We start from the raw sequence: 60,948 nt of genomic DNA, 5'->3' as shown, positions 1-60,948 counted from the left end.
GAGGTGACAGTGTGTGTGTGTGGGTGTCAGTGTGTGCGTGTGGTGTCAGTGTGTGTGTGTGTCAGTGTGTGTGTGTGTCCGTCCTTATCGCTCTCTTCTGTGCACAAACAGAGTGGACTGCTGTCACTCTACAGTCCAACAGAGGGCAAAGTGCAGCCTGTAACAGTTTGTCATGCTCTCTCTCTCTCTCTCTCTCTCTCTCTTTCTCTTCCTCCTCCTCCCCCTCTGTGAAGTCCCACCTCGTGTTTTTATACCACTCACACACACTTTCCCTCATCAGCCTTCTCAGTGCTGTGACTCTGACTTTATCAGCCAGTCAAGGTAAGAGCTTTTCTGTTCTAAGTTCAGATGTGAGTGTTTTCTCTCTTTTCTCTCTTTCAGCACAGAGGAATCAAACTGGACGTGAAGCTGCTTCGTCCCTGAATGTTTCTGGTGAAAAGCTTTTCACTTTGTTAAAATAAATCCTGTGAGTCATTGTAATCAGAAACGAACTCTAATAATGAATTAATAATAAATAAGGACCTAGTATTTAAAACTAATGACTTAGTAACTCAACTGGCTCCCTGTGTCAGTTAGTGACTCAAAATAATGACTTGATATCTAAAGAATAACTTGGCATCTCAAACTAATGTTACAATATCTCAAAAATAACTTAGAATCTCATAATAATAACTTACTAATTCAAAATAATGATTAACTATCTCATAATTGTGCTTTTTAAAAATCTCATGACATTGATTTATCATCCATCTTACATTCTTTCACTGGCCTCCATCTAAATCTAATGTCTAACTACACTTTTAGTAAATAAAGGAGCATGTGATGGATGAGGTTTCTCTGCAGGTACGTTCAGGGAGGAGACAGGTTTTAACCTCCTGACACATGAATCACTGAACCTCAGGAGACGTGGTTCCACTGGGATTCAGTCCATTTAATAAAACGTCATTAAAGTCTTAAGAGCCTGTTTTTCTAAAGATAAGTGAACAACTGAGCCAGTGGTGGTGAGATAATTACACTTATTACCAATGCAAATGAACTTCCTGCAGCGATTCCCTGGAATGAAGTGATGGAGAGATCCCTGAAATAAAGAGAAGAATAAAATGAGATGACCTCACTCGGCTGGTGGATTCAACGGAAGGTCTCTGATAGAAGTGTAACTCGATGAGGAGCCTGAGTGAGGATCAGATGGTCCCCAGGGGCGTTATGATGCTTCTCTGATAAAAAGCAGAGGATCTAAATGGAGACAACAGGACGAGCGTCGATTTCACTTCTGGTATTTTGCGAAAAAACACTTTCAATTTCAAACAATTTGTCAGTTGAAGCAAAGAGAATTCATCCATTTTGGAATTCCTTCCTTTACAATAAGAAATAGAGACTAAAATAAGATGTGGCTGAAGTTTAAACTCAAGGACTCTCCCTACAGCAACATGAGTGTATATATGAATGTGTGTGTGTGTGTGTGTGTGCGTGTGTGTGTGTGTGTGTGTGTGTGTGTGTGTGTGTGTGCACATGGGCGGTTCGGTCACACACTTTGGTTTGTTTTGGTTCCTCAGGCGGAGCACTGACCAATTTAGATCACAGCAGTTTTAAAAACCAGACCAGCGATACATAATTGGAGAGCAGTCACTCATTAAGACTGTTTGTTCAAGCCAGTTTCAGCGAGAACCCACACACACACACACACACACACACACACACGCACACTCCTACCAGTGTCCCAGCAGGAGCACGTGTGTGTGTGTTGTTGAACCATGTTGACGGAGGTGTCTGGGTGGCGGAGGCCGAGCTGCAGACTCCTGGTTCCCTCCCTCAGCGGCAGAACCTCTGGTTTTGTCAGAACTGAACTTTGGTGGGAAGCTGGTGAGGGATCGAACCTTTATCAAACAGAATCAGCGAGTTTTATTGATTGGCCTTTTTTTTCTTAGGGGGTTTCTGACCATGTTGTTGTTGCAGTCGTTCAGGGTTCTCATAAAATTCTCATTACTGTGGACTCACATAATCAGCAGGGGCCCCTCTTGGCTCAGGGCCCCCGGCTACTGGCTGCCCTGTTGTATCACCCATGTTTATAGGTAACGAACAGGGAACAGGACAGACTGTATTTTTTTACTTTAAAGGTACAAACATTTACTGTAATGTAGAACTGACAAGCTTTTGTAATCAGTTATGAACGATTCTGCCTTTTGTGTTTTTCGTTATACGTTGATTTCATGAACGGACAAATGAAAAAAATAATAATCAATTGTAATTGAAGTCTTAATTAATTTGTGGATACAGTAGAAACAATAGACTGTAAATAAAGATGGCCGACGGGTCTCCACGAACGCTGCCATCTTGCGCTGGTCATTTGGAGCCAGAGTCTGTGCAGGAGCTATTGACCAATCACGAGTCAGTCTCAGCTGTCAATCATGACGTTTCATGCCGTATTTATATCATCAAATAACTAAAAACATAAATCAGTGAGATAAGAACTTCCTAAAATGACGGAAACCATCTTTGAGACCAATTTATTTAATATTCTTATCACTGGTTTGTTAGTTTGGTCCATGTCCCATCTGCTAACATGAAGGAGGAGGGGTTTGTGGCCTATACTGTAGCCAGCCACCAGGGGGCGATCAAGATGTTTTGGCTTCACTCTTGTGGACCAATAAAGATGAAGAAAAGAAACAGGAAGTCGTGGTTGGCTACGACCTGAGGTGCCGTGGGTTCTCATTGGTTCTGGTTGATCCGAGGCGTCGCTCTGGTCTTGTCACTGTTTCCTGTCCCGTGGTCACATGGTCACGGTGCAGGCGAGGTTAACCCCGGCTCTCTCTCCTCTGCCCCACCGCTGGTTGATCGCCCGCTCACTGACATGCGCCAACATGTGTGTAGTAGCTCCGGTCCACACGCTGACACCGAGCCCAGGAGCCACAGAATCCGCCGCCCCACGATTCACACAGGAATGTGGGAGGAAACTCGTCAGGATCTCAGATTAGATTCTGAGAAAAATATAAAAGAAAGAGCGAGAGGCGGCTCGAGTTTAGAATAAAACATTTTACATTTCAAGGCCTCGCCATGTTGAGGTCAGAATAATAGACACGACTCTTCTCGTGCTCTGGTAGTAAGAGCTTCTTTTATTCTTCCAGGTTTAAAGAGTTTTGATAATGAACATCTGAGCTGAGAGAACAGGAGAACAGGTGTCATGCTGGAGGAGGATTTTAATTTTAAAAGTTGATCTTTTTAATGGCTCCTTTTCGACCAAGATGAACCTTGAAAAATGTTACATAAAGGAATTAAATATCAATAAATGATAGAAACAAATAAACCACAAAATAACAGGGAGTACAGGGCCGTTCATTCTTTGAACTAAACGTCCCTGAGTCGTGTTTCGACAGTTTGTTTAATTCTAAGGCCAAAGTTGATCTGTCCTTGTGATTTTCTGTGTTTTACTTCAGTGGTTTTGTGGTGATGAGGTCGTGATCTTGTGTTTTTAGTGTAAATCTTTCTTCTCTGACTCATCATCATCTCCTCTGGTCACGAGCTGATGGCGGGAGTGTCTGTGGGGGGGTTTCCTGTGACTAAGCATTGGATTCAGTTCCTTATCTTCTTCTTTTTTTGGACTTTTTGTTTCAGCATCACATCCAGTAAAAGGATTTTTGGATTTAAAGCGGTTGACTGCATTTAAACCCGATGGCTGAGAGAAAGCTCTCACTTCTCTAAACGCTCCAGGACGTTGACCCAGCGTTTCACTTCCTGTGTCTTTACAGTGGGACTGAAATCAGTCATGGAGGAACCGCGGCGAATCGACCTGACGTACGTCACAGAACGCATCATCACCTTGTTCTGCCCTCCTGACTGCGCAGAGGAGACGTACCTGAGGGGCCTGCAGGAGATCAGTGTCATGCTGCAGTCCAAGCACGGACACAACTACATGGTAGAAGCACCACTGGATGATAAACAGGGGGCCAGGGGCCACATAGTGGGACCAGGGGCCACATAGTGGGACCAGGGGCCACATAGTGGGACCAGGGGCCACATAGTGGGGCCAGGGACCACATAGTGGGGCCAGGGGCCACATAGTGGGACCAGGGGCCACATAGTGGGGCCAGGGGATAGTGGGACCAGGGGCCACATAGTGATGTGATGTTGCTAAACATATTCAGAAAAAAGTAAAAGAAAACCAAGATGCTGTCATAAGAAACTGAAAATAACACATTTCTGTCTTTATATATATTTTGATATCCTTTAATTTTATAGTTACATGCTATATAAATAAACTTTGACTTGACTTGAATGCATTAATATGAGTCATTACCAAAAATCAACAGAGAGATTATATTACTTCTCTATATTATATTATATTATAGATTCTATGATATGTTTTACTTTCGATCAAAGTTATTATCCAGTTCTATTTACATTTGCGACGTTTAGATAATGACGAGGCTGCAGGTGAATTAAGAACTGATGATAAAAATGTAATCCTCTGATTGTTAACTTTTATAATTAAACTCAAATGTTTTCCCACGTTTTGTCTTTTCAGCTCATCAACGTCTCTCAGAGGAACAACAGCCTCACACAGATGAACCATAAGGTAATTACAGCGTTTACTGAAGGTAGTAAATACTTCAGAGTATCATAAAACACAGAGTGTGTGTTGTGTTGTGTTGTGTCAGGTTCTGGACACGTGTTGGGTGGATCTCGTGGCTCCCAGCTTGGATCAGATTTTCAGTGTGTGTTCGACGATGGAGAACTGGCTGCAGGCCAACGTGAAGCATGTGCTGGTTTTACACTGCAGGGTGAACTCATCTCATTCTTCAGCAAACGTTCAAACTGCATGTATCGTGTATTTGTCCTGATCTGACGTGTGTCTGTTCTGCACAGGGAGGAAAAGGACGGCTCGGAGTCCTGATCGCCTCGTACATCCACTTCAGCAACATGTCAGCCAGGTAACTGGTGTCAGGGGGAATTAGTTCAGATGTTATCGAGTCAGTGATGCTAAAGATGCTCATAAAGGGCCATTTGAACTTGATCTAACTTATCACAAACATGAACACGTGAACAAACATCAGCGAGATAAGATCTTTTCTATCTTTGGAAATATGGCCCATGGCCCATCTCCTAACATGGGGGAGGTGGGTTTATGACCAACACTGCAGCCGAGATGCTTTATAACAAATCCACAATAAATATAAATATATTTAAAGGGTTGGGTTGTCTCCACACCATAATAAACATTTCATAAACAATCAAATAAAAAATAAGTCAATGAGAAACTAATTTAACAACAAAAATTGACATTTCATCTAGGACGGATAGTATGATCCTCAAAGGATGAATGCAGAAGATCCTGGAGAGCGCCATCATCAGGCCCAAATCGGTTTATTAAGCTCTGTCCCGTGATGAAAAACTAAATTATTCATCTAAATAAATATAAATTCAATATATTGTATTACAAATAATATAATCTATGATATAGAAAATCATTTCTTTTAAAAATGCAACAGTGACTAAAACACAGTCGGACGTGTTTTCCGATCAGAGACAGAACATTTCTGGGTTTCCAGCAGACAAAGGTTAGGATGAAGAGACTTTGAGCTGCAATTTGATTTTCAGGCCGAGTTATAAACACGCCAGTTTATTGAACATCATTACATAACTCTCTGTTTTTTAACACTTCCTCATTTAGTCATGTCCAGTATCAGGTCAGTCAGCTGCAGCTCGGTGGAAAGTCAAAATGCAGAAAACACCGAGATCAGGTCGATTTCCAAACTGTCAGTGAGCCATGTGTGTGTGTGTGTGTGTGTGTGTGTGTGTGTGTTTGTGTGCGTGCACGCTCCCTGGTCATGACCGGACTCACTGTTGAGAAATATCTGATGATGTGTGTGTGTGCGTGCAGCTATGCAGGCGTTTGTGAACCATCATAAATCAGTCGCTTCTCTGACACTACTAAAGAACGGGGGCCACCAGGGGGCAATCCAAATTATTATTATTATTATTATTATTATTATTATTTTGCGTCGTCCATCTTTATTTAAAATCGATGATGTTATCTGTTTGTGTAAAAGTAGAACCTCATGTTCTTCACTTCCACAAACTAAAGTGTTTTTGCAGAATTCTATTCACAGTGAAGTTTTGACCTTTTGGATATGAAACCTCGTCACTTCAGCTTTTTATTCTAAGAGACATTTGTCTCAAAATGAGTCATATTTACTGTATGAATTCTTATTTTTGGCCTTGACCTTTGACCTCCAAGTTCTGAATCTGTTCATCTGTTCGTTCAAGGTGACGTTTGTGTCAGACGGGATAAAACTCAGTTATTTTCATTCTACTGTGGCAGAGGCAAATATTTCCTATAAACCTCTTTCTGCTCGACCTGATATAAAGCTGGTGAAGTGAGGGGTTGGTGCTACATGCATCTTCATCGTCTGAATAACCTGCCCCTCCCTCAGTGCAGACCTTTCTCTGGACCACTTCGCCATGAGGAGGTTCTACAACGACAAGCTGTCCGGCCTGATGAGCCCGTCACAGAAACGGTAAGGACGGAGCGCCGCAGGTCAGAGGTCAACACCCTGACCCTTCCAGCCTCTGATCTGTGATGTACGTCGACCTCAGGCTGTGACGTCACCGATCACCTGACTCATCCTCTTCTGGAATAGTTCAATAACTGTGTTGTGGTGGTTTGTCTGTGCAGGTACGTGTGGATGCTGGCGAGCGTTTTGAAAGGAGGACTGAGGATGTGTCCGTCTCCGTCTTTCCTTCTCTGCGTTGCTCTGCACTCTGTTCCCAAGATAAGAGCAGATGGAGGTAGGCAGCAGACGTCTGATCGGAATTAGAGGGAGACACAGCATGTGTCCTAATTATAATTATATATGTTGTATGTGTCCTTTTCCTCTGTATTTCACTGACCCAAGACACATTTCCACATGTGACAATAAAGTATATTCGATTTGATTTGACGTCTGTCACGTAGGTCAGAGGTCGGCTGAGTTTACACCTGCTGGTTAAGTTTGTCGAAACTCATCAAAGTCAAGATCATTTTATTTATACGGCAAAAGAAACAAGAAACAAGATCAAGCTGTTATTACCCATAATCCTCTGCTTCCTGAACCAGAGGAGCTGCCTCTGTAACTAATCAACAAAACTCTGTGTAGAATTCTTCATACTTTAAAGGTTTCCTGCTGAATATTGGACCTAAACTCTGGTTTTTAATAACTTCTAAGTCTTGTTAAACTCATCTACAGGACGACTTTGGCTTCACGACCAAAACAACTTTGTCTGTTTGTCTTTAATCATTTTATAAATCCTGTTTTTAATATTGAATAACTCTTCTCAGGGTGTTGTCTCTTTCTGAGAGTTTACCAGAGCCTCCAGCCTGTGTGCACATCAGCAGTTTAGTAAGAAACACATCACGCACACACACACACACACAGACACACACACACACAGTTACACACGATGTAGGTGGTAACGTGTGCTCATCTCCTCTGCAGCCATGTTGCAGGACAGACGGACAGACTCTACTTCATACTGCAGCCGGCTCAGCTGCTCACAGGAGACATCATGGTGAGTGTGTCTGTACTTGTCTGTGTCTGTACTTCACTGAGAGATCATTTAAACCTCGACCTGATGTGATTAACTAAAATACTCATCACATGACTGATAATTAATCACTAATTAATCAATTAATCACTGTAATTAGTCCCAAACTATAGCAAATTCTCAAGAAATTTGGCCCCTGTTAAATAAAGCAATACGATTTTATTTTGTTGCTGAAAAATAAGGATATTATATAATACATAAAAGCAATCATAATAAATACTTGTGAACTTAAAATAATAGATTTTATTGTTGTTTTTTTATTTATATATGTGAAGCGCTGTAACTTTGTTGAGAAAAGTGCTGTATAAATAAAGCTATAAATAATCATAGATAAATAATTATGAGAAAAATAAATGAGAATATAATACCAATGATATAATGATCATAATGATCGTTTATTATTATTAGAACTATACTATTATTGTTAGTTTTGCTTTGTTGGACATATTATTATGCATTAAGCAGCGTGACTGTGTGTGTGTGTGTGTGTGTGTGTGTGTGTGTGTGTGTGTGTGTGTGTGTGTGTGTGTGTGTGTGTCCTGGCTGTAGGTGGTGTGTTATGATAAAAACAGCCGGTCCGACCGTCGTCAGGTCGTCTTCCGGCTCCAGTTCCACACCGGCCTGGTGCACCAGCACAGCCTGACGTTCCTGAAGGCCGACCTGGACTGTGCCAGTGAAGGTATCCACTGTTTATCACAACCTGCTGCTGCTGACGTGGTCTGCACGGCGCCACCTGTTGTTTCAGCTGCTCCGCCACTGCTCTTAATCTGTAACTGATAAACCTCTCCTGCCTCCTCTTGTGCAAACTGACCTGGACTCACCTGTGTGTCTGCTGAGCAGGTGTGAGGAGAACGCACCTGTCTGATCTCTCTCTCTCTCTTTCCTACTGTTCCAGATCCTCGGTTCCCAGACGACGGCAAAGTGGAGCTGTTTCTGTCTGAGAGTCCTGAAAAGATCAGAGGTGAACTCACTCGCACGGAACATGATTTATTTCTCTATTTTTCTGTCTTTTCCGGTTTGATTGAAGCTACAGAAACGGTGGGAGCCAGCAGACGTCAACACGGTGAACAACACAACTGAGAATAAATCTGAAATGTGCTTCAGATGTTTTTCAAGCTTTGATCCAGAATCTGCAGAAAGACTGGTTCAAGTTTTCATATTTCTTTTATTCTTCTAAAAGAAAGGAGATAAGAGGAACTATGATCATTTAGTGTCCAAATCTGAATCTAATGGTAGAGACACAACATTTACTGAAAATCCATCCCACGGTCGAGGAGACATTTCTTTCTGCAGCGGTCAATCAAGAAGTAAAAATAAAGTAAAAATAATTCACAGTTATTCACATAAAAAGCAAAGGTTTGAGGAAATTAGAAAAATATGTAGGACTAGAGGATAAAACAATAATCATCACAATACAACAGCATTAATATACAAATAATCTCCAGTATATGTAGATATAATACTTCAGTCTTTAAACTTTAAATAAATAATAATGTGACAATTATCATGATTATTATCAACTGATATGAAAGTTGTGATTTTTGACAGATGGCAGAAACATGGTTTTACTGCTTTCCTGTTCTGTAAGTAATGTCGTGACCCCTGTGTGACCCCTTGTTGACCCCTGTGTGACCCCTGTTGTGTTTGCTGACGTCGCTTCCCCGTCTTTGAACCACAGACCAACACACAGACACAATATTTGTGACGCACAAAAGCTGCACCAAACTTCATTGTGGGTCTCCACTGAAGCAGAAGAGACAGAAGTGACTCAGAGTGAAACATCACGCACACACACACACACACACACACACACACACACACACACACACACACACTCCTCACCCAGCTGGGGGCAGTGTTGGACACCAGGACCTCCGGACATACTGTACACTCACACTCCTCGCCTCTCAACAGGAAGTAATATGAGCAGTTATCACACACACACATCTGACAGGAATTCAGATTGGAGATACTGAACACAGGGGCAACACACACACACTCACACACACACACACACACACACACACACACAGGCGGGGAAAACCAAGACACACACTCACACACTGATAGACAAAATTAAACTATTTTACGATTTGAATAAATCTGGAATAAAACCAGCTGGTGTTCCTGTGCGTTCACACACTGTAGATGTGTGTGCAGGTGTGTGTAGGCGTGTGTGTGTGTGCAGGTGTGTGTAGGCGTGTGTGTGTGTGCAGGTGTGTGTAGGCGTGTGTGTGTGCAGATGTGTGTGTGTGCAGGTGTGTGTAGATGTGTGTAGGTGTGTGTAGGTGTGTGTGTAGATGTGTGTAGGTGTGTGTAGATGTGTGTAGGTGTGTGTGTAGATGTGTGTAGGTGTGTGTAGGTGTGTGTAGGTGTGTTGTTGCTGTTCCACTGACTCCTGACCAGCGCTGCCTCTGTGTCTGCTGCTCTGTTTGTTACCTCCATGTTCAGGCAGAGAGCTGTGGCACAACGGCGACTCTGTGACCGTGGACTACGACACCTTGGACCCTCTGGTCAGACGAGACTCGTACAGAGAAACGTCTCCTTCTCAAACAGGTGAGCTGGTTTCTGAATTACTTCTTTCTTTCACTTTCTCCTCCTGCGGGTTTTTATTACTGTGGTTTCCCCTGATTTACTGGACGTGATTAAACTTGGGCAGAATTAAAAAGAAAACCACGTCAGCTCTGCTCCAACACACTGTGACCTTTAGTCATCACGTCCCTCATGTCTCTGACTCCTCCGTATGCTGGTGACCTGCTTGTAACTTTCCAAAGTTCGCCGCTCAGTTTCAGATATGCTCATGTACTTTTCCTTCCTGACTCCAGAGGATCGCTGCAGATCTGTAATCAACTGTGAGATTCCAGCAATGATTCATTTGACTATTAGTGGAAAATGTTTATTCTCTTGTTTCGATGTTATTTGATTTCATGTGATTTTAAACTCACTCGGCTGTATTTTAAGTTTCATCCGTCTCGTCCGTGCACATGTGCAACTGAAAGGGCTTTTTAAAACTTTTAGATTATATCACTGATGATTAGTCTGAAGCAAAGTCGAGAATAGAACATATGACCACATGTTGCATATCTCCAAATGTTCTTTGGAGGATTTTCAGTTTAACAATTAACGCTGTTAAACTGGACGTACATGTCGCTCTCGTGTGGGTGTAAAGCAGCTGCTAGCAAACATTTAGCCAAAATAACTTTATAAGGTGATAATGTTGAAGGTTTAAATCTTTAACTGTATCTCTGGCTGCTGGTTGGATGCTGAGTCCCTCCGCGGGTGCAGATGAGATTTGGACTGTGGCCGTCGCTGTGGTTCAGCCTTGTGGGTAATTGTGCGATCATCAGGGCGACAGTTTACAGCTGTTGTGGCCACAAAGGCCTCTTTGACGTTCCTGGGATCGGGTGCAGAAACAATCATCTCGACAGCAGCAGCGAGCCGAGAGCCGTGGATGTGGGGGCGGCTGTTTTTCCAAGGAGTTTCAATTTAGTTAGAAAAACTACTCTCACACACACGCACACACACACACACACAGGAAAACAACAACACGAGAACACACGTCCAGACGGCTGAAACAATCACTTCCAACCAGTGGTTGAGGTTTCTGTTCCAGCTGTTTTATGCCATTGCTAAATCTGCTCCGTCCAGCCGTGTAATTTAGATCGAGTGAGTGTCGGGGATGAAATGCAGAAAAGTAGCATGTAATGTACACACACACACACACACACACACACACACACATGGCCATTACATTTAACCGCCAGCACACACGCATGCACATGAGCATAATGAGGGTGCCAGGCAGTTAGCGACGCAGCCAGTCAGAAGAATGTTGTTTTCAACCACAGGTGGTTCTACTTTAACCCGCTCACACCCCTCCTACCCTCCCTCCTGTGTATCACTCCATCTCCACATCTTCTCTTCCTCCTCCTTTATCTCCTCCGCTGTCTCTCCCTCCCTCCCTCTCTCTCTCTCTCTCTATCTGTGCGTGTTGCTTTCAGGTTCAAGTTGCAGGTTGCAATTTGTCCAACATGTCCCCCCCATCCCCCTTCTGCACACAAGTCTCTCCGCAGCCCGCCCCCATGTTTACATTCCCCTCTCCATATTTGGCCGGCTCAAGGTCCTTGTGCTTTGTGTGTTTTTTAAAGTGCATTATGTGTGCTGCACAAACTCCTCCACCTGTGTGTGTGTGTGTGTGTGTGTGTGTGTGTGTGTGTGTGCGCGCCTGCAGGTCTGATGAATGATCCACAATTCAGTTTCCTTCTGCTGCTTTCTCCTCTGACTTGGAAATGCATGAGCGCACACTCTCTCCACAGTGTCCACCTCTACCTGTGTCAGCCCTGGACAGGATGCAGGGGGGGGGGGGAGTGTGTGTGTGTGTGTGTGTCTGTTGGGGGGGGGGATGCCAAGCCAAGCAGAGCAATGGCTTATTTCTTGGTGGCGGTGAAGGCGGGGATTCATGGTGCAGGGACGGAGCAGGCGAGGAAAGAGTGCAGGAGTGACATGAGAAAGGGGGAAAGAGAGTGGGAGGCTAGAAGAGGGGAGGGAGGGGGACTCAGGGGGAGGAAGAGGAGGAGGAGGTGGGGGGGCGTTAGCACCTTAAGAGAAAGAATGTTCTTTGCTTGTCTTCCTGTGGCAGCCTGAGACACAGAGAGGTCCACAGCTCGGGAGGGAAACACAGACCTGAATCCTTCCAGCCGTCTCTCTTCCTCCCTCTCTCCCCTCATCCTCTCCATTCAGTCCTCGTGCTCACCCCTCTTTCCTCCCTCTGCTTGTCATCTGCTTCTCTTTTCCTCTCTCTCTCGACTGCGGAGCGTTTGCATCCTGTTTCTAGTCTGCGGAGGGATCAGTGAAAGTTAACTGCTGACGGCCGCTGAGGTAAAGTGAGCTGCTTCTATTTGATGCTGAGTCTTTGAATCTGTTCCTCCTGCTTGTTTATCACTCTGTGGATGTTTTTTCTCATCCGTGCATCTCTCTGTGTGTGAGAACTGTCTGAGCAGCTGTGAGGTTTTTACCACGCGTGTCTGGAATTTGACTTTTATTGCCTCTCTGGACTGAAGAGGTTGTGCTCGTACGGCTCTGGAATGCTCTGGATGTATTGTCACTGTACACGGCAGGTTTATCTGATCCAAGTCCTTTATCAGAACACAACTTGCTCTTCTAGTTAACGTCACTGTCCTAAATGTTTTAGAGCTGCAACGTAAGATTACTCTTAAAAATGTACGTCACAATTTTCTTTTTGTGTTTTGTCCAACTAGACCAAAAGGATTTTCACATAATTCAACAAAAAAAAGCAACAAATCCTCACAGTTGTGAAACCAGAACAAGATAATGTTTGACTTAATCCTAGAGAAGAAACATAAAATGATCAAAAAGGTTATTTGGATTATTTTCAGTTGTTTAACTAATGATTAATTAATTGTTTCAGATTCTATTGTGTGTTTGATGTGGTGCAAGACAAAGAAATCTGTTTGTGTATCGTTACAGTTAAAGTATAACAGACTTTGTGTGTGTGCGTGTGTGTGAGCTTCTACTTCGCTCTATCTGACCTCAGGTAGACGTCCATGACAGACACGTCCTTTGCGTGACACACACACACACACACACAGACACACACACATATATACTGTATGCATCCGCCAGCCCACACAAAGGGGTCTCTGTGTTATCTACATGAGTCTGAAGTGATGGCTGTGATCCAACAGGTAGAGTGTGTGTACGTGTGTGTGTGTGTGTGTGTGTGTGTGTGTGTGTGTGTGTACGTGTGTGTGTGTGTGTACGTGTGTGTGTGTGTGTACGTGTGTGTGTGTGTGTACGTGTGTCTCATGATGAATCACACATACAGTAGTGGTGCAGGGAGTCACACACACTGTGAATATGTTCAATAAGAGGTTTTACATTTCACTTCTAGTCGGATGCTTTTCAAGATAAATTGTTTAATTCACGTTTTTATCGATTAATCATTTATAGAATGAAACAGCTCCACTGAGATCTTTGTTAAAGTAACTCTCTCTATCGTTTTCTATAACTTTATTTCATTGGATTCTGGTTATTCAACAAAACCGGCCACAGAATTATGCAACGTGTGCTCTTCTTTACTAAATTTAACTTTATTTTGTAGAATAAGTATCAATAAATTGTAAATCCCACTTGTTGGGCTCTAGTTCATTCTTTGATTTACAGGGAGTTTGAAATCATAAGACTCTCCTAGAATTTAATATCAATTGGATATGAGGCAGAAAATGATTTTACTGAAACATAACACTATCATCACATACGTGTTGTGTTGTTTCTTTAACTGTAACTTCAACATGCATCTGTCGTCACTGTTAACATGTAAACCTGACGGTGTTTGTCTCCTACAGCTCCACCTCATGTTCTCGATGGCAGTTTGTACGCCGGCGTGAGGAAGACGAGCGGTGAGGAAGGAGTTTCGTTCCCTCTGACCAGCATCAGTCCCAGCTGCAGCGACCGAGCCCCGTCCGCCAGCAGTGACTCAGGCCTGTCGGTCGCCTCGCAGGGGAGGACCACGGCCAGGCAGAGGAGAGGACCCGTGAAGGACAACAGTGCCCAGGCAGCGCGGCTGCTCTCTGGGCTGGACTTTGAGATCGTTCAGCCTCTTCTGGAGGTCATGACTGAGCTGGCTGCGTGCGGTGGAGGGGGAGTGGAGGTGGCTCGAGATGAGTCCGGACTGGGACACACTCTCAACGGAGAGGCTTCATCCAGCGAGAGGGAGACAGACATACTGGACGATGAGGACGAAGCCGCTGCTCCTGCTCTAGAGGAGCCAGGCTCAACTAGTATCTGCTCCTTGTACTCAACACGCTCCTGGGTTCAGCAGCAGCAGATGGCGGATGTTGTTGGTGATAATGACCTTGACATGGATGCACAGAGGAGGTTGAGCAGAGGGAGAGCAGCGAGGCCACCGCCTCTGGTCGTTCCTGACACACCACCTCGAGGAATCAGCAGCAGCCAGGCTGTGCACAGGGGACCGCTGGACGAGGGGGGGGCGCACAACCTCACACAAAACACAGATGACACACGTAACGCACAGTCTGCTCACACTACACAAAGCTCATCTCACCACGAGGACGATTTGGCTTCGCTGACCACGGACGTCGACGAGTCCATCGAGCAGCTGAACCTGCTGATTCTGGATTTGGACCCGACCTTTGTTCCTGTTCCAAACAGCTGTGCCCCCCTGTCCCGCTCGGCCTCCCTGCACACCAACGGCCTCAGCCACAAGGGGACCACACATCTGTCAGGTAAGAACAATCTCAGCAAATCCGTTTATAGTGTAAAAGGGTTTATTTAAAGGCAGCTGAACATAGACTGTAAATAAAGATGGACGACGCATCTCCACTTCCTCCCACTATCCAGATATGCAGCCAGAATATATCAAGGATATGAACGATGCCATCTTGTGTCATTCGGAGTCCGTCTCAGCTGTCAATCATGACGTCTCAGCCTGTTTTTATATCATCAAATACATAATCGAAACCACTTGAACAAACATCAGTGTGATAAGAACGACCTACAATGACAGAAACCTTCTTTGAGAACTGTACATTGGTTGTTTTCTGTGGTCCATGTCCCATCTGCTAACATGGTGGAGGAGGCAGGGTTTATAAGCTGCACTGCATCCAACCACCAGTGGGCAGTGAAGATGTAATCTGTAATCTCGTCCATCTTAAACTACACTGCTGACTAACCTTAAAGTTACATACTGCAGCAGATTACTTTTGCTGTTGTAACTTTCATAGAGTAACTGATTACATTCTGACCAAAGCAGCACAAACTAAATTCCCCAAAAAACCACCAGCTCCTGAATTCCATGAGGAGTTTGTGTGAAGAGCTGTGTATATTTTGGGTGAACTGGTCCTTTAACAGTTTAAACATTGTCACATTATGACCGGCTAAGGAAAATACACCTGTACCAACAAGCTGGAGTCAGATGAAGCTTCTCTGGTTCACACACAGAGAAGCTTTCATACCCATGAAGGATTGTGGAAACCTCCACCTGAGAGAGAGGAGGACATGTGGCTGAGGTCGGGTGTTTTACAAGTGTGCTGGTGTGTGCTGGTGTTTGCTGGTGTTTGCTGAACGGGTGGAAGCGTTTGATCCAGTGGATGTTTCTGCTGTGTGAGCAGAGTCGGGACCTCAGTGTCGTGTTTACCGTCCAATCTGTCGTGTCGTGAATGGAAATATACCGAGAGACCAAATGACATAAGGGAAACAAAGACAGAAAGTTATGGAGCAGAAGCTTCGTCAGATCGTCAGAGAACAGAGTCTGAGTCCTGCTGGTTTGTTGTGAAGCTTGTTCGCTCAGACTTCCTGGTAAATACAGTGAATTTAACAAAGTGTGAGGACGGATACGTGAAGTGATGTGGGCCGAACATGGCCACAACTAGAACTGTTCGCACTGTAACCTTTACCTTTGGAAACACAGCAACATGAGGTCACTGTGACCTTGACCTTTGACCTCCAGGCACCAACATCTAATCAGTTCATCTTTGAGTTCAAGGGAAAGTTTGGACCAAATTGGAAGAAACTCCCTCGAGCTGATTTTAAGAAATCATGTTCAAGAAAGACATCAACTAACTTTGTGAGGCCACCATGACCTTGACCTTTGACCTTGGGCTACCAAGAGGAAATCCAAGATCAAGTGAGTGTTTGTGCCAAAGAATCCCCTCAAGTCATTACGGACATACTGCATTCACAAGGCAGACAATGTGATGTGTGAGGTCACAGTGACCTTGACCTTTGACCTTTAGCCACAATCCTGAGTTATTTTTTAATTATGTGTTGATTTATTGTCCCCCCCAACCACGTCCTGTCAAACAGCAGTGCTTCATTCTTTCTTGTTGCCTCTGAATATGACCCAGTAGGTGATTTCGTTTTGTTGCTGCTGCAGTTTCGTTGTGTTTAAAAGTCACTTCTCAGAGACGCGGTGGGACGATACCTGTTTTCCTGACCCGCGGGTCTCAGCTCGGCCTCGTCTCCACTGTTTCTTCTCCCTCCGCTGACACACACGACAGATTTATTCCCTCTCACATCCACTGGGACGGAGCCTGGGGGAAGAGGCCCATCTCTGCCCTGACCTTTGTCCATGATTGATTTTCTGTTTGAGGACGGCGGGTCGCAGGACGTTAACACTTCCCACCTCTTCACGCAGCAGCTGGTTCTTCGCAGCTCGACCCTCCGAGTGGCGGCGCGACGTGGGAGCTCCCCGCCAGGCGAGGGCGGCGCCGACAGCTGCCCTCTCCTGTGGTTATCAGCGCCCGCGGCCGTGTGCCACGCAGGGTTACTGCTGACGTTTAACCTCTCACCCTGCGTTGTGCATAACGACAGGTCTTCTAAGTTCCCCTTGAATCCGAGCACAGGAAATGGACCATGAGTCCGTATGCACATGGGTCAGCGAGTGTGTCAGGGAGCTGAGGGCTGATATTTCCTCAGGGGCATATTTCTCTGTGTGTCTCAGCGTCTGACTGTGTTTGTAACATGTGTTTTTCACGGGGATGTTTGGTCAGCGGTCAGGAATGCTTTTGAAGTTTGACACAACGCTTTGCTCGCCCGTGTGTTTGCATCATACCTTCGCTCTCCCTCTCATCATCTCCGAGCTGCACGCTTCAAAAGAGAGGAGCGAGTGCAGCGGGTATCGAGTGACCCTCGACCCTGTGAACGCCTCGGTGACGGCTCCCTCCGCAGGCCCTCTGGTGCGGGAGAGAAGACGGATTAGTTTCAGTCGGACTCGCTCTGTCTTTCATGTGATTTTCGAGGTGATGGATGTTCACCGTGAAAGATGAGCGCACAATGTTCCTCATCGCTGTTTACGGTTGATATGCACAATTGAGTATGAGCCCATTTGTGGTGAATCACGATAAAAACCCGTCAGCCGCTGGCTCCGCTTTATGTTTTTTGTGTTTCCAGGCTGCAGTAAAGCCAGATTTGATTTTATTGTACAAGCTCAGGAAAATAACTCAAATATATGGAACTGAGACTCGGCTGCAACCGTAAAAAGTTTGTAAGCCGATAAATACTGTCTCCATCTGAGTTACGTTTCAAATCTCAGTGTCAGGATGAAGATTTTGCCCATTTTTAAAAATTTTCAAAAACAACTGAACACAGCAGATTCTTGAGGGACGGCTACGACTTGCAAGGACCTGAAAACCGCCTCTAACCCTGAACCTGGTCCTCAGGTGATAATGTTTTTTACTGCTCTGCTGCTAAAAATAAAGGTTTTCAACATCAATATTCAAAATTAAACAGTTATCAAACAGTGCTAATAAGGATTCACTAAACTCTGTTGTTAAAGATTGACAACTTTCCCTTATGTTAAGAACTGTTTCCTTTTGCACGTGGTTAATATCGTGAAATGGTTTATTTGAACCTAAACCTTGATCTCTTCTCAAAGCTGTGAGGTCTCCACTCCACTGACAAACTTCTTGAATCTATGTTAAAACACTTTCCATTACGTTAGAGTAGCAGTGATATCTCTCGTTTCATCATCATATCCCTCAGAAGAAGTCAGTACAGTTAATTATCAGTATTAAAGGACAAGTTCAGTTGGAGCAGGTGATCAGGACCAAACAAATAAAGACATTTTACCGCCATGAAGGGATTATTTTCAAGGACAAAATTCACATATATTTAATTTTGAGGAACAAAGATTTTTAGATTGAATCGATGTCAATAACTGTGACTCTGCTTGGTATGAACGTCTGAGGGCAAACTTTCCCCAAACAACACAAAGGCACTGACCTATTAGAGCACAGCCTTTGCTTCTCAGTTAGTTTTATATCCATATGTTAAATCCATCGTGCTGCTGGAGGACAACATCTCCTGGAGGCAACCTGCAGGATTTACAGTGTGTATAAGGCGAGCGTGGGTTTGTGAGGGTGGACGCGTTCCAGCCCAGGGGGCGATGATCTCCTCACATCTGAAAACAGAAGGACTGATTGTTCCAGCAGATGTTTTTCCGATGAAACGCTGTGATGCTCCAACATCTGGTCACACAGACGCTGGCCTGATGACAGCAGCTCCGCTCAGCTGATAAACACACGGATAGGAGCAGTTTGTCAGGCACACACACGCTGTCATCACCTCTTACTGTTGGGATAACAAAGTGTCAATACTCTCTCATGTGTTGCCTTAGAAATGACTGTTGCTGTTTATTTCATTTGACAGATGACGTGTCTGATTATAATCTGTCTGAATCTCAGCCTCCTTGTCTCTCTGCTCCTGATCAGGGTGGAAGCAGCAGCAGCAGGTCAGCAACGTGACGGAGTACGCTGCTCTACGCAGTCCAGGATGGAGAGAGGGCGGACCTCAGACCTTCAGGGGCTCCCCAGCCTACAGTCCCCCTTTCTCACCTTCTCGGGTAAAGTTAACAGATAAACCTTCACCTGCTGGGAGCTGAACAATAGTTACTGGTCCCATGAAATAAACCAGCTTCTTCCAACTATCCAGGACGAGCGACTAGAGCGTGAAGTTAACATGAGTGAGCTCAGAGATTAGATTAATTAAAGGAGAAGCCGAAGTCCTGATGTCACCATAACACAGTGTGTCCAAAATTAAGGGGCCACAGATTCTGAGTCATCAAAAGAAGAAGCTAAAATATTTTCTGACAAATCAAAAATCCGACTGTGAGAAAATAAACCTCCCGTTTGCTGCAGAAAAGACTTTAACACATAAAGACAAATGTCTTTTACTGTTTTTAAGTGTTTTCTGAATCACCTCCCGAGTGCAAAGGTTTCACCAGAACAAGTTCCCCCCCGACACTGTTTAGCAGGGACACCGCCGCTGCTTCCTGGGCTTAGTGCCCAAGACGATTGTGATCGGTTTAAAACCGAGCCAGAGCCTTTTCTCTTTCAGACCACACAGCTCTGTGGAGATGCGTCTGGATATGTAAGACTAACCCGGCCTGGAACCCAAACCTTTATGTGCTCCTCTCTCTGCAGAGCGTAGGGAGCAGTGTTCACTTCACAGATCCAGACCACCCAGCGCAGCCGCTTCCCTCAGAGTTCATCTTCAGAGTTCATCTTCAAAATGGACCGAAAATATAGTTTTGTCCAGTTTGGGGACAATTCATGGCAATTTTAGTTTCCAGCAAAATATTATTCAAGCATAACAAAGGAGCTGCAGCTCCCTCGTCATGATGGAAACGAGAGCTGTTAACCTGATACTGCAGACTGTTCCCATGAGTAGTTATCAGACTGTGATAATGATGATGTGGCCGAGCACAAGAAAATCCACATGAGGAAATACGACATTGTATTCAGTCTCTTTGAGGCGAGATAGAGACAAGAGGCCAAACTCAAGGACACACGATAAAACTAACTTTTCTAAATCTTGAGGGCGAACAACACGAAGTGTCACTGAATTATGTCCGAGAAAAAGTGAGTTATAACTTGAATCTGTGACACAGAGAAGTTTCGCGAGTGTGTAACTTTATCTGCGTCTGTACATGTTTCTCCCCCCCCCCCCATCTCTCTCTTTTCTTTTTTCCTCTCCTTCTCTTCTTGCACACATTCTTACGGCTGGATGGCATGAATGGCCCAAGTGTTTACACCAAAACACAGACTGTAGCCACACACAGATCTCAAGACTGATGTCTGCTGGTGTGTCTGCTGGTGTGTGTGTGTGTGTGTGTGTGTGTGTGTGTGTGTCTGTGTCCACAAGACTTAAAGAATAAGGAAAAACATGCTCTTAACTTTCCTCCCGTGTTTCTTTTCTGACTTTACGTTTCAAGATTCTCCACAAAACCAACAGTATAAACTACCAGGGACCCGCCAGCAGCCCGGGCATCGTCCCCCAGACTCCGGCCTTCCCCGTGTCCCCCCCGACGCCCTACGGTAAGAGGTCACGTCAGAACGGACTCTCGCACTTACTGTGGGTGTGTCTGCAATATCTTATCAGCGTCTTCCTTCTCTTCCCAGTGAAACATTTCTCTGAGGCTTCCCAGCCCAGGACCAGCGAGCAGTGGGACCAACACAGCTGGACACAAGGTACAGAGTCCCAGGAGTGTGTGTGTGTGTGTGTGTGTGTGTGTGTGTGTGTGTGTGTGTGTGTGTGTGTGTGTGTGTGTGAGACCATGAATATGTGTGTGGTTGACTGGCGAGACAACTAAAGTTTGAACACAAACACTCGAGCTCTTGATTGCTGCTGGACAGTTTTCAAGAGCTGTCCTGCACGTCCTCCTGGCATAATTGTACCAAAAACACACACTGTACATACACACACACACACACACACAGTACACACACACACACACCTGTCCTTTACTCTATTGCTATGACTCAAAAAGGACAAATGCTTGTGGATATCAGGCCCGTGCAGGACAGCTGATGCTGGACGTCCTCTAATAATAGCTGACGGTAACACAGGAAGTGAGCGCTGCGGACAGGATGTCCACTAACGTCCTGTTCTGGGAGGGGACGGGGGGCACGGGGGGGGGGGACGGGGTGGGGGGAGAGGGGAGGGTCTTTTGTTTTGCTGGGACATCCTGCTGGAGGAGATATGCACCACACAGCTGCAGAAGGAATTTACTGTAGTGTCAAAAAAACACAAGCGTCTCTCAGCGCTCCAGTTTCATATCTGATGTCTGTGGGGAGGGGGGGGTCTGTGTTCTCACAGAGAGGACACAAAGGACCGGCACTGTGTGAGGGGACATCTTCATAATTTAATTAAATCATTAATGAGGTGTTGAAAGTGTCCCTGAATCCCTCAGAGGGAAAGTTTGATGTCAAGACGTTTGTTAAAGTCTCTTCAGTTTGTGTAACTGTGGACGTTTGTTAATGTCTCTTCAGTTTGTGTAACTGTGGACGTTTGTTAATGTCTCTTCAGTTTGTGTAACTGTGGACGTTTGTTAAAGTCTCTTCAGTTTGTGTAACTGTGGACGTTTGTTAAAGTCTCTTCAGTTTGTGTAACTGTGGACGTTTGTTAATGTCTCTTCAGTTTGTGTAACTGTGGACGTTTGTTAATGTCTCTTCAGTTTGTGTAACTGTGGACGTTTGTTAAAGTCTCTTCAGTTTGTGTAACTGTGGACGTTTGTTAAAGTCTCTTCAGTTTGTGTAACTGTGGACGTTTGTTAAAGTCTCTTCAGTTTGTGTAACTGTGGACGTTTGTTAAAGTCTCTTCAGTTTGTGTAACTGCGGACGTTTGTTAAAGTCTCTTCAGTTTGTGTAACTGTGGACGTTTGTGCAGCATCAGTTCTGCTCCGTGTGTTTGAAGAGGAAACTTTGATCCTTAAAGCCGCTGTGGGAGACTGCACCACTTCCTGTGGGCCCTTCACAATAAGTGCACTTCACTGCAGCAGAAGGCCTTTACTGTGAAAGGGGAAATACTGACCGTCAGTGTCCGATAAGTTTAAATAAGGTTAATTAAGACATTTTAAAACTTTCAAACACCACAATATTTTGTTATTACATGTGCAGCAGGACAAAGCAAATTGTAATAGTAAACAGAATAAAGTTTGTTTCAGTATTCAATGTCCCATACGGAGAAAATGTGTCTTGCAGCATCACAAAAACAGATTCAGTATTAAACTGAATAAAATGCATCAATTAGAAAGTTCATTCATGCAAAAGAGATAATAAAAATGTGTTTAAACTCATAAATTCAAACGTTTTTCAAAAGAGGAAACAATAAAACGAAATCATCACAAATGAATTGACAAAGTGCAGATTAAGTCATTTCACTTTGAATCTATTACCCCTGGCGACGTCTATATTAACCTCCATCTCCTTTATTCATGGCTGATTCATAAAATGTTTGTTTTTAATCAAATTAAGATTGAATTTAACGATGATTTGATTTAATTCAATGATCAATACAAAGTCGTAACCAGCTCTAATTCCCCTGCAGACAAAACTGAAGTGATATTTACATGTTTCCAGCTGACCTGCAGACAGAGGAGCTCAGTGTTTTAAAGGGCAGGTCCGGGTGTTTATTGTCAACATGTTTGTCAGAACCGAGGAGGCAGGATGGAGAAGGAGCTGATGAAAGAGGGACTGTTAGTTCTCCTTTCTTTCTGCTGGATGGACAGAAGAATTAACAAAGGACACAGAATATCTCCTGCTCGCTCCCGTTTTTAGGGGCAGACGAGAGTTTCCTGTTTCCCACGTTCCAGGTCGACGACAGTCTGGGAAACAATTTGCCACGACCAGACAGAAGCGTCAGAGTTAGATTATTTTTTATTTTACGTTTTAGAGTCATTAATGTAATCACAAGCTGCCCTGAGGCTACGGCAACGTGTGGAGTCGCTACTGTGGGCGGTGAACTCAGTCAGACACTGAATCCCAGCAGCGCCGGTTCCCACAGTGTTATCACCGGGATGATCACACTGGGAATGCTGGGATGAATAAAAGTAGTTGGAAAATGTTGTAAAATGTGCACTAGCAGGAAGGTGAAGTGTTAGAGAGCCTCCACAGGACAGCAGGTCTGTTTACTTCAAGTCGTTACTCTCTCTCTTCTTCCTATATCTCACCTTCACTGTCAAATCAAATAAAGACCAAGAGAAATGTAAAAACCTCCCGGATCTGCCTCTTGAACCAGATCCAGGCCTGAACAGTTAAGTGATTTTAGTGTGAAAACAACACTTTTCCTTAAATGAAATCAAGGTGCTCAAAGTCTGCACACACTCGTAGATATTGGTCCCTTAAATATGACAGATTTATTTCATCAAGACCCATGAATAATCACTTTCAATGTTAAAAAGGAGTCAATAGAGATCCGTCCTGGGGTGAAGCGATAGCCGCTTGTTTGCAGAGAGCAGCAGGTCTCCCCCCCCCCCACCCCCCCGACACTCTGACCCTGCTTCCTGTCTCTCCTTCACTGTCTCTATTTCATAAAAAGGTGGAAAAATGTACTGAATCTTTTAATCTTTTACTGGATCCAGACCTGAACTGTATCTGTATTCGTTCCAGGCCCATAACTGCACCAAATGTTCCATGAACCTAACGAGTCAAAGAGATTCTGTGAAATGAAGTCACATCCTTCAGCTTAAGAGAGAAACAAGAAAGTCTTATGAGAGGTTTTCACGTGATATCAACAGATCAGTGAGAATCTTCTTTCTCACACTCAGCCCCTGAACCGACCCGAAGATGAACCCTCGTCTTGAGAACTCCCAGAGTTCCTCGTGACCGCGACGTGTTGTGTAACAACATTTCTTCTGTTGACAAGCGGCCGAATCAAAATAAACAGGGATTATATGCAGAAGCTCTCAGTCGGCGGAAGCAGCTTCCGGCCAGAGGAATGTGGACGAGGTTCAGTGAAGGCAGATGGTTGCTCAGACAAAACGCTCGACTGTCTGACCGTCAGGGGTCAAGGGTCAAGGGGGACGCGCAGGGGGAGTGGTCCGGAGAGATCGGTGTTCCGTGGTGAAGAAGAGACACATGATGGTTAGAGAAGGTTTCAAGTGTCATTGTTGATGTTGAGCAGAAGGTTTTTATTATAGTTTAATCACCAAACTGTGGTCAACACTCTGATCCACGTGTTAACAAAGGGACAGGAACAGGTCGTCAAACCAGACAATGACCTCATCCTGCACTTTGTAACTTTGACCTGTTTGTAAAATGTATTTTAGCCTCTATTGAACTTATTATCACAGATTTTTCATGTTTTACCAACAGGCCAAAGAAACAGCTTGTTCCAAACAGGCGGGTTTAGAAAAGGTAAACTTACACTCGTGTGTTTTCAGAAAAGTCTCCTGTATCTACAATTATAATCAGATTTTTAACAGAAGAAAGATTAGTTAGTTTTTTCTCAAATCTACACGGTCAATATAAGGTTTGAGTTTTTAAACGTATAAACCAGGTAGATACGATGTTTTAACAACCGTTTAAAAAGCTCAACATTTAAAGTAACAATATGAAGTCAGGTTAGCCGTCAAGTTTTTGTCTATAATTTGAAGTTTTAACAGTTTTTCCAAGGCTCTTAAAAGATTTAATTTACGTCTGCAAAGTTATTTTCCAAGCGACGACTGAAGCCCCTGAACCGATAAACGAGCGGCACAGATGGATGGAGCCCTCGTCCCTTCCGGCTCATTTCCTGTGACAGGCGGCACATGCCTCCACCGACAGAAAAGTAAACACGACACAATTCAATCAAGAGCTTTACGGTTTGCTTTATGACGAGCTAAGATTAGACGCAGTCAGCGTGCGGCTGCGTGCCTTTGTCGCCGGGTTTGTGGCGAGCAGATGGTGGGAGTGGACACATGCCCTGACAGAGAGGCCATAGAAACCCCCCTCCCCAGATAACCCGAGCGCCAGCCACCACCTCACCACCGAACACCTCCTCCTCCTCTCTGTGGTCCATAAAAGGCCACATGTGACCTCTGACCCCGCTGGAATCCACTCTGATTGGGAGAAAGTGCTCGCAGCGGCCCAGCAGGAACAATGCTCAGTGGTCAGTGAGAGGAAGAGGAGGGGAGGGTATGTAGGCATCCACGGTGGGAGTAGGAGGGGGGGAGAAATTCTCTACCTCTCCTTGCTCCCTCCCTCTCTCCCTCCCTCTCTCTGTCCCTCCCTCCATACAAAGCCAGAAGTCGAGCGGTGTCACAACAAGCCAGGAGCGAATGGGGGAACTTATTTTTCCATCTGGGGGACGAAAGGAATCGGACATGGTGGCGAGAATATCGGACCCCTGAGAGAGAAAAAGGAAAAGCTTCAGCGAGTCGAGCTCAGATTCCTCAGAGAGAGAGAGAGAGAGAGAGACAGAGAGACAGAGAGACAGAGAGAGAGACAGAGAGAGACAGAGAGAGAGACAGAGAGAGAGAGAGAGAGAGAGAGAGAGAGGGAGAGAGGGAGAGAGAGAGACAGAGAGAGGGAGAGAGAGAGAGAGGGAGAGAGAGAGAGAGAGAGAGAGAGAGAGAGAGAGAGACGGAGAGAGAGAGAGGAGGAGATTCCGGTAACGCTGGGAGGCAGAGCGTCACAGAAAGAGATAAAGAGTTTGAAGCAAAAAGAAGAAGAAGAAGAAGAATAGAATATTTGGGTCTAAACAGGAAGCTGCTGATCAGGACGCGTCTCAGACGGTCACGTCATGACTGCATCTCTGGGTATGTACCTGCTAAATGACTCAATGTGTGTTTGAATGACTCTGAACGTCACAAGTTCACCAGGTTCCATTTCCATCTTTCCGAGCAGTGAAGGAACTTTACCACCTTTCCTTGTCTCCTCTCTTCTTCTGTCCTCTGTCCTTCCCTGAGCTGGCATCGCTCTCTCTTGTTTATCCGGCGTTATCTCTCTCTGTCCGCGTCCCTCCTGGGAATTTAAAGGAGGACGCTCATGCACAGAAACACTTCCCTTGTCTCCTCCAGGCCTCTGGTATTTGGCTCCTGGAATCTTATCTTTCACACCCCTCAGTTCTCCGGACTCTCCATCGCCACGTTCTGAGCATGAAACGACTTCTCTGTTGTGGATCTACTGAAGTGCACAGCAGCGTCTGCAGCACCTCGGACGCTTGTCGGGGCGGTGAGGTGGTTTGTTCCACTGCTGTGTCCATGATCTCATCCTGTTAAAGACGGTCTTGGCCCCGGCCGTGCAGTCAGGGAAGGCTGATGTATTGGTGGTTAACCGCGGGAGGCCGTTTCCCCGGCTTCTCTCTGCACTACTGACCTGGATTCAACTGAACAGCCCTTTGAAGGCTCTTGTTTTTGTTGGGGTGCTTATTGCTGCGTTACCCACATGTGCCAGAGCTGTCAAACACAATGAGACAACCACATGTGACTGAGCCAAAAGTTTACACGTTTCAAACTACTGCAGCAGTTTTGGACAAAACGACGTTTGGGGCGTCCAGCAGTAGTTTTCCACGTTTGCTGTAACTGGAATAATTAAGTACAGAAGCTGAATTCATGCTCAGAGTCACTTAGAAGTTAAATATGACCTGAAGAAGACAAACACATGAGCTTAAAATATTCTTCAGTTGATTTGTCAATCGTCAAAAACACGATCAGCAGCTGCTTCAATTTCAGCTTTTCTCTCATGAGGATTTTCTGCTTTTTCCCTCTTTGACGTGATTTCGTTTTTGAGTGAACGGACGAAACAAGCGTCAACTTCGATCTGAGCAAACTGGGTAAAGTTTGATGAATTTTCAAAAAAAATTCCTGGAAAGTATTTTAAAGTATCACAAATTATATATAACAATAAACAGTGGTCAGTTTATTATCAGTTATTAATTGCTGATGTACACGAGGGGGTCGTTGAGGCCACTTTCACACCAGCCTTGCTCAGACCAGGTTCCAGACCAATGGACCAAATTTCAAAGTCTCTTCTGACACAGTTGGCTTCACTGCCCCCCCCCCCCCCCCACGATGTCCGGTGGTACTACTCTGATTTGTCCATATCTGTACGTTTTTAGAAGACGTACATAAATACAGATGAAATGAACGCAGGGTACCGACAGAGGTCTCCTAACGTTTCTCAATACGTGTCTAACGTTGAGCATAAAAGATCCTTAAGAGAGGAGATGTAAAACTGCACAGAGATGGTTTTTATATCTTTTAGGTGACACCAAAAGAGAAAAGTGTGAAATACGTGACCTCGGTATTCGATTAATTTTGCCGAGTGAGAAACATGTGGCTTTTACAGGACTGCAGGAAGAAAAAGAGGCAGAACATTTAAAAGCACAAGGCTGGAAAGTGTCCACAGCTCCGTGGACAGAGGTTCCAGCTGAGGATGCACGGACAGAACAGGGAAAACCAGCGTTTTGATCCCCAGACAATGAATCAACAAGAGGTCTGTGTTGTCACAAGCTGCGTCCGCGTGATGCCTTCCAGAACATCGATTGTTCTTCATGTTGATGATGTAACAGCGTCTGGCTCAACATCACAAAACACATGAAAGATCAGAAAGCTTGAGTCTATACGACGTCTGTAAGTAACGTACACTTTGACTTTTTGGTTTGATCCATGACCCAACTGCTAACGTGGAGGAGGCAGGGTTTAAGACCTATACTGCAGCCAGCCAGCCGTCATGACTGCATCTCTGGGTATGTACCTGCTAAATGACTCAATGTGTGTTTGAATGACTCTGAACGTCACAAGTTCACCAGGTTCCATTTCCATCTTTCCGAGCAGTGAAGGAACTTTACCACCTTTCCTTGTCTCCTCTCTTCTTCTGTCCTCTGTCCTTCCCTGAGCTGGCATCGCTCTCTCTTGTTTATCCGGCGTTATCTCCGCGTCACAAGCTGCGTCCGCGTGATGCCTTCCAGAACATCGATTGTTCTTCATGTTGATGATGTAACAGCGTCTGGCTCAACATCACAAAACACATGAAAGATCAGAAAGCTTGAGTCTATACGACGTCTGTAAGTAACGTACACTTTGACTTTTTGGTTTGATCCATGACCCAACTGCTAACGTGGAGGAGGCAGGGTTTAAGACCTATACTGCAGCCAGCCACCAGGGGGCTATCAAGATGCTTTGGGCTTCACTTTTAGGGAGTTGTCATGTCGTCCATCTTAATTTAAAGACTATGATCCAAACACACAGACACACAGTTCTCAACCAACATCACAATGATCGTCCGTCTATAGGAATGAACGAGTTGACGATCGGTGTCGGTGCTTAAAACAGCTGCTTCAACATTTAAAGTCCTAAGTTTCTTTTTGAATTACGTCCTGAATACACCCTGAAAAATAATCACTGAAATACTGTTGACAAAAATAGCTCCATGTAACCTCGATGTCTAAAAATGTTCCTGTAAACCACATTTCTCCAGTTCTGACCTAGATACCTGGAAAAAGGCCGAACCTCTGTGTGACGCCTGCTCAGACACTGACTCATGAAGCTCAGAGAGCAGCAACGAAAACAAAACCTCCGTCTGAAACTTAGTAAAACAACAGTGTGAGTAAAGGAGAGAGCAGCTGAGTGACTGCTTCTTTACCACAGAGCTGCTGTCATGTGCTGGTCGACCAGCAGGAGAGAAACCAGTGATCTCTTCTCCAGATGGGACGTCTGAGGAATTTTTTTTTACTTCAGCTTCAGAACACGATCACATATCTGGGACGTTTTTTACAGTTCACATTTCCTCAATGCATGAAATCACAGATATTCACCTTGAGCTCGAGGAACAGAGCAGCTTCTGTTCGTGAAGAGGAGCAGGTTTGATTTCAGTGTTTTAAGAAATACAAGAAATACAAATCCTCTTGAATCCCTGAGTGGATCTTTGTTTGTGTGATGGGGGATTAAGACCCCACTTAGTTAAGATATGCATTTTAAACTTTTCTGCAAAGTATAACGTGATATTTAAGCCATAAACATCCTCCTCATTAACGCTCACTCACTCACTGGATAGTGGGAGGAATCTGAAATGTGTGGTCCATATATATTTACAGTTTATGGTCCAAATAAAAGGAAAATGCAAATCCAACCCCAAAAATCCCAAATTTCATACAACATCCAAAACAAAATCACAAAAAAAGAGTTTCAACAAGTTTTTCCAAACAGGTGAATCGAGTCAAAGCGTCGCTGCAACTCAAACCTGCAGCAGTGGCTCTAACTGCACTTTATAAAGCCATCAGCTCATTATCAACACTTCAGATGACAAGAAACTCCTCAGTGATGAGTCTTCTCTTTCTCCCCCCCCCCCTCTCTCTCTCTCTCTCTTCAACTGGCTCATGACTCCGTCTCTCCGCCGCCACTTCACTCAGTCCATAAAGCTGTCGGTCCGAACGCCAGCAGAGAACAGAGGAGTCTGATTTACAGGAGTTTGTTCTCTGCACAGAGAAAAGCTCACGGCTCCTGAACGGGGGGGGGGGGGGGGGGGGACGATGACGCAGAGGAGGTTGATTGATTTGAGTTTTTATTGAAGTTGGGGGGGTGAAGCTCCACAAGTGATCACATTCTGCTGCAGAGCCGAGTGACACCAAGGAGAGAGACGCAGGGAACACTCGGTGATTCTTCAAGCTCTAATAAACACCTGTAATGAGAAAGGGATCAAACCAAGTTTTAAAACTAAAACCATCTCCACACTCACACACCTGAAAAGGACTTGACCCTTCACGTACACTGGTCATGTGGTGTAAACAGGAAGTAGATCCTCTACTCTGCAGTTGGTTGCTTAGTTACAGGAAATACTACAAACGAGGAACAGCGATGGTGAAAAGTAAGAGCAGGGACGAGGAGGAACTGACCCGGAGTCTGGAGAAGTGTTTTCCTTTCTCATGTGAAGTAGCTCCTCGTCTTTCCAAGTTGACGTCTTCGTCCTCTACGTGGACGGCTCCTCTTCTTCACCCTGAGATCTTTGTGTTCTTCCAGTTTCACGTCCGTCACGTGTTAGAAACCTCATCAACACGTCCACTCGCTCACTGGGAAGCTTCCTGCTGTTTTCTCACTTGGACTCACTCTGACATTTCATCAGGGAGGCTGCAGGAAAACCAAAAAAACGGTTTCCAAACTTTTAATTGAACTTTATTTTACCCTGAACTAACTGTGTTTGATGACATGGAGCCTCGTGGGTCTCCGTGTAGCAGCAGGTGTTTTCCTCTTCATCACGTTCTTGCTCTTTGGCCTTGTCTTCTCTTCTCTTTGTCTGTGTGAGCGCTCTGAACAGCTGTAACACACCATAGACCTGTCAGTGTGTGTGCCTGTGTGTGTCTGTGTGTAGTTCTCACATTCCTGTAATCAGCAGGAGTCTGTAAACCCACTCATGTCGTCCATATGTATGATTGTGTACGTGTGTGTGTTTGAGTGTGTGTCCACTGTGATGTGGATGTTTGGACGTGTGAGTGGAGGAATAAAAGGAGAGAAGTGTTTCTTTGTCAGATAAAACACTGGAGCTCTGTCGCTGCTCTGAACATGTGACGGCTGCATGTTTTCCATCGTCCTGCACCTCCTCCCTGCTCCTCTCCTCCCTGCTCCTCTCCTCCCTGCTCCTGCTCAGGCAGAGGCCAGCGGGCTCTGAAGTCCGAGGGAGGAGATACGACGGCAGATATCAGCTCCAGATTGAACCCTCTGTGGTTTTATTGATTCATGGGATTGATCTGCGTCCCACGCGTGAAGGTATGCACCCGTTTTCACTCCGAGGCGTAAAACCCTCACTCTCTGGGATCAGGAGAGTGTGTGTGTCTGTTGGAGTGCGTCTTCATGTGTGTAGAGGTGGGGGGGGGGTCATTGGCTGGTGGAGGCTGGCAGTCGTGCCCACATGGGTCTGTGCCATCGGGAGCTGGTTTTACACGGTTCGACCCAAACTAAAGAGGCTTTGTGTTCACTCAGAGCTGAATGAGGGGGGGGAGCAACAGACTGCTGAGAAAACTAAAGCTGGGGGGGGGTTAAGGAATAAATTTAATCAAACTTAAACGACAATAAGTTAATTTAAGACACTTCTTACGAACAAAAAGAGAAACGTCCGTCTTTTAAGTTGGCATAGTTATGAAGCAAAACATCCACTAGAGGGCAGCACTGTGTCCAAACATGTTGAGTTTGTCTTCGATGAATTAACATCAAATAAACTCGGAAAGTGTCTCCTCAAAAAGTTTGTTATTGGAATGTCCTCTTTGTGCCCTACGGTCGTCCTGCTTGAACTATTGGCTACACTGCCCCCTCATGGTTTCTGGTGGTACTGCTCCATTTTGACTGTTCTGTCCGTATCCGCATGCTTTCAGAACATGTACGTTACGAAATGAACAGACAGACGATACGTATCAAACAATGAGTCTTTAAACTTACCTATAAAAAAGCTTCATGTCACCAGATTTGTTTCCCTTGACATAAGTCGCAATTATGTATTTTATAAATATGTAAAACAATTTTCAGGCACTTGACAGTTTAGATAAATACACATTTTCGTTGGAACCAAATTAGTTCTGAGTTAAATGGTGAGATCTTATGAACTTTTGGAAGTTCTCAGTCCGTCTCACCAGGATTCTCATTAAAGTGCGTCGGGCAGAACGTGAGTATCTATGGAGACCGTGCAGCGCGGCAGCGGGGGGGGGGGGGGGTGTGTGTGAAAGGTGTGTGAGCACAGCAGCCTTTACAGAGCGGAGTCTGGTCTCTAAGGTCGGGGGTCAGGGGGGGGTCAGCCGGCGTTGCCACAGTTCGGGCTGTTCTGTAATTAAGTGGATGAGCTGAGATGAGATGAGGAGCAGCAGATGTGACAAACCAGGACGACGCCGTGGGAACCGACCGAGACAGAGAGACGAAGCTCGGACGCTTTCTGGGAAACTCACAGGAAGTGACAGCGGCTGTGGGAATGTTTGAGGAATCCTGCTGACCTCAGTTCAGTCAGCTGCTGTTTGTCAACAACAACAACAGCTACACAACCTGGGGTGACCTCTGCCCTCCGCGCGTGCGTGTGTGTGTGTGTGTGTGTGTGTGTGTGTGTGTGTGTGTGTGTGTCAGGGAGGCTTATGTCTAACTAACATAATCTGCTGTGGGCCCTTGACCTTTAACCTCTGAGGGTCGACACAGTGGGAGCTGACACCAAAACAATATGTGGCAGCATTTTGTCTGTTTGTCTGTCTGGAGTTATCAGGTCAGATTTATGCTCTATACACGTATTGATAATATAAACCTTTTGAGTGCTGACGTCATACTTATACTTATATCTATGGAAACTGCTAAACATAATATTTATAACTGTTCTCCTGAGCAACACGTACACGTGACTATTAGCAGGACGATGTTATATCTCAGTGCCGACTAAAAGTATATTAAAAAAATATATATTCTGATCTAAAAGTTCACGGAGAGGCCGCGACTCAGAAAGTGGAGCGGATCGTCCACTAACCAGAGGGTTGGTGGTTCGATTCCCGGCTCCTCCAGTTCATGACCCTGAACCCGAAATTACCTCTGTGAACGATGAGCGATGTTGTGCAGCATACAGATGTGAAGTGAGAATGTGGTATTCAAATTTAGTCGAGTATTTTACTAAGCAGACGCACAATTGCAATATTATTACCTAATACTCCTCCAGGAGAGAAGTTTTCAGATCCTGTGTGTGTGTGTGTCAACTGTCGGGTGCTACTTTGTTCAGTTTATTAATAATAAATTATATATAGAGATATTTCACTTTAATATCGTGTTAAATATTTGACTTTTGATTGTTTACATTAAAATACTGATAAGTGCAGCTTCAGCATTAAATTTCATTCCCTGAGTGTCTCCCAGGTTTATATATAAAACTTTAATCTGCAAAGCAACGCCAATATGTCCCACTTTGTAAACAACAAATAATATTGAAATTCTAAAAAGTAGGAGCTCCTGAAAGTTGTTCTCCTGTCACATTCCACGCTGCAGAGATTAAAGGTGAGACGGACACAGAACATATGAAACATATGAGACATATGAGACGTAACTTTCCGTCCTGCAGCTGTCTCTCACTTCACAGATCCTCTGATCCACCAGAACGAACCTGCAGGCGTCAGCGTGGGAAAACGTCTTCTGGGGAAATTACTTTCTGCTTCTGGGAGCGTTACAGTTACATTTTTTAAGATGTTTTTGGTTCCAGTGTTAAGTTTGGTTTTAATTCGATATTTGATGATAAAACACGGAGTGAAACGTCTTGATTGACAGCCGAGACTCACGTGTGTCGGTGAAACCTCGATACCACAGCCTGTATATGAAGTATAATGTGTCATTCAACGGATACAATAGTACAAGTGAAGTACAAGTACGTCATGCAGCTTCCAAAGTGAGTGTAGTGTTTACATCATGCACACAATCATACATTCTCTCATTCATAAGCAGCACACGTGGGATTATCTAATCCACTTGAGATGCTTTAGCTCGTCCAATATGATCAGAGACAAAGCTGTCGGTTGAGAACAAACTCCTCCACCTCCGAGCGCCTGAATGGAGGGAAGGAGCGGAAGAGAGGGGGGGGGGGGGCATCCGAAACAAGGAGCTCTTTATAATGACTAACTCGTTTCACGGTGACTCATCGTGCTTCACAGGCCTGAGGAGGCCGGTCCTGGTGTTTACTGAATGATACACTGTGTTGTCAGAATGTCAGAGTGTCATGTTGGAAATGTTTGAAATGTCCTCAAACATCTCAGACATCTCGCACACACACACACACACACACACACACACACACACACACACACACACACACACACACACACACACACTGTCAATTGCTGCTTCGCTGGAATCTAAATTCCATGAATGAATTTAAGTCTAAAAAGCAGATTGTATAAGGTCTGCAATTAAATAAGCTGAAAGAAACAGTGATTCAAACTATCGCCCTCGATGTCTGTACTTCAGCAGCAGGGAAACGACCTTATTAAAAGATATTTAAAGTTTCTCCCGGCTGCAGCTCTTTGCTTGTGGTAAACAACAATCTTTTGATTTAACTCTCAGCAAAAAAGATTAAGTTTTCCCACAATTTCCAATTAAAACCACATATATAGAAATACAAATGGAAGAAGAATAACCTGGATGTGATGCTCACACACAGTCTGACTGGGTTGCTGTCTTCAATGAGTAACTAAATCACTGCAGATGCCTTGGACATGACACATTACTACAGAGGGTAATTAGACGTTAGATGATTCACACTGAATGATGACGAAATGGGAAAGTGAGGACGGTAAAATTAGATTTCTTTACAAACCGCCGCACAGTGGAGCCTCGGGGACACTTTGGGGGGAAGGAAATTAGAGATGGGAACAAAGTTCAAGCACTTGTAGAGAAAGTGGTGAAGTTCTGAGCAAAGTCGTGATTTGGGTTTGAAAAAAAGTACAAATCCAAGTTTGTAAATAAAGTCAGAAGGTTAAAGAAGTTGACATGAGACTGAAGAAATATGTTTTTCTTACTCTGGGAATAATTCTGTGTCTGTTCATAACACTGTCAGTACGTGGTTGTTCTACTTTATGGAGCCGTGTCTCATTCTGGGATTGTTTCTACAGAACATCTGGTTCGTTCTTTCACGTGACGACTCTGTGAAGTAAACGACTTTGTGTTTCTTTTCTTTTTCAGATGCCAGGAGTTTCCTGGACAGCATGAACCACACCGGCGGCTCCGCAGAGGGAGACATGTTCAGGTCAGACGTGTCGGCCACTCCTGCTTCCTGTCAGAGGATCTTCGGCTCCATGTGCTCGGTGTCGTCAGGAAGCCCCCTCCCACTCACAGACAGGTACCCCCCCCCCCGACACACACACACACACACACACACACACACACACACACACACACACACACACCCACACCGACACACACACATACACACAGTTCACACCTGGTTCCTGGTGCATGTACAGATGAAACAACTTCTACATGTTGTTATTTACAAGAACAAATCAAGGTCAAATTGACGTTTCTACACGAGTATAATAGTTAAATTAAATTATAAAATCTTGTACCAACTTCTCTGTTGAATTCTAAACTGTGCTGCTGAGTTTGCAAATCAACGTTTTGTTGCTCTGGATTTTTAACTTTATATTTAAACCAAACTTTCGTCATAGCACCGAGCATCATAGAAATCTGACAAATGAAAACCGGCATCAAACGTTTTTAGCCACATTTGATTTTCCAGATTGAGACAATTTCACCCGACGGACAAATACAAAAGGGAAACAACTCTCTCTGGGTGGATCTTATTAAAACAAACCTATAAGTTCTAATTTCCTCTTTGCTCCTCAGTGCCACGCCTCCTCCAGTGTGGCATGACCGGACCCCCCCCCAGCCCTCACCCACTCTCTCCCTCAGCACTCCCAACGCCCACAGTTCTCCCAGGGGGCCTCTGAGAAGCCCGGCTGGAGGTGTGAGCGTTCGCAGAGGGACGGACAGCCCGGACTTGTCCGCCCTGTTGTTGGGGAACGGGGACCTGGAACACAGCCTCCGGGAGGCCGTGGAGGGACTCGGGGGTCTGAGCCTCGGGGGTCTGAGCCTCGGGGGAGACGGGGGCCACGCTCCACTGCTGCCTGAGAAGAGGAGGTGGGGTGAGGGGGGAGATCTTGGCTCCCGCTCCCCTTCTCTGAGCGGGTATTCCAGCCCTCACAGTGGGAGCAGCATCAGCATCCCGTTCTCGTCCTCCATGACCCCGGACCCCCTCAGAGGCCTCAGCGGGGCCCCTTCCCCCGGAGCAGGTAAAGAAAAGGCATCTATCTCTCTCCCTGGTGGAGGTGAACATGTCGCCACCACGGTTGAGCATGAAATCTTTTGTAACTTGGGCTGAATCCAGACTTTAAACCTGACGTGGAGCTCAAATCTGTGTGTTGCAGACTTCGGCGGTAAGCAGGACACCGTGAAGTTTGTTCAGGACACGTCCAAGTTCTGGTACAAGGCCGACATTTCCAGAGACCAAGGTAAATATTGGTCTTTGGACCAGATGAGCCGAACAACCACTTGTGATCCGTGTTTCAAAGTTTACCTCCAAACTCAGTGTGAACGTGAGGATTCTAACTTGAGCTTGTGTTTCCTGCCTGTGTCGACCCACTGAGCAGCCATCACGGTGCTGAAGGACAAGGAGGCCGGCTCGTTCATCGTCAGAGACAGTCACTCGTTCCGCGGAGCGTACGGTTTGGCTATGAAGGTGGCGACCCCCCCTCCCTCAGTGTTACAACAGAGTAAGAAAGGTACGGGGGGTGTTTGGAAATTTGATATTTTAAACTTTTGGGAGCAGTTTCTTTAGTTAGAAGTTAATTTTGTTCTGTAATGAGATCATATGGTATTTGATTCATTTACTTCACAAGCTTTTAATAAACAGAACGACAATTTAAGATGTGCTCACATACAAAGGTTCAGTGTGTTTACTCCAGACAGTAAATATACTGTATAATATATATATACACTGATCTTTCTTGTGTCCCTGCAGCAGGAGACTTGTCCAACGAGCTGGTGAGACACTTCCTGATCGAGTGCACACAGAAAGGAGTTCGTCTGAAAGGCTGCCCCAACGAGCCTTACTTTGGTGAGGACGCATCTTTCATATTATTCAGTGTTTAACTTCCTGTCGGTTCATTTTATTTTTAAAAGTTTCAAATTGATTGAGAAAAGACAGCGGGGGGTAAAATCTGGTGCATGTTTTCTTATAAACATATATGAAGTGTGAAAAGAACAGAGATCCCTCAGTACTGGATGATAACATGAAGCAGTGGTGAATCTCCAACTTCCTCAAAGTCTGTGAACTGGTCACCACCACACACACACAGTGGCCCCCTCTAGTGGCCAGTACAGTGCGGTGCAGCTGTCCCCATCACTAACACTGACTCTGGGTCTGATGTTATTTCTGTGACAGGAAGTCTCACTGCTCTGGTTTGTCAACACTCCATCACTCCTCTGGCTCTGCCCTGCAAACTCATCCTGCCGGACAAAGGTAAACGAGTCGCTCGCTTTGTGTATAAGTTTATACACAAATCCGGTTTCTACAGCACTTTTCTACCCAATGAGAACCACTTGCTTCTGCTTAATGTTGTTAATGTAAAAATAAAACATTATTCAGACCTCCAATCATATTTTATTTAAACTTTTTCTGTTGTTTTGAAAAATAACAACAGAAAAAATAACAAATTCTTTGCTGCACATGTGTGTGTTTGTGTCTTTGTGTTTGCACTTAGTGAGCGAGTACTGCAGTTTGTATTTTTGGCCAGTGAACTCATCTGTGTGTGTCTGTGTGTGTGTGTGTGTGTGTGTGTGTGTGTGTGCAGACCCAGTGGAGGACCTGAATGACTCATCTGCACAAACAGCGACAAACTCAGCAGCTGAACTCCTCAAACAGGGAGCAGGTACAATACAGATGCCCCCCATGTACACACATCAGTTTGTGTGTGTGTTTGACTTGTGTGTGTGCGTATGTGTGTGTGTGTGCTTCCATGAATACAATCGTTGGATGTAAACTGTAAACTGAGTGTTTATCTGTGTGTGTTATTGTGTTGTTGTGTAGCGTGCAATGTGTGGTACCTGGGCTCCGTGGCGCTGGAGTCGTTGACGGGACACCAGGCGGTGCAGAAGGCGACCACAGTGACGCTCGCCATGGACCCGCCGCCGGCCTCCACCGTGGTCCACTTCAAAGTGTCGGCACAGGGCATCACACTCACCGACAACCAGAGGAAGTGAGCAGACGCACACCTACAGGCACACAACACAGACACACACACCGTCTGACACTGAAAACACATGAACACGCCACAGGAATATTTGTCCAGATTCACTTCAACCAAGATCACACGTCTCATATGTCTCATGGCTACTTTATGAAACACACACACACACACACACACACACACACGCTAAGTTCTGTCTGTGTTTATCCTGCAGGTTGTTCTTCAGGAGACACTACGCCGTCAACACAGTTATATTCTGTTCTCTGGACCCACAAGGCAGGAAGTGAGTGACCGGTGTGATTTTATTCTGACAGACTGTAACAGGAAGCAGAGGAGAGAGAATATGTTTCTCAAACAGCGGCTGTACAATCATTTTATTCTGTTATTAATGCAAAATGTGATGAAACATACAGAACACAGATCCTGCTGATGGAGGAAATGTTTATTTACACAAAGGAAAAAATTATATTTTTGAAAAAGCCAAACGGTTGAAGATCCAAAGACTGTAATTAATAATAAAACGTAGCTGAACTGTCCCCTTATGAAACCACATTTAAATGAAATAGTACCTGGATTTAATTTGCAGCAAGTTGCACACATTTGTTCTCTGGAGACTCGTCATAACTTAAACTTAATCCTGAACAAGAGTCAAATGATGAGACAAGATAAGAACAAAACAGTAAAAACCCGACTAGGGCACCAATGGCTTTGATTCTAAATATAAATATAACTGCCTTATTTTCTATCTCACAAATATTTGGGCATCTTATAACAATATATGAAAACTAGAAAGTCAGTGGACTAATATCTCAGCCAAGGTCCAACAGTCGCTTGAATTCATTGAAGCTGCAACAAACTACAAACTCATAGGAAACATTTCCCTCAACGTGTTTCATCAAGATCCACGAATTATGTCAAGAAACGTCCTTATTGCTAAAATAAAGTGAGAGAAAAATAACCTTTTCTCTTTGACCCATCCTCCGGTCAAGTTTACTGGAAATCTGTTCTGTAGTTTTTGAGAAGTCCTGCTAACAAACAAATAGGAGTAAGAATCTAACCTTGTTCAACCTCTGTTTGAAACGTGGGGGGGGGGGGGGGGGGGGGGAATCTGTCGTGGTGCTGCTGTAATTTCACATTTCAGATATAGATGTGAACATTTGATGAGCAGAAGTTGTTTGATAACTTCATCCTGTCGTTCTGATCACACAGATGGACGAGAGGCAGCGCTTCCACTGCCAAGTGAGTTGCTATTGTCTGTTTTTCCCACTCCTCTTTATCTTCATCCTCCCTTTGTTTCTGAATTTGCATCTGGATTCACACACATAAAATATGGAGTGTGAGTTCTGGAGTCTGATCCAGGTCTTAGGGATAATATCCGTAGCATCAGTTCCAGAATAGTGGGACTGTTTGATAAAGTGAGTTTCAGAGGGTCAAAGACTCACAGTGTGATTAAATGACGGATCAATTTGTATTTTTCTATCTTTGTCTTGTCCTGTTCTGTGAGGGAGGAAACTATAAACTTCTCACAGCTGCATTTCAAGTCCTGCAGATGTAAGACATTTCTCTATAAACGTCCACATCTGTCCTTCTCTTTCTTTCTGCCAGGATCTTTGGATTCGTCGCCCGGAAATCTCAGAGCGAGACCGAGAACATGTGCCATCTGTTTGCCGAGCACGATCCGGAGCAGCCGGCGAGCGCCATCGTGAACTTCGTCTCGAAGGTCATGATTGGGTCGCATAAAAAGTAACGAGACAGGGACTCAAACTACAGACTGAGGCTCAGCTTCAAGCCCACGCGTTACTTCAATATGAGGGAAGTGACTTTAAAAGTAAAAAACAGACTTTTGAAAACCCCATGAAGCCTCACACTCCGGCTCCAGGTCCCGTCGGTCCAACCTGAGGAGGAACCAGCAGCTCTGAGCGGACTGAGCTGCAGGATTCTGCCACTAGAGGAAGACAAAACTTCCATTTATAAAGTTAAAGTCCTCCAGTGTGGACCGTGTATGAAATCAGACACTTTCTACCATGAAAACCAGATTTTGTCACGTTTTAAAACCTTTGTCTGACTTGTTTGTACTTTAAATTCACCACGTCGCTCCGAGTTCGCTCTTTACTGGAAGTCACTGTCGGAAAATAACTAATTTCATTGTGATTAAACCTGAAGAATATCTGATATTCTGCACATAAATATATATATGTACTTAAAAGTGTGGTTATGACTTCGGATTTTTTCCTTTGTTGTAAAAAAATGTATAAATCAGATTTCAATGTCAAAAACCACACGTCTATTTGACATGTTATGAAATGTTGTGGTTGCTTCGTGCTTGAGATGGATTTATTGTTGTGTGTTTATATTTTGCTCAAAGTATTTATCCCTTTTTACTGACGTGTAAAAAACTGTGTTGTCCCTGAATATACACTTGTCATATATTTTTGTATATTAACACAAACTGTACAATAGGATTAAAGGCAGTGTACCTCAGAATTTATACAGGACATTTTATTATGGGTACAATTTGGCGTATTGTTTTATATAACAGTAAGTGAACTACATAACCTGCCCTCGTGTTGTTGTTGGATTATTAATATGACATTTTACGACGTGTACAGTTATAGAGTAACTATGATAAATATCAGAACATTTGTGTTTTACATACATTTTTTTGCTAATTTGTAAAAGCACATTTCCACAGTATCTCTGATTCTGAAGCTTTGTTAAAGGTTCAGTGTCTCTGGACATTTTCTGGAACTTTTCCTGCCTCTAGTTAAATATCTAGAACAAGTCAGAGTGAGTCCATGTGAGAAAACAGCAGGAAAACATCTGGAAGCTTCCCAGTGAGCGTGTGGATGAGGTTTCTAACACGTGACGGACGTGAAACTGGAAGAACACAAATATGACGAAGACGTCAACTTGGAAAGACGAGGAGATTCCAGAACTGTTGGTTGATGAGGGCCGACGCCGGCATGAATTGATTTTCTCTGCAGTGGAATCAGCTGACGACACAATAATGAAATATTACATACTCATCAGTTAGTTGTGATATAAACCAGTTCAATATTTATCCAGAAAACAAAGAGCAGCACCAGAATATCACGTAGTAGAGCTCATTCCTTCACCGAGGTCTAGCTCTTACAGTAGAAATATAACAAGGAAGTTGTCTGATAACCTGAATGATTCATGTCATAAAACATGGTTATGGACATTTTGAAGAGAATTACAGGATCTGCTGATATATATTATGTGTTTTCCATGAAGATCGCTGCATTATTTCAGGAGAAACACGCAAAAATGTTGAACTACTCCGTCTCTCACGGTGTAAAGAAACTTGTTGAATTGATCCTTTAAAATCCAAAGTGCAGTTTCCAGTTTTCCTAACAGGTGGCAGTAATCAGCCACCAAACGTCCCACTGCACACAGACTCAGGGGAAGGATGAGTTCTGCACCAACAGGAATCCACACAACTTAAGGAATTCTTCATCCTCATTGCTTTTTTATAACTGCAGCAGTTTCATAGCGAGAATCCACATTTAGATGAGCCTGATCCTCACGTGCACGAAGAACCGAGAGTCACCGAGTGTCAGAGCTCGTGTGAGTGACAGAAACCGAGGGCGAGCGTCCTCCGAGCGACGCTGATGTGAACGTTCCTCCGGCGTCCGGGTGCAGATCATCAGATACCAGCCGTGAACGAGGCTCCATTCAGGCCCCTGGTCTCTGTGGAGGCAGCCGAGGAGCTGGAAGTGGGACAGAGACGAGGGGACACATCACTGTCCTGCCTGGAGCGAGAGGGACAGCATGGAGAGCGGGGGGGGGGTAGTCATGGTGTGTGTGTGTGTAGGGGTGGGGGGGCTAGTCGGTGGTGGATGACCTCACCATTACGGCAAACTTTCCCACAGCTTGCACACAAAGAGGCCGTCAGAAGGTCGAAGGGATGAGAAAGAATAGAAATTTAACACAGTGTGTAAAAAAGGAGGCAAAGTGCTGAGGAGCAGTTTGTTTCGGGGGGGGGGGGGGGGGGGGGGGGGGGGGGGACTCACCCTCTTTGCTGAGTCACCTGCCGCCATTTTGTCCCCTAGCTGCACCTCTGCTTCCCGCTGCACTTCCTGTCAGGCACCTGGTGGCCCGGCGGTTTTCCCAGCCGCCGCCGCCGCCGGACGACATCACATTCCTGGCATCGCTCGCCCGAGTGGTGTTTGGAAATCCAAAGGCCGGCTTCCGTTCGGGAATGCCTCCCTCACAGAGTCCCTCTCAGCCTCTGATCCCCGGCCTCCTCTCACTTTATTTGACTTAGCTATTTAAAGCCTATGCTAAGTGCACTGCTGCTGCTGCTGCTGCAAACACACACACAGACACACACACAGACACACACTCACACACACACACACTTCACCTCACACACTAAAACCACAGCGACCCACAAATAAACCCTCGACTATTTTTAATTTGGTGGGCAGGAGAGACGCAGCCTGCAGGGCTGAAGGCGACCGGCCGACAATCTCTCTTCAATTTGACATTTGACGCTTTGTTGTTGCAGCAAATCTAGTTTGAAATTAGCACAGGGAAATATGATGACACACACACACACACACACACACATATATACAAACAGTATACAGCTGGAGATTTTGCTGAACAGTAACTTATAGTGAAATCGAGTGTTTCCATTTTCTGCTGCTTCATACTTTCTATTAACCTGTTATTTCCTATTATGATTTTCCAAAACAAACATAATTGAAAAATGATCGAAAATTGAATTATAATTTACATTTTTTTCCATTCATTTATCTCTAATCGCCTTGACGACTGTAACGACGCGATAAAAGAAATCAACATTTCTGATCTGCTGCTGAGTCCAGACTCCTCAGGTCGTCTTTCTGTCCCTCGAGTCCAAACCGAACCTGGAGAAGCAGCGCTCAGGTTTTATTCTTCATGAGGAACAAACTGTTGAAGACTTTCCTGTTGAACTATTTACTTACACAGAAGTTTTCGTCTGTTAACACACTCTGACCTCGGAGTGAAAACCTCTCAGAGTTTCCAAAGAGACCAGAGACTGAACGTTAGTCAGCATTTTGAGTTTGGTATAAAACATGTTTATAAAACTGTCAGATCGTGTTTACTGCTCAAACCGGGTAAATCATTTCTTTACTGCCTCTGGCTGTATCGAACTGAGCGCTGGGTGACAATATAGTGACACACAACACACACACACACACACACACACACACACACACACACACACACACACACACACACACACACACACACACACACACACACACACACACACGGGCAGGATATCAGCGTTACACAACATCATAAAAAGACAACTTTATGTTCCGTACCGTACACTGTCCAAAAACAGCGAAACATGAACGCAGCACAGTAATATTGGTCCAGGCACATTTTAGTAAAGTTCACACACAGATATGTCTCATGGCTACTTTATGAACCACACACACACACACACACACACACACACACACACACACACACACACACACACACACACACACACACACACACACACACACACACACACACACACACACACATTACACGTCAATCACAATTGTGGCCTACGTGCTCTCAGGCACATGCTGAGAAAGTAGTGCCTTTATGGACGCCCTCTTCATTGCATTGTCTCTGGTATGACTGACTGAAACACAAAGTTTCACACACGCTCTCTCTCTCTCTCACACACACACACACACACACACACACACACACACACACACACACACACACACACACACACACACACACACACACACACACACACACACACACACACACACACACACAAAAGGCCAGGGTACTTGGGTATCAGCATCAGTCTTAATGAACCTGTCTCCAGGGGGCGGGGCCAGGGTAATGTCCCACACAAAGAGCTCCCGCTGGGCCACCGAGCCAACCAGAGGCCAACAGATTAACTTGCATTACATCAGCATCCCCACAATACACCTAATGAGAGAGGGATTATGTGTGTGTGTGTGTGTGTGTGTGTGTGTTGGCTCTCATGCCATTGCATCACTAATTAAATGCCATGACTCACTTTTGCTGATTCAGTGCGTGTTTGGCCGTGTGAACGCAGACGTGCTCCGGGGGCCGACGCACATCGTAACACACATTCTGTGTCATTAAAGCTGCGCTAATCAATATTACATATCAACAACGGACCAAATGACCTGATGGCGTGAGGAGGGAACTCCTTTTCTCTCTAGAGCCACAGTCAGACACAGTTCAGCTGCTTTCAGACCTGCACTCACGTCCAGAAGGTTTCCTGAGAGTTTCCAAAGGGGCCGCACGCGAGAACACAAATGTCAAATGAGTCATTTGCAGAAGTTCCTGACGTACGGAGGACTCAGGTGTGATGGTGCAGCGGGCAGAGGGAGGAGGGGACATACTCACTCTGCTGCAGAGATCATCTTTTGTCTTCTACACTTCTTCATCCTGAGACATTTGTAGTAGATTGTGTAGGTTGTGTGTTCGAAATGACTTCAACACACCATCTTCTAGGGGATGGCAGGAAAACCTTCAGAGAATATCCAGAGCAACTTCCATAAACTCTCAGGGATTCATTGCATGTCTGAACGCTATAACTCGTTTTAAAGCTGCCGCTATTTTAAGGTAAAAAAGTTGCATAATGGTGCATATACATATAATATATATATATACATATACAACAGCCTGTCTTTGTGTTGCTTTGTATGAAACGCGACTGTATAGTGGCGTTTTTGTGTCTCTTTGTGCTGTTGCTTCCCTCCGCAGTGTGTTGTGCGACCCGTCATATCCCTGGTTCACGTTTCAGCCTCATTCTTCCTCCTCTTCTCTTTTATTTCGCTTCTTGTGTGCACTTTTAAAATTTAACAGAATGTGGGAACAAAGCAGCGAGTGTGCGTGTGTCTCCTGCGCTGCCTCTTCCCGTCTCTCTCTCTCTCTCTCTCTCTCTCTCTCTCTCTCTCTCTCTCTCTCTCTCTCTGTGTTTTGCCCCATCAGTATTCCCATTCAGCATTTCTACCCTGTGAGTTTTTCGGATGCCGTGACCCAGATTCCTCCGGTTCGAACTTCAAGGAATAGAAGCGGAGATTAAAAACAGGAGGAGGGGGGCCGAGAGCACTCAGGCCAAAATCACCAAATAAAACCAATGAACTAACTGGAGAAAGAAAAAAAAGAGCAAGAAACAAATCAAGTGAGCAGGGGGGGGCGAGAGCAGGAGATACAGTGAGAAGGGCAGACAGAAATAGAACAGGGTCGTTTGGGATGGCTGCACAATGGGCACCAGTGTGGAGAGTCTCCAGTGTCGCTGCTCGCTGCCCCACATCCCTCCTGTCGCACCCCTCGAACCCAACCAGGGGTTCTCTGCAGGGACAGCGGGGCGCAGGACGACGGGCACTGTCCTGTCCTGTCCTGTCCGTCTCCGTCTGTACAGTCGTGGACCATTATCACGTAGGTGCAGCTCATGTTGAGGAATCATCTCCTCAGGACTCAGCACTGAACTGATGATGGTCCGACTCGTAAAGAAGGAAAAGGAGCATTTGCTGCAACGTTTTGGGTAAACAATGCTCTGATTGATAATAATTATTTAACTTCTACAACATCGAGCTAAAACATTAGGAAGTGAAAAAGGAATCACAGGCCCAATGCTGTCAGGTGTAACTGTGGTCACATACACTGATATAAGTTTTTCTCGACACTTCACTGGTCTCGAGGTGGACGTCACAAATCACTTTGATATGAAATTCTCCTTAACACGTGTCTCCTTAACTCTCACATGATCCCTCACATCTCAGCTGATGCTCACTGTACCTTCATTAGGTCTGGACCTCGCCGTCAAAGAACATCAAATGTCAGAGAACACGTTAGTGCAGCGTGATTTGTCATTTCATTTAGATTTTCCCTTTCGATCGTAGAAGTCCTCTAGTGTTACAGGGTGAGAGGTCACCAAAACATTCCCGAAATAGACCCGTGATTGGGTTACCGGCGGGTCCACGAGCTGGAAGAGCCAATTTAAATCAGGCTTCTATCCCAAATTTAGCTTTACTAAGTTTAGGATGAGTAAGTTATCAGGATAATTTACAACCCCCCCCCCCCACCCTTCTATTCTAAGTTAGGTTGTCTGGAGAAGAAATAGCTCCTCCGGGTTTCTCCGAGTTCATTTCTCCTGCTAACTTAATAATCTCGCCCTGTGAGACGAGCCTCGGGCATGATTCACATCAGAGAAAACAAAGTGCAGGCGTGAGTGTGTCCTTATTCTGCTGTCAGCTGCTGCACGGTGTTGAGTGTACTGAGGTCTGCCGTGATAATTACCAGATGTGTTCCTGAAATGGCTAATTTCTCCCACAAAGTCTTACACAAGACGAGCGGATGGGAGCTCGTCTCCTCTTGACCTCTTCCTTTTCACCTGGAACAGCTAATTGTGTCAGACGGGACTGAGGGAATCTCACGCTCGTCTCAGGGCGGCTGCACACGAGAGGATTTTCAACTGCTGACTGAATTAAAAAACATAACCACAGACATAACGACAGATTTAACAGTGACGACTCCAGAGACTTGAAATCTATGAAAGTTGCGATATCTTCTTCTTCTTCTTTATTTCTTTGTTTATGGCAGTTGGTAAACTTTCAGGTGCATCACCGCCACCTTCTGAACTGGAGTGTGGAACACCGCAACATCCGCTTGGTGACTCTCTCACTCGCTCTCTCGCTATTGCAGGTTTCTGTCGGAGCCGAGTCGTGATCGGGGAGGCTCCGACCCAATCGGTAGCATTAAGATTATTTAGAACCCCCCCCCCCCCCCCCCCCCCCCACACTTCAGGATTATTTGGGCAGATAATCGGCACAGAGTGACCTCCAGTCTCGAACGTCCCCCCTGATTGTCTGATTTTCCTCTAGTGTCAGCGGCTCTGTCTCCACGCTGCCGGCCCGGCCCTCCTCCTCCAGACTCCCTGACTGTGTGTGTGTGTGTGTGTGTGTGTGTGTGTGTGTGTGTTTGCTATGATGTCATGCTGCAGCAGGGGTGTGTTTGGGGGTGTGTTTGGGGTGGAAGGCGCGGGGGCAGTATAACAATGATGGCTGAACCCTTGACCTTCTGGTCGTGACCTTCTAGCACGGAGTCACCAGTCGGGGGAAGCCTCCGCGCAGCAGCCCCCTTCACGTGGCAACTAGCCTACTCTTAGCATTAGCATGAGCTAATGACTCGGGTCCGGACCTCGAGACCAGAAGGTGGAAGGAAGACGCTCCTGTATGTGCACGCCGCACCCAGCTGACTGCACGTCTGTGGCAGGAAAACAAACTGAGAGCGAAAAACAGAAAAACACAGGTAACCTGATGCACGTTCACGCACTTCAGCTCATACACTCGCTCAACAACAAATACAGGAACGCATGCATGAGCACACAGTCCCATCCAGGTAGGGTTACCTCCAACATAAACATCTTCACCCAAAGAAAGCAACACACCCTCTCGGGGACACATTCCTGTATCCTGAGCCCTGCCCCTGATAAGCGTCTTGTGTGACCGGGACACATGGGCCGAGTTTGGGCTAATTCAGCACCTGGGAACCCCCTCCGCTCTCGTCCTCCACCCCTGTCCAACTCCTTCTTTGGGAACAAACCCAGCCTTGTGCAACTCTCAACAATGTCAGTGACACTCACTGCCACTAATTGTTAGCTCACAATGCTTCCTGGTATTGTGTTCAACAATGCCCACTCTGTATAGAGAGTCTAACCTACTTGTATTGTCGCTAATTGGTTTCTTGAGAGGAGGAGAAAATGGGGAGAGAAAGGGAGAGAAGAGATGTTGGTAATGGACTGCAGTTTCATTGGAGTCGCCAGTAAATAGAGTTCACAAAAGGCTTTGTGGGGTCGAGGGCCGAGGGTCAGAGGTGAAAAAGAAGAGGTGCACCTGCACTCTCCACGGGACGACAATGAGCTTATTCAGCTGCTCGGCCCAGCAGGACGACAGAGGACGGAGGCAGTGGCTGTCCCGGAGACAGGGAGGGAGAGGGAGAGAGAGAGAGAGAGAAAGAGAGAGAGAGAGAGAGAGAGAGACTTAAACACAGAGGGAGAAATAAAAGAGGGGCTGAGGGAGGGATCCCCCATCCCTCCCTGTATCTTTACATCTTAAATGTTTAGATGCTGTGTAAAGCCAACAATAACACAGGAGAGGAGAAAAATGGGAGAAAGAAAGAAAGATTTGATTAAAAACTTTGGAAGTTGGAAATGGGAACAGAGGAAAAGGTGAGATGGGAAGAACAGGAGATGAGGAGATGAATTAAAAAAAAGAATGTGAGAAAAGGGAAACATGGGAATTTTAGTTGAATAAAAAAGTAGGAGTGGGACAAGGAAGAAGAACAAAGAAGCAGAAGAATAGAAACAGAGTGAGGAGAGATGAAGATAGTAGAAGAGTAGAGAGGAGAAGACAAGTGAGGAGAAGAGTGGAGGAAAGGAGACAGGGGAAGGGAGGTTGAAGGTAAAGAGGGAAGAGGATGGAGAGGAAAAGATCCAGAAAGCGAATGGTGGGAATAAAGAAGAGGTGAAGTAGACAGATACGACCCATTTACACACCGGAGTTTGAAGAGCTGAGCTAAAGGAGAATCTCTCTGTGGCTCCGTCATCATTAATATGATTTAGTTTTAAAATGCATCACAGTTGCTACGGTTACGTCCGGCGTCCTCACTACTCTGGAGTTTTCTAGACTTTTGGAAACACTGCAGAACTTTACTTTACTTTGAAAGCTCGGAGATGGTTTTCTTTTGAAAATGACGACAGTGCAGTTTGGACGTAGCCTCGCTCTTTGTGCTATAACGTTATCCTGCACTGACCCCACTGTACATGTGCACATTCAGCCACATATTTGTGTTTGTGAGTTAAGTGCAGGGACCATTAATCTATCAATGTGAGGCAGTCTGGCCACATTATGTCGCTTTAATCACAAAGATGTAAACCACAGCCGGATTAAGATAAATAGACTTATGTTTCCAGAGAGAAATCCTGGACCAGCGAGAGCAGCATTCCTCTCAGAGCCACTTCATCAACAACACAAACACACATACAGCAGCACGTACACATCGTTACACACCTGAGTCACATGAATTGTTATCACAACAACACAATGCAGCCTGGTTTTCACTGTGTCATGACAATAGTAGCGTTAGTTCCACTAGTCAGTATTTCCCCTTGTGGGCCGTTGATCTTATTGAACCCTGAAGACAATCATCACTCAACTGTCCGGCTCTGCAGAACAAACAGGTTGAGCTTCTTTAGAGTTCATGTGTCGGACTTACAGCACAAGTCACTGCTTGGTTTGACCTCAGCACTCACATCAGGCCTGTTTCCAGCCACAGCAGGAAGACGGCTGGAGTCAGCGAAAAAGAAAGGACACTGCAAAACAACAAATACTACCAAATAGTTTTAAAACACATCAGTGTTGCTGCGACTCTGCCTGACATCCACATTACTCCGTGTTGTTCCAGCACCTAAACGTGGAGGTTTGGAAACGCGGCTCATCCAACGGCCCTGACACCAACAAGTGGTTGCTACAGTCATGGATCCACATCCAGCAGTGAAGGCTAAGGGTTGCTAACACTTAACTCTTGGCCGTCGGGTCGTGGCGCACGCCAACTGTACTTCAACACGACACCTTTCACTTTTATACTCGCGCTTGAGGCACAAGAGGCTCCGGGTCGTCTTTGGTGTCGGGGAAAAAACCACAACACTGCTGGAAAAAGGCAAAAGAACAGTTTGGGTACCAGCTTGTTGCCTCCAGGAGCTAATGTATCAGGCTTGTTTGCACTTCTTTGCCCTGACAAACCAGGTTCAGGGTTGGTTCCATCGGGTTTTGCAGAACGTCTCATGTTTAACAACTGAGAATCTATATTCTCTCACAGTTCCACCTCGTTGTCGGTAGAGGAAAAGAAATTCGTGGACTGGATTTTCACCGTTGATGTTTCTCGTATGGTCACTGGATATTTATCTTCAGGTGTTAGTATGGATGTATAGTTGTGAGGAGACTATATCAGATACGGAGCTAAAACGTTCATCTGGATGGAGATTGTTTAAAAAGGAAATCTGTGAGTCGGCATAACTGAAAACTGGAAAATCAATAATCATAAAGCTGCTAAAGAGTCAGATTTCTCCCTCAGGAGCTGGTGGAAATCAAACCTTACGAGAAAAGACGGTGAATATTTAACTTGTGTGTGTGTGTTTTTTTTAATGTTTACATTCCACTAGTCTGAAAGGGAAGCAAAATGGCCCAAATTCTCAAAATCGCAAAGATGTTCCGTCAAGTCTGAAGACGTCACAGTTGCGACCTGAATCAGATGCAGAAATCTTTTGTTTCCAGCCAGCAGCTAGAGGCTAAGCTGGGAAACCCCGACACACCCCTGCACAGTTCAACACAGTCCACTACCTGGAACCTTATAAGGACACAGAGCTGCTAACCCTGTGTTTTCACTGCATCTAAGAAGGTTCCTTTGTTAGAATAAAAAACAAGTTCACTGTGACTGGGCTTATTTGGTGGTTTTCACCTGATGTGTGAAACTCAGGGGACCAACAACAGAGCAATATCTATCATGTACTTGTTGCCTGCTGGGACATGTTATTAATATCTGGGTTTCTTTCAGCAAGATTCCTCTGCCACTCATTTCTCTCTTGTTTTCTTAATCCATTTTTGGTATCTCCTCTTATTCCCTGGCCTAGTTTCTGCTCCTCGCTCTGAGGAACTAACTGCACTAACTTTTTAAAAACAACAGATAACTCTTCCTCTGTCTTTCCCCTTTAATTTCACACAGACATACACAACCATAAACACACTGACACACACACGCACAGGGAGACACACTCCTGTGTGTGTTATATATATTGCCTTGAAGTCCCAAGGCCATGTTTTTGTTTCCGTTGTAAATGTAACAGGGTAAATGCAGCCGCTGCTGACAGAGGAGCCCGGGCACTGGAGACACTCCCAGAATGTAAAGCCTGCAGTTCTGCATGGTTACATTCACTGGCTGGAGGGGGTGCATGTTACCGTGTGCGTATCTATACACCCATGTGTGTGTTTGTCCACACGCATAAACAGTGCAGTATTTGCGCTGAGGAGATTAACACACATTCACATTGAGGAAGAAAACAACGATCTCAGAAATACACCTTTTATTTAAGTTGAGTGCATCTCTGCAGATTCAAGCAGGTTTTTACTTGCAGATCCGGATCTGGAGGCAACAGGAGCTGATTCAAATTATAGTCTTCACTGTAAACGTCGATCTTTAACACTTGTTCTCCTTGTTTTCACATATGAACTAGGAACAATGTCCAGAGAATCAGGTCAGGGTTCCATCCAGAGTCGCTCTTTCACACATGCTGCAGAACAAACCGCAGTTTGTCCGTGTGAGACGTGTTCTCGCCTACTGTAAATATTCCATTTGGCTGAGGTGAGGAGTGGCGCCTGGGCAGAGCGGAGCAGGAAGCGGGATTCAAACGTCACAAACACGCCTACCCGCTTGCTGTGAATCCTCCGGACAATGAGCGGCTCTATTCACACATAGGGTCAATCAGGCATTACTTAAAAAACTCAGCTTAATGCCTGGTCCAACTGTCGGGGGCGTTTACACTCACACGTGGATCTGCCAGGTATAACGACAGATAAGCTCAGGGTGGCAGTGCGTGGGTGAAAGTAGTTCTGGGTAAACTCGATGAGCCGCTCCCGACATATTCATCTAGTGTTGCAATGGTGCTTCAATTACAACGTCCTTATCAGAAGGACGGCACATGGTGTTTGTTGAAATGTTCCTGACATCCAGTATCTTGATTGATTTCTCCTCTGACAGCATCAACGGTGGAAATAAGGCAATGATGGCGGACGGTCGGACTGAAAATAGCCCCGAGGATGTGCCACTGTGATGAATAGATCGGTGGAGATATAAATCAAGATGTGAGTTACAGATCCTCGAGTTTGGAGACGGATCAAACATCCGAACACTTCTTACACCACGAGAGAGGAATCTCCGTCTCTGGAAAGTTACAGCCAGTTATTTTATCTGGTTGAAGCGACGACAGAAACACAACAACAACACTTCAAGGTCGACTTCCTGGAACGTGAGCTCACGTTGGTGTTTTTGCCCGAAAAGTGCTGCCTGGTTTTCGAGCCGTCTGCATCAGGACCCCTGCTGTGCCCGCGTAGTTACCTTGGTGGATTTAGGTCAGAGGTTGAGCTTTTTGACGCAGAACTGATGCTGTTCTGACTTCAGCCTTTTCACCGCTGCAGGAAAACATGTAATTTGGGGGCGACCTAACAGCCGAATGCCTCGGGCAAATACCACATGGGCACACATGCCCTCAAGCAGCAAGTTTGGTTTAACTACTGGAAATCCTGATCATAGACTGAATATAAAGATAGATGACATGACAGCCCCTGGAAACTGAAGCCAAATCATTTATATTGCCCTCTAGTGGCTGGAGGAAAATATAGGTCATAAACCCAGGCTGCTTCCATGTTAGTAGATGGGACAGGGAGCAAACTACAAATATCTAAGTACGTGTTAAACATAACTTCTATCAAAGATAGTGTTTATGTGTCTGATGAAGTTTGGTTTTAATTAGTTATTTGATGATGTAGAAAATGAGGTGAAATGTCATGATTGACAGCTGAGACTGACTCAGGATTGGTCGAGCTACAGAGCCAGAGCCAGAGTCTGTTCTGTAGTGATCGTGAAGTGGAGCCGCAGCATCCAATCATCCAATCATCAAATCCAATCAATGTTGATTCATTGATTGGATTTCAGGGAACTGTTGAGCCTTGTTGGAAGCGTAAGCGTCCTTCTAGCTTTAAATTACATTTATTTTGATCGCTGTCTTCTATTTATTCGTCTTTCTTTGGGCTGTTTTAAAAAGTGCAACACAAATAAAGTTATAATCATTAATCTTATTATTAAGGTTGTTTTTTTTAAAAAGGCCCTTGCAAATCCAATTTGTCATTACGGGGCATATTATGTCAAACTATAACACAAACGTCTGACAGGTGGCGTGCACGACACAAATCCGTTTCCCACTTGTGTCGCACAGCATAGACGTTTTTTATGCTAATGTGTTATGCTAGCTGTCAATGCCTTGCTGAAGGGAAATCAACCCCACGACCAGATGAACGCCCCCGTGTTGTGTTGTGAAGATGCTGTGAAACAGAAGTAAGGGTCTGACAGACGGATACAGTGCAGTGAACAAACGACGGACGCTGAGGCAGGAGTGAGCAGAGAAAAGGGCAAATTGAAAAGAAGGGGGGATGGGGCAAGTGAGTGCAGAGAGCAATAAAGGGGAATGGGTGAGGGGTCGGTTGCGTGGTTGTAAGAGCGCCAGTGCACGAGATAGCGAAAAAGTGAGTGAGTGGAAAAGAGAGGGAGGGAGAGCGAGGTGTTTAAATAGCCTACGTGGAACACCAAATCCCCTCAGCAGCACAAATCAGCTGACTGACTGCCACTTGCCAAGGAGTGGGGGGGGGGGGGGGCAGGGCTTATAACTCTCTGCACTGACACATTCACCGAGCAGAGACCAGAGGGAGCTTTATGTCGGCCCTGGAGAACTCGGCCCTGTCTAAACATTAACCTCCTCCGGCAGCGGGAGGAGGAGAAGACGAGCGGAGAGGAGGAAGAAGGAGGCAAAGAAAGAATTCTGCCCTAATGTCATCATTCAGACATTCACTGAACTTTGTTATTAAGCACTTGTCAAGGTCGTATATCTAATCTATCTGTGCAGATGGATCATTTCAATTCATACAAATTAACTTCTCCAAGTGACATTTTCAAATCCTGTGATGCAGAATCTTTCAACACGCAGAAAAAGTTTTTGCGAGGTGCTTTCAGACATGGACTGAACTCTGGACATTTTCCTGAGACTTTCAGCCGTATGTTTACAGTGTTGATGTTGTATCGACCACGTGAAGGACATGAAACTGGAAGAATACACAAATAAGAGGCATACACGTAGAGGATGTGAACTTAAAGAGACAAGATTTTGACTTTTTGGTTTCTAAAATTCAGAAACCAGTTGCAGGGACGGCTAGAGACTCTGCAGGTTCCACATCTCACCTGAGTGTTCCACACATTGTCCTTATGATCAGATCTAACCCAGACAATGTCCTGCTGTGAAGTACATGCGTTCAAGTCTAATAATGGCTTAAGAAACACGGGGTTAGGGCTAGTTCGGGTTAATGTCAATGACCGACTATTGGTCATCTGAGTGTTTACAGGTTGTTTTGACCACTTAGTGCCTTTGTCACCAGATTTACTGACTTTTCAAACCCCTTTTAAAACTTTCTCTCCAATAACAAAGCAGCACTTAATGGTGGAATCTGTTCAGCCACTGGTTCATGGTGAGTTCGGAGTGCAGAAGATTGATTGACTCAGCATATTGTGCCCTGAGCATCTAGGCCCATCTCTAGAGCTTTTACATTCTGTTACACTAGAAGTCAGGAAGAACTGTACTTGTGTGATACGCGTCATCTACAAGATGAGTAGTTAGCAGTAATTGTAAAGCAGTATTTTGTGCTGGGTTGAACAGTCCAGACTTTTTGGAGGCAGAGTGCAGAGAAGTGAGCGTCTGAAAACCAGGGGACACTTACAGCCGGCTGCTCTGCGGGCCTGGTGGTTTCTGTAAGTGTCCCCGAGGGAGGGGAGGGAGCCGCTGCTGATCTTCCCGTCCACCGAGCGCTGCAGGGTCTTGTGGTCGCAGCTCCAAAAACCACAGAGTGATGCAGCTGGTCAGATTGCTCTGGTGCCTCGGGGGGGAAGGAGGACTCTAAAATCCTCGAGAGGCATGAAGACGGGCGAGGAGGGAGAAGGGCTATATTTTCTCTCTCTCTCTCTCTCTCTCTCTCTCTCTCTCTCTCTCCTGAAGTCCAGCCGGATTCCTGCTTTCCTAGAATAATGCAGAGTTTATGAGGCAGGCAGAGGGCCATGCTTTATAAATGGCACCGTCTGAACCCCTGAGCTCGGTCACCCGCTCGCTCCCTCGCGCTGTGTCGCCCTGCTCCCATCTGCAGCGGTGGTTCATGGCATTTGTGTACGGGCGGTGTACAGTATGTGTGCGCGCCTGACACTGTGGACTACGATTTAGAAAAGGCTGCTTCAAAGTATCACAGGGAATCGGCTGTGGTGGACCTTTTAGATTTCTCGGCTGTTTCGGATTCCTCCCATATAAACCTCCCCCTTTCTCACATTTCTCCACTCGGTGGAACCGTCACACACTCCCCCCCCCCACCCGCTCTCCTCGGCTTGCCGGCAAATTGTCACCCCCTATTCCTGAAACGCTGCCTCGAAACCCTTCGCAGAATGTGAAGGGTATTCTGCGAAGGAGATGATAAATCTTCAGGCGACCTTGAGTCTCGTCTTACTCAGAGCAGTCGACTTCTTATCCTGCCATCACTCAGCTCTCACCCCTTCCCTTCTTTTCTCTCTGGTGCTTTTCTTCTGTGTTGGGTGACTAACATCTTGGAGGATGAGGGTGGAAAACAAGACTAACCGTCCTTAATGAATGCCAGAGACGGTATGTCACAAGCCTGTGATTCATATGCTCTGTTATCTCAAAGGCTCTGTTCACCATAACACCAATCCCAAACATGATGAAGGAAAATTCAATCCACTGCGCCGCCCAAAGGGCTACCGACAGCTGCCGGCATCTCTTAAGGTGGAACGTGTTCTTGTGTGTTACTCAGTGCACCAGCGGACGGTGTGAATCCATCAATACACCTTAAATTCTGACCATTCCATTTGTTTTTAATTGGACCACTCGCATGACGAACGCTTAAGTGATGATTGGATCTTCAGGCATATGAATTTCAACCGAAATATGTGAACTACAAATATTCAATTTGATTATTTGGAGAGAAAAGTGTGCACACCCACACGCCCTCAACCAGAAATGGTCCAGATTAACGGCTGCGTCACCGCTCAGCCGATCTCACGCTGCTCGAAACTCTTAGTCTTATAAGTCATATACAATACACCGCATGTACCAACTGAACTGTGAACATCTATTATCTACACTGCTTGTCCTCCGGGAGTCACAGAGGGCGCTGGTGCCAATCCCAGCCGACAGGGGACGAGAGCCGGGTGCACAGAGAACAGGTCACCAGCTCGTCGAACATATAAAGACAAACAACCTTTCAGAATCTGTAGCTAAGCTGCTCGTCTTTGAACCGTGGAAGTAAAACCGGAGTAGCCACAAAAACAAGAGAACATGCAAACTGTCCACAAAGAGGCGCTCGCTGGTTTTCAAGTTCAAAACGAGAACTTTCTTTTGCGCCGAGGTGACAAATCCATCCGAGTACCACTGTCACGACCACATTGTGTTCAATTTAAATTCCAAATGGAAAACTAACTGCTGTATCTTTCAACTCTAAGCTGTGAAAACATAAAGGTTTAAGTGTACGGCAGCATAACTGCCAAGATGGACGTCATTAGCTACTTAGCTCTAATGCCAGCACCTTTGCTTCGGCTGTTTGGGTCCAGGGGTCATTTTGAGCATCGGGATCTTAAGACTGGACAACAGAAAATCACATTGACCATTTTCTCTGGTGTTTTTTAACAGACGTCTGAGTTTTAAGAGGTTTTCTCACGTCTACAATTTAACCCCACAGTTTCCACTTCTGCACTCTTGTCCAGCGAGTACGACAAACACCACCAACGACAGTCGAGACATTCTCTCACCGGAGAACATTCAAAAGCATGCAGGCATGCAGCGTGCTCGTGTAGCGAACGAGAGGCACGCACGCACATTCATCTTCACACACTTTACAAAATCAAAGCAGGCGTGCATCACACACAGCGACTGAGGAGGACGTTCGAGGTGAGGGCCTCAGCGTCCTGTGGCCCCTGCAGAACTCTATAAAACAACACTTTGATTACATTCCTCTGTGACCGCTCATGTCCCACTTTGCATTCCGCTCGCCGCCAACGAGTGTTCCACGCACCGCCGCTCCGCTTTCATGACGCCGGGCGGCTCTGGACGTGGAGCCTGTGGGGGGGTGACTCACACGTGACGCACTCGTTTGATGTCCTGAGCTCCAGACCTCCCCACATTTTATGTCCCACCTGCCACAAAATAAAGACATGAAAAGACATGTAACAGGGAGTAACTGCATGTCTGGCTAACGTGTGTTTAATGATCTGTACATTACTGTATACTGAGGCTAAGAGGGGTCAACCCTTTGATGGCCCACCGCTCTGCCTCATATAAGAGCTATGGGGAATCGAACAGCGCAGTCCGTCCTCACACTGGAGCCACATCCACACTAAAACCTTTTAGTTTTAAAACCAAGCGTCCAAAATACGATTTCTGTCCATTTTGAGGTTCTACCAAGACACATAAAAACATCTTAACGCCTCTTTATACTTCGGCGTAGGCACGAACGTTACACCGTAGCCTGACGTGCACCTGCCTGGAAACCTAACTACAAGCTGCTGCAACACAGACCTCAACAACTGTGATTGGGAACATCTCTCGTTCCACAGTTGGCTGCTCAGATACAGAATATATACGACGAACCAGATACAGCAATGGTGAAAAATAAGAGCAGGGATTTCTTTTTCTTGGAGCCACAACGGGGGGGGGGGGGGGGAACTGACAGTGAGTGTCAGCGACGCTTCCCATTCACCGGTGATAGTCGAGGAGTCGCGAGTGATAAGAACCAATCAGCAAGATAATTCAGGAGATTGTTTCCAAACGTCTCCGCTTCTTTCTGCCGTGATAGAAATGCTTCTCTGGAGTTTTCTAACTAAAACGGAACCAGCAGTGTTTCCGAACTTCTCTGATGTAGGCGCACGAAAACTGCAGAGAAGTGTGGATGCCAGGCGTAACCGTAGCAACAACTACGCACTTTAAAACTGAAATTAAATAGTGTGGAAGTAGCCTGGGAGAACTAAAGTCTTTAAGTGGACAATGCATGAGCAGATATGAATTTGAATCAGTTGTTTGTTTGTTTTTCTGGCTTTATAAATACACCAATATTTGCGTACGTTGAAAAAAGAGATTTAGACGAGACCACCATGTTTGCGATGTTAAAATCGAATGTTTTTCCCATTAATGTCCTTCAGCTCCACTTTCTTGTTGCTTCTATCTTTCTTCTTTCTGGCCAAAACATTTAGATGTTAAAAGAATATCGTGTTTAAAATTGTGGTTTGAATAAATCAATGTGTTTTCAGACTTTGAATTCAGTGTTTCTCCTCACTGGTTCCACCCTGGTGACACGCACATTGGTTTTCATTCAAATTCTTCTCTTCTTGGGTTTTCCTTCATCTTCTATGTTTCTGTTTTGGTTCATGCAAAAATTACGATGCTGGGTAGAGTCTCAAAAAGATATCTGGATATAAAGAGACCATCATGGTTAAATTTATGGTTAAATAAATAAATGCTGATGTCTCTGAATCTCCCTTTTCCTCCCTCTTCTGTATTTAGTGTCTGTGTTTATTTATCGTCTTAAAAATGTAAATTCCAGAGAGAATAAAGGTCAAATACATGAAATTATCAAATGAATGCAACACTTAATATTGAGGTATATTATTTTAGATGCATTGTGACAGAAGAAACGTGATTTTACATTTCAGGGAGCAGAATAAGGGGATAAAGTAAGTGTCTGTTTTCTGTTCTTCTCAATCAACCTACCAGATGATTTGACCATAATGAATTTCTTTTTAACCCTGTGACTGCGGCTCGGGAGGCAGGACTTCAGCGCAGCTGCGGCTTGAACAATTGGTTGTGGCAGGGTGATTGACAGACGGCACGGCTGAGCTACGATTGGCCGCTGAGACCTCCTGATCTGTCTCCACCAGTCCTCGCCGGTCAGGTGACTGTGACACGCTGCAAAAATCAATGTTATCAATCTGTCCCCACAATCGACACGACCGCCACTAATGGAGAGCCGAGTTTTATCAATGCAATAAATTCTTTCCTCTTTTCCTCCTTGAGCAGAATCAAAGTCTGATTTCACCTCCTCCGGCTCGTTTGTGGTTTACTGCAGATTAGATTTATCATGAGGCAGTTTAGGGATCAAACGGGTTATGAGCCGTCTCTGGTTCTTTTTAACTCTTGGCCCCAGAAACAGTAAATCTCCGTGAGCATTACTGGACAGATATGATCATTATCAGGCGTCACGCTGTGGTGTAGATTGTGCGTGAGACGTCACTTTCGATCTGAGTCACAGACGTAGTTTTCTCCTCACTTGTCTTTTTTTTGTCAGTGAAATTAAACCCAGTTACACAAAAGTGCCTCATAAACAACGTTGTTATGACAAAGAGTGGATAATACAATGACCTCACCATGTGTTTCAGGGTGTTTGTGTATATAATGTGAATTTACGTGTGTGTGTGTGTGTGTGTGTGTGTCTTTCATCACATGATAAAAGTGTTTTATCACATTTGGTCCGACCTGATTTTAATGTTCATCCTCTGCTGCACTGACGTACACACGGATCATGTAACATCAGTTCTCCAATGACATGATCAAATAATAAAGACTCATTAATTTCAGACAGGGAACATATTCGATGGAACACTGAAGTATTTTCATGTCACTTGGTTGAAGGGTTCTTGGATGCGTTTGCACTTTTAGGTTTTCTAGGTTGGATCCGCTCAAGAGGACGAGGATTCGTTTTGTAAACTCGTTTAACCCATAGAGGGACGAGATGGACGAGAGGGACGAGATGGACGAGAGGGACGAGATGGACGAGAGGGACAAGAGGGACGAGATGGACGAGAGGGACGAGATGGACGAGAGGGACAAGAGGGACGAGATGGACGAGAGGGACGAGATGGACGAGAGGGACAAGAGGGACGAGATGGACGAGAGGGACAAGAGGGACGAGATGACAGCTGCTCAAAAGTGAAGCTGAATCATCTGACTCGCCCCCTGTTGGCTGACTGCAGTATGGGTCATAATCTTCCATGTTAGTGGGTGGGATTTTTAAAAAAAAAGGGGTCAAGTATGTTTCTAATAAGTTTGCTCTAAATGGCGTCATCATCAAATGGAGCTATTTAACAAGGTGAGTTGAGCCATTGATTCAAAGCAGAAGTATGAATCTCCCTACAGATGATTTTGTGTATCTTGGTAGAACCGCACTTCTGTTCTAGTTAAGTAAGTAAAACGTTATCAGCAAATACGAGAAAAACAACACCTCGAAGAAAGAGTGCTGACAAAGTAGATATAAATATATGTTGAATCATTTAAAGACACTGCTCAGCTGCTCATTGTACGTCCTGTGCCTTCACCTCCACATTTACAACCCACGCAAAAAACCCTTTTGAAAAGGACAAACACAAACTTCTGTTCCAATCTTATCAATTCCACAAAGTGTCTAATAGAAAGTGTTCAGCTGATACTTGAACTTGTTTAGCTCAGTTCTCGCTTTGCACTGTTTCTTCAGCCCATTGTGGTTTTTTGTTTGTGGAAAAAGTGACAAGTCAGTGGGGAAAAAAAAAAAATTAGAAACCACAGAAAATGAGTGATTCAGCTCATCAGACACCTCAGCAACAACATCATCAGTCAAACATCCAGTGGTGGAGGCCGACCACAGCCGGCGGTGACAGACGCTGCTTCTACTCTAAGAATCTGTCCAGACGAGCAGTTCGGCTCCGTATCAGAAATAATCTCTGTCCATACGAACGCGCCTGAACATGCACATCACTGTGATGTGACTGCAGACCACAGATCACTCAATGGCAGCTCTCCTCCTGCATGCAGCCGCTCCTAACTTTATACAGTTTACACTTAAACAGCACAGTAGCTGCCCGTGTGTTTTCCATGTTGTATTCACCGCTACAGGCTGATGTTATTCCAGAAAGGTGTCACGTGAAAGGAACCCAATCAGGAAGCGGACGTGGGTGACAGCATCATCGTTCACCAAAAGCAGTTTTCAGACATGAACCCTGGAGAATGTCTGGAAAAAGGAGGCCTGGACTTTCTCCGGAACACAGCAGGAGATTCTCCGCTCAGACGCGTTCACAGCAAAAGGAGAATCTCCGGAGCATTCTGACGACGGGCGGCGCAGCAGGATGTGACGTTAAAATGTGTTTTTGCTTACAGCACATCGACACCAGCGTTGGGCCTCATCACCAAACGCTCTCGAATCTCCTCGTCTTTCCAAATTCACGTGGTCAGCCTCCACGTGTACGGCTCCTCGTCTTCATCATGAGATATTTGCACATTTCCATCGTGTGTTAGAAACATCATCAACACGTCCTCTCACTCGAGGTCGATTCCCCCGGGGACTTTCCTGCTTTATTCTCACATGGGACATTAAAGTTTCTACTCAGGGGCTGGCAGGAAAAACTCTGACTCGGACATTTACTTTCTCACAATCTCTCCGGATAATTTAAGGAGATTCAAACAGAAAATCTCTACTTAAGTATCAGGTG

At 45.2% G+C, this 60,948-nt stretch overlaps 1 protein-coding gene across 3 annotated transcripts; it reads left to right on the top strand.

Moving 5' to 3' along the window:
* The first annotated feature begins 214 nt into the window (after positions 1-214).
* si:ch211-191a24.3 (tensin-3) lies at positions 215-40,062 on the top strand. Of its 3 annotated transcripts, none has more exons than XM_034582211.1 (27): positions 215-321; positions 3,744-3,910; positions 4,520-4,570; positions 4,653-4,775; positions 4,861-4,925; positions 6,429-6,512; positions 6,671-6,783; positions 7,313-7,373; positions 7,470-7,542; positions 8,128-8,257; positions 8,474-8,539; positions 10,030-10,134; positions 13,944-14,843; positions 18,828-18,958; positions 20,330-20,432; positions 20,517-20,585; positions 34,496-34,652; positions 35,159-35,604; positions 35,740-35,823; positions 35,962-36,093; positions 36,333-36,428; positions 36,756-36,833; positions 37,165-37,242; positions 37,401-37,569; positions 37,775-37,843; positions 38,770-38,799; positions 39,166-40,062. In XM_034582211.1, exons 2-27 carry the CDS (start codon positions 3,761-3,763, stop codon positions 39,305-39,307), a joined length of 3,705 nt encoding a protein of 1,234 aa, XP_034438102.1. In that variant the 5' UTR covers positions 215-321; positions 3,744-3,760; the 3' UTR covers positions 39,308-40,062. The 3 variants fall into 3 exon arrangements, with proteins under 3 accessions (XP_034438102.1, XP_034438101.1, XP_034438103.1); XM_034582210.1 differs by having other exon boundaries at positions 229-321; positions 36,336-36,428; XM_034582212.1 differs by lacking the exons at positions 215-321; positions 3,744-3,910; positions 4,520-4,570 and having other exon boundaries at positions 4,737-4,775; positions 6,434-6,512.
* Positions 40,063-60,948: the final 20,886 nt, after the last annotated feature.

Source organism: Hippoglossus hippoglossus, chromosome 4 (genome assembly GCF_009819705.1).
Source record: "Hippoglossus hippoglossus isolate fHipHip1 chromosome 4, fHipHip1.pri, whole genome shotgun sequence".
NCBI lineage: Eukaryota > Metazoa > Chordata > Actinopteri > Pleuronectiformes > Pleuronectidae > Hippoglossus > Hippoglossus hippoglossus.
The sequence above is the reverse complement of the archived record's forward strand: the minus strand, read 5'-3'. Positions and strand labels throughout refer to the sequence as shown.

What these genes read in the sequence shown, in the direction of transcription:
- si:ch211-191a24.3 (XM_034582211.1), top strand. Translation starts at nt 3,761, where the DNA reads ATGGAGGAACCGCGGCGAATCGACCTGACGTACGTCACAGAACGCATC. An exon ending in TGCTGGTTTTACACTGCAGG is followed by an intron (nt 4,776 to 4,860) that starts GTGAACTCATCT and finishes TGTTCTGCACAG; the next exon opens with GGAGGAAAAGGACGGCTCGG. An exon ending in ATGAGCCCGTCACAGAAACG is followed by an intron (nt 6,513 to 6,670) that starts GTAAGGACGGAG and finishes TTGTCTGTGCAG; the next exon opens with GTACGTGTGGATGCTGGCGA.